The sequence below is a fragment of the Acomys minous genome (genome assembly GCF_964271855.1).
Source record: "Acomys minous genome assembly, chromosome: 9".
Lineage (NCBI taxonomy): Eukaryota > Metazoa > Chordata > Mammalia > Rodentia > Muridae > Acomys > Acomys minous.
Window position 1 is genome coordinate 43,262,820 of NC_140490.1, and position 69,820 is coordinate 43,332,639.

The 69,820-nt window shown below is 47.6% G+C and overlaps 2 long non-coding RNA genes across 7 annotated transcripts in view; both read right to left on the reverse strand.

Moving 5' to 3' along the window:
- Window positions 1–33,193: 33,193 nt before the first annotated feature.
- On the reverse strand, window positions 33,194–60,727 carry LOC311604295. Of its 5 annotated transcripts, none has more exons than XR_014781435.1 (8): window positions 60,605–60,727; window positions 58,108–58,254; window positions 38,302–39,641; window positions 37,410–37,738; window positions 36,560–36,642; window positions 36,355–36,466; window positions 34,756–35,151; window positions 33,194–34,297 (listed from the first exon to the last, which is right to left on the reverse strand). It is a non-coding gene; the product is annotated as an uncharacterized lncRNA (long non-coding RNA). The 5 variants fall into 5 exon arrangements; XR_014781436.1 differs by having other exon boundaries at window positions 36,560–36,677; XR_014781433.1 differs by having other exon boundaries at window positions 36,560–37,738; window positions 58,174–58,254.
- A 6,640-nt stretch (window positions 60,728–67,367) lies between these two features.
- LOC311606012 overlaps window positions 67,368–69,820 on the reverse strand; it is a 10,147-nt gene continuing 7,694 nt past the window's right edge. Inside the window, exons 4-5 of one of the 2 annotated variants that reach the window (XR_014782152.1) lie at window positions 69,534–69,820; window positions 67,368–68,168 (exon numbers count right to left, since the gene is read on the reverse strand). The exon at window positions 69,534–69,820 is cut by the window's right edge and continues 231 nt beyond it. This is a non-coding gene — a long non-coding RNA (uncharacterized lncRNA). Of the gene's footprint in view, window positions 68,173–69,533 lie in introns of both variants that reach the window. The other variant, XR_014782153.1, reaches the window with a different exon arrangement.

A 69,820-nucleotide genomic window follows, 5' to 3' on the forward strand; every position in this document is an offset into this window, starting at 1 on the left:
TCCTCTCTGAGGAGATTTGTAGCCAGAAGACTCAGCTCACAGCCATGTTATGCTCAACCAGCTAGCCCAGCTATATTCCATGCCACCCCCCCTGACATCTCATTGCCCTACTTTTCCAAATGTCACCTGGAGTATGTACAGTCCTGAAGGAAACTGTCCAAATGTGTTTTCCATTTGTCTATTGCAGGAGGTAACTTCACACTTTGAGGCAAGGTGGGTTGTATGGTGAATTAGCTTAGCAAAGCAATCATGCCCAGTGTAAACTTGGGTTCTGTTGGATGGATAGACCATGCCCATGAGTGTTGCTAAAACACTCTGATGTCAACCTTTCTGTGAGAGAATAGTGAAGGCTCAGAGTGACACAATTTGGAGAACAGAACTCTGAGGCAGAGAACAGGGCAAGGGAACATCATTTACCCAGAAGCATCAATGATCCTTGAAGCTATGGGCCCGATGTTGTGGTGGTTGTTCTTAAAGAGACCTCAAAGACGTCACTGTACTCAAGGACAAGACAGTCACAGGCCTAGAGAAACCAGCTACCAGTCACCAACAGCTGACATGGCTTAAAAGGAAGCAAAAGCCCATGTGCCCACACCAGAGTTCTGATTCCAAACAGGTTGGGGTTAAAGGAAAAACAGTCATGAGAACTGAGGAATGTCAGGCTCAGTATGTGAGATGACGGCAGTACAGCTGGTGTCCTATATGGCTCTCGTATCTTATAGGATGACTTCTATTTACTTGACACCCAATCTTTGACTCACCAATGAAACCACTTAATAATTCTTGCTTAATATTTTCAAGCCACAGAACATCAAATTGACATTTTAGAGTCTGAAAGAAAAGAGTCCATAGGTGAGAGGTGAGGTTAAGTTTAGGTGTCAGTTTGACCTGATCACAGTGTTTCTAGAGTTGCCTGGCAGGTGTTAGCAGTGGAGCTGATGAACTGAGTAAAGGAGAATGACCCCAGGGTGGGTGCCCATCAACCAATCCTAGAACCTGGCAGAACAAAAGCCAACCAACTTCCAGTCTGCTAGGGCTGGGATGTGTCTTCTTCTCTTTGACTGGAACTCAACCATCATCTACTTTGGTTCTCAGACATTTGCCACCAGCCAGAACTACATCGCCTGCTCTTCCTGGTCTCCAACTTGCAGATGGCAGATACTGTGACCACATTATACCTCCATAACATGTGAATCCATTCTTTATCCCTCTGTCTTCAACCCTAGAGCTTCTCCATCGATTCTCCAGACTGGCTTGACTGCTAAATGCCATCTGCATGAAACGGCTCCTCTGATCTGGGAATCCTTTGTGTGGGACAAAGTGAGGGTCCAGCCAGAAGCCAATGGTCTTTGAGGGAATTGCAGCTCAAACCCCATCACACTGGAGAGAAAAACTGCCATCGTCCTGAACCTGCACCAGCTACCCGCTGGGGATCACAAGTGAAGTCAACAGCATCGGGAAGATGGGAGATACAAGTTAGGGTCTCATTAGGACTTGCTTTGAGCCTTGTGATGGGTGGGTAACAAGTCCCTCCACCCTGACCTAGGATTCCACAGAACAGGCCCTGGTCACTGTTGGCCCCTGCAGAGCATTTCAGAAAGCTTCCAAACATATATTCCAGAAGGAATAAAATAGTTCAAATATACATTATCTAAATTTTCTTTGCCTATTGCTGTGACAAATTACTCTGAGAAATACAACGTAGACAAGGGTTCACGCTGGCTCACGGTTGAAAACACACTCCATCATGGAGGTCAGGGCACCCTGGGGCTTGAAGCAGTTGATCATATCACATCCTCAGCAAGAAAACTCTGAGGGGAAAGCATACCACTGTTCAGCCTCCTTGCTCCATTCTATAGAGTACAGGAAAGGGTCCCACCCACAACCAATCAGGTCTTCCCACATCAACTATCATAAGACAATCCCCCACAGGGATGCCCAGAGGCTAGTCTCCTAGGTGATTATAGATTCTGTCCACAATTAACACTTACCCCCAAGGGCGAGCTTAGCATATGGGAAGCTGACTCTCTCTTCCCTACCTGCCATCAACTATCAGTAGTCCCTCAGTTAGAGGTGGAGAGTTTATGAGCCCCTCCCCTCTCTCCCCTAGAAGGTTGACTAACTTCATCTTGCCTGGGAAAGCAAGGCTGCTGGGAGTTCCAAGGGCCAGGATTCTCTCTGACTGTTTCTAAGGACCTCAGGGAAACATAGTCTCTGCATTCTGCCTCGTTGTGCATTTCTACATTAGCCACCCTCTGTTGTAGTAAGGAATGTCTTTCATGAGTTCTGAGAGCTGCCCTGACTGACAGGTAGAGAGACACATTTAAAGAGCAGTTTGATACCCTGTCCATTTAGCAGCGTAATAATAGTAGGTTCACCCTGGGGTCTGTGAGCTCCCCAACTATGGGTTCTTGGCCAAATGTTTCAGCACCAGGAATGTACTTCCTTTTGCAGAGCAGACCTTGAATCCAACCAGAAAGTGGTTGGTTATCATGAAAATATTTGTATCACTATGGCATATAGTGGGCATATCTTTCAATGTTGGTCATTATTATAGGTTCACAGCATGTGAAACTATTGTAGATTTCTTCCTCCTCTCAGCTTGCATAGCACCTCCTGGGACTCTGAAATCCAGCCAGCAGGGAGCTTCTTGGCCAATACCAACTTGATTTCTCCATGTCCTGTGGTCAGTGTGTGACATCTTCAGCAATAGGGTCTTACCATCAGGCTTACACACTTCTGTGCCTCACCCTCGGAGCCAGTGCACAGTTTCTCTCCAGTTTCTGATAAGAACATCCACTTCTGAGCTTAACATGTTTTATAAGATGGTACGTTGTGAAGAAGAACCAAGTAGCCTGTAGTGTTTGGGGAGTATCTGCACCATTCCTAGGAAGCATCTTTGGGGGAGGTATCCTACACTCAGCACTAGCCTTTTTATTTGTCAACCTGTGGTTTTTGGGAATAGCATCCTCCTCCATTAGAATAACTCTAATTCACACACACACACACACACACACACACACACACACACATGATATAAATTCTTAAAGTAGAATTTGAATCTTTTAAGTGAAATCAGAAACACATGTTCACATACATTTTTTCCCTCGTAAGATAATGCAAATATTTATCACCCAAGGACTTCAGGACCCAACACTGCTCACCTTAGCCCTACTGCTCACTTCCCAGGAAGGCCAGGGAGACGCATGGCACGGCCAAGTAATACCACAATGCTACATAGTGTTTGGTGTGGACACTGGGCTGAGCATGTTGTGTGCTTTATTCCTGAGTTGAGACTGTTCCTGCTGCCCTTTTTAGATGAGGAAGCAAAGCCTTTGATTTCCTGAGTCTAGCCTAAGTGTTAGTGATCAGACAACTCCAAGGTCAGCTCCAGGAACTTGGTGACAAAAGGACATATTATCACCAGCCACCAAGATATGGCAGGTGTCCACTGTCACCCGAGCTGCATGTCCTCCCCCTGCGCATGCACTGCACTACCTTATAAAAGAACCTGTTCCCTTCCAGCTTCTCTCTCTCTCTCTCTCTCTCTCTCTTTCCCATCACTCCTCACCCAGAGACAGTCTCTGTGTCCCCTCCCACGTGAGACCAGTTGCATGGTGTGACTTTATGGATTCTGTCATATAGTTCCACTGCCTAAATCCCAGCACTAAGTCACATGCAGTCTTGATTGCAAGCAGCAAGAACACTTTCCTACCATCCACCCTGCTTATCTCTTCCTGGAAAAGACTGCTTCCTGGCATGCAAACACCAGGGGCCTGGGGACAGTACATAACCCTTTACTCTGAAATCAGGAAGAGCCACTACCATGCACAAGCTCGTCTCATATTCTGCTTTAGCGGTATCAGTCTGCACAGCTTCAAATGTGATGTTTTTTACTCTCTGATTTTTATGGCAGCTGGCATGTTTTTCATCATTTCTTAAAAATTCTTTTCTAGGAATAGCTCATTCTCAGAAGCACTCCCTCAGAGGAGCAGCCAAGAGATGGAGATCTGTGCTCATCACCAAGGCCAGGGTTGGAGAAAGTATCTTAGGGTTGTTGTTCATTTTCCTATTATTTATACTGTTTACATTCCAACACAATGTGCCTGCATTTTTCACAGCATTCACAGCTGGGAGACAGAAATGAGGGTTCCAGGGGCTCACTGGTCATCCGGTTTAGCCTAAGGGACAAACTTCAAATTCAGGGAAAGACCCAATCTCATAAAACAAGGTAGAGAATGATAGAGGAAAATACCTGATGTCACCTGTAACCTCCACATGCACATGCAAAAGTGAGCACACACATACACACAGACAGACAGACAGACAGACAGATAGACAGACAGACGGACAGACAGACAGGGACACACACACACATCTCATATACATACCTACACACAGATATCACATGCATATGTACCACATACACATACCTAGACATACAACACACACACACACACACACACACACACACACACACACACGAAGATGAGTAAAGACCTTGTTTAGGGAAGTGTATGAAGGTACAGAGGAAGAGGTGACAAAATTCTACAGCTCATTCTAAAACAACCTCCCAAGGATAACCTAGCTGTGTTCTAGAAATATAACAATTAAATATGCACCAGTATCATACCCCATGAAAACATCTAGATATCCTCATAAATTTCGAGAAGCAATGATAGTAGATCTAATTTTTAGACCTAATGCAACCCGTTGACAATTCCAATTATCATAAAACCTGCCTTAACCCTGCCTGTATGATTCTACTGATGATTGTTAGACACAGAACAAAGACACTCGAAGGAAACAAGATACTGGTCTTTGCAATCCAGAAGGAGACTTGGGCTATGCAGCCTACGCCAAATGGTGTTTGCAACCATGAAACAGGTAAGTCTACCAAGACATACAATACAAAGAGAGGAACCCACGACTCCAACATTTCCAAATTCCAAATAAAAGGTGGGGACAAGATAATGATGTTCCTTCTGACACTGCTATTTAGGGACGCCACTGTGAGTGACACGGGAGTCATCAATAACTGCTATCAAGAAAAGCTTTCAATCAACTTGAATGTCTCCCCAGGAAGTTCGAGAAACTTAAACATCTGTTGGAGCTAGTAGGACACATGGTATTCAGTGAAACAGGCAAATTCAAGAGAAGTGTACCTGGGGACGCTCATCTTCCTCGTAGCTTGACTGCATTTGGAATCACTTAGGGGCACACCTCTGCGTGTGTCTGATCAGATGGGCAATTCCAAAGAGACTTGGCTGAGAAGGGATGATCCTGAAGGAGGGTGGCACCATCCCAGAAGGCTGAAGTCCTGGGCTGAATAAAAAGAAGAAACGAATTAACATCAACATCCACCTCTCTCTGCTTTCTGATTGCGGAGGCAGTGTGACCAGCCGTCTCACGCCCCTGCCGCCATGCTTCCCCACTGTGATGGGCTGTACCCTTGAATTGTGAGCCAATAAACCCCCTTTTCTCTTAAGTTACTTCTTGTCAAGTATTTCAATACAGTAATGTAAAAAGTAATTAAATAAACATAACTTTAACCAAAATATATGTTCAAAGGAGTTCTATTCCTACCAGCTTTCAAATAAAGTACCCATGAAAAACACAGCAATCCATACAGAGTAAAGCTCTTTGCTCTGAAGATAACCTGGCCCCTGTGGCAACCTGAGCTTCTGTTATAGTAAACAAGAACTTTTGTCATTTCCCCTGAAGTATCCCAAGGTGAAACTGGGCCTTGCACAGAGGGGTACCACTGCCTATAGCCTACAACCTACAGGTGCCCAAAGCCCCCAGTTGGCGCATAACTCTTTCCAATTCATTGAGCTCAGGATATGGGGAGGTCAACAGGCCTTTTCCTGTTTGTTCTTGCCTTGTTAGCAAGTCCTTCTCTGGTCATTAGAGCCTTCTTTTTTTTTTTTTTTATTTATTTTATTTTCAGAATTCCAGCACCTACTGAAGACCAGCTGAGATATCCAGCCTTGTGGACTGAGCAACTTCTGGATTCTTGGACTTTCATTCGTAGCCTGCCAGGGATAGTGGAGCATGCTTTTAATCCCAGCATTCAGGAACCAGAGGCAGTAGAATCTCTGTGAGCTTGAGGCCCATCTGGTCTACGGTGAATTCGAAATCAGCTAGGGTGACATAGTGAGACTTTAATAATAATAAAAAACAAAGCAAATCCTTCCTAGAACATGAGTCCTTTTTATAGTTATTGAGTGCTATATCTCTCATGCCTGCAGGAAAGATCCTCGGCCCCAAATTCCATCCAGACATATTTCCTGAAACCAAACTTTAGGTCTCTAAGTTTCCCCCAAGGGCACAGAGTCCAAGCTTCTCAGGACCTCCATGTGGACCTGTCACTAGTACTCCAAAGGCTTCTTCCTGCCCTCACCCTAACCATACACAGGAGTGGACACTCTCATTAGTTTGAAGCTTAGTATAGACCTGTGAAACAGGCCGCAGATCCCTTAATCCACCCTCTGGTGTGTAACTACAGCCTATACCTACCCCCTCAGCAGCCCAAGAGTACACACTCCTGTGTGAGACAGCCTGGTCAGCTGAGGGAGACTGAGGCAGGGAGGCCCTAACTCTGAGACTCTTGCAGCTGCAGGTCCAGTGACATAGGTCTCTTTGGCTTCATACTCATAGACATTGGGGCTTGGAGTTCCCCACTGCCCAATCTCCCAACTCCCCTGTATGTATTTCTGCATGCATTCCCTGAAAGTGTGTACCTGACACTGAAGGAGGCAGAATAGTTCTGGCTGCACCCTGTAAGTTGTTGCTTTCTTACTAGTGCTAGGGATTGAACCCACGGCTTCATGCATGCTAGGAATGTGCTCTACCACTAAGGTCATCCTCAGCTTCCAGCCACAAATGTAAAGGGCAGCTTCCATTAGAAAGAGCAGAGGTAGCCTGGATAGGGCGCATTTTCCTAGGCCATCACTTCCTTCTGGCCTCTCCAGGGTTCTAAGATGAAGGCAAAGGCCTGATGTCACCTAAGCCTAACTCTGTTGCTATGACATCTGGGCTTCTGGACCTGACTCTCATCCACATTAATTGGAGCTCCAGCTTCCCAGTGTGTCCTCTTATTTCTCTAAGTCTCTCAGCAAGAGAAATTAACAACGCAAATCAGTAGGCACACAGTTCAGTCAGGAGATTGTACTTCAGTTCTGCAAACAGTTCATTGGTTTACATTTTTATGTCTTCCTGGCCTCCTCTGAACACATGTCACTTTTACTTTGAGAAGGAAAACTATACATGTCTGCATCATTTCAATAACCCCTTGTTAGGAAGCCCCAGTGAGTGTGGGTCTCAAACAGCCAATGCCAGCAGGAGGAGCACAGGCTTTGAGCCAACCCAAACAGTACATTTGCTATTTTAAACCTTTTCCCCATCTTCAGCATAGCGATGAGTAGCACTCAGATGAAGTTTTTGTTTACCAAAAGTTCCTCCCAGAATAGAAACTTCCCACAATATTTTTCTTGGGAAGGACCTCTGGTAGGCCACAGTCCCTTTTGGTGTTCTGAGCTAATACTGCCCATTGTGCAAAGTAGAAGGCCAGAGTCACCTCTGGGCTCTGCCAGTGGCAGCAAGGACCTGATTCCTAACCAATCTTGGGACTCAGCTCTCAGATCTCTGGAATGCTTCATCCATCACTGCTATGCCTGGTATAAGTGGAGTTTTTTGTTTGTTTGTTTGTTTGTTTGTTTGTTTTGTTCCTTAAAGCTTGGGCAAGCTTTCCGGCTCCCTCCCTCCATGCTAGCAGAAGCCAGCAAAAAGAAAACTATGACAAGGTCCCATGGGTGAGGATAGAGTTTCCAACAAGCTAGTCTTTTAGGAGGGTCACCTATCTAGCAATGACAAATGGTCAGTCCCAAAGGCAACAGCTGGCCCCACTGTAAATCCAGGTTCAGGGTCCTTTAAAATACACACCTGTTGCAAGGGGGTCACTGCAGCACGCCTGCAGCTGTGAATGCCACTTGCAGCCTGCCTGTGTCAACACACACAGCGGGCCCAGTCAACGGGATGCATGGGGATCAGATGATGAATGCATTTTATTACAGCGCCTGTTGCCCAGCAGAAAAACACCCTGTATGATTTAATATTATCGCCACGGATCATAACAACAAAACATTCATTTGGCGGCACCCACAGACTCTTAAGACAACTCTTGCCAGGTTTCTATGGTGATGATGTTCATTGGAAGTGCAGAACAAGCATCAATTCACAAGCTCCAGCAGAGGCTGCAGTCTCCTTCACCCTTCTGCTTGCTGCAGGCAGCGGTGGCTGGGATGCTAAAAGTGCACCCTGGAATGACATCAAGGCCCTTTGCACTCTTTGTTCCCAAGAGAGGAGCAGAGCAAGCAGACACAAAGCAAAGAGAGATGCCAGCAGGTTGGCAAGTCCCAAATCAATGGCACCGTCCATCTCCTCAGCTGCCACTGCTTTACAGCCACTCTTTTTATTCTTGTCCCCTTCCTTAATGTTGTTGGGCGAGCATACCACAGCTCATGGGTAAAGATCATAGGACATCCTCCGCTGGTTCTGTTAACAGCACGGGGCGTTTTTTTTGTTTGAGACACTCTCTTACTGTTCACTGCCTCACATGCCAAGGCTAGCTGGCCCTGGAGCTTCTGCCAATGCTTTTGTTTTTAGCCTCCCATCTCACTGTAAGAATGCTAGGCTCACAGATGTGTGCTACCACTTCTGGCCCCACTGAGTCATCTTCCGGTCCTGTTAGCATTTTTGTTAGATTAATTTCCAGATGGAAAGTTGTAATAAGGAATTTGTTCTGGGGGGGGGGGGGGAACTTCAGAGCCACTTGTACGTAGACTGTGATCTAATCCAGGACAACCTTGCAGACAAGGACAACAAATCCCTGCTAAGATCTGGTGTGTGGTCACCCAGCTCTTGTCTGCTGCTTGGAGAATCCTGAGAAAGTGGCTGTTTTGTCAGAGAGCACCAAGCCAGCAGCAGACCGTGGCTCACAGCTCTGTTCCGTACTGTATGGCGGTCCAACAAAGTGATGGGTACTCAGCTCTGCTGCCAGACCCTCCACTGTGTGACAGCTGCTACGCATTCTTCTCTGTCACAGATGCATCACAGAGAGCTGACAGGTCACGCCCCCCCCCAGCCTCTGAAATATCCCAGTTCCCATCACCAACATTATCTTATTAATCATAACACCAGAAGGTGCCTGTTCTTTAAATAAAGTTCCTCTCTCTCCCTTATGCATCTTTAGATCACCTAGGAAAAACGAATTTTCAAATAATGTTGTTTTTTTTTTTAAGTCTGGATGGCAAAGCTGTGACTCAGAGCAAAACTGGCCAGATCACCCAGGTATGACCATCAGCCCTGCTGCTGAGGGTCTGCGGATAGCAGAGGTTTGCATCAGGCATGGGTATTTCCAGGCAAGGGGACTCTTGGCCAGGACAGTGTTTGATCTCAGAAGGTCTGCCTTCATACGCACGCACGGGCAGAGGGCAGGCTGACGTTGCTCCCAGGTTTAAGCAAGTGCTTTCCAGGAAGTTCATTTGTTATTTTGAGCAGGGACAAGGGATCTTGATGTGTGCTGGGGTTAAGGTTTCCTACTATGGGGGTTCTGACAGTCCCTGATATTTACATAAACAACAGGTCTTTAAATATTGACTGACAGTGGTGTGGAGAGTGGATTTCAACCCCACAGTGTCTGGCGGGATTACAAAGTTGGGCAGAAGGCAGTCCCCACACTGTGACAAGCACAGAACTTGCTCCCTGCCCTTCTCTTCCGTGCAGAATAAAGTTGAGAGAAAATGTGGGCGGGTCCCAGCTAACAAGGCCACCTCAGCTGCTCCCATGTGGCCAATAACTCACAAACCAAGTAAGAAATCACTTTTCAATGTGAAAAAGAAACTTAAAAGCCATCTTTTACCTCTTGCTCTTTTTACAAAAACCCTTTATGTATAGTGACCAGAGACAATAATGCAGGCGCAATCTCTGGGAAGTGGGGGAGGGAGAGTCTGCAAAAGCCAGTTGCTTACTATTGCTTTTAAAAAGCCAGACCATGCCAAACAAATATCAGTTGAAATAGTGAAATAGCAAGAAAGTAATTTCCCTCCCCATCTGTAGACAAAGTAAACCAGGCTCCCACCATTTTCAAAAATGAGCTTGTAAATACTGTGTCTTACTAAAGCAACTTAGGGGATAGTTTGTTTTGCCCCTCAAAACAAACAAACAAACAAAAAACCAGCAACAACAACAACAAAAGATCAAAATAACCCTGCAAACCCCAGGAAAGCCCCAAGAAGTTGGCAGGACAAACATGGCCCCTTATAATGGAGCCAGCAGAGTGAGGGAGTGTTTGCTGTCTCAAAGTTTACACAGGAATTAAAGATTTCCACTCGCTGGCATTCAGAGCTTGGGGGCCAGAATTCTGACACTGTCCCCTGACCGGAGTGCCTGCCAAGGCTCCTCCCCTGGAGATTTGACACCAGGCCATGACCTTTCTGTGGCTGTCCACAGTCACACCCAGGTCCTTCTCAATCATTTTTTGCTCTTTGGTCAGAAAGACAAGTGAGAGGTCTCCCCAACCCAGCTGCTCCCCTACCCCCACTCTACCCCCCATCCCCCACCCAGGCAAAGTGAAAGTGTGTTTCTGGGAACTAGTCTCACCTACAGGAAAAAGCATGTGGTCTGTATGACCGCAGGCACCCACAGTTGCTGCATAACTGAGTGGTGTGTGTGTGTGTGTGTGTGTGTGTGTGTGTGTGTGTGTGTGTGTGTGTGTGTTCGCACGTGTGCGTGTTTCTGCATCCTGGCTGGCCCTGTACATTTTCTCAAAGATGACAGTGCTGACTCAGCATTGCCCTTGCTCCTGGAAGGGCAGGGAATTCACACATCCTGTGAGGCGCAGGGGGACAGCCCCAGTGTTTTCTTTCTGGGTACCTCTCTCTGGAAATTGCCAAGCTTGCAGAGGCTGCCCCCAGCCAACTCCTATATACCTCCCAAGAAGTCAGGCCACGTTCACGGAAGGCAGCCCACACACTCCATCAGATTTTGTGAGCCAGACCCTTTGGAACTCTGCCCGCTAAGTGCAGCTCGGGAAGAGCCTGGTAACTGTGATCACTCTCCTGAGGGGTAGGACTACACTGGTCCAGAGCCAGCATGGCCTTGCTGCCCTCTGAGGCTCAAAGCTTAGCATCAGTTTTAGCCTGAGTAGCATCTGCCACACATCAAAGGACCCAGCTCAGCACAGTCTGGGGAGGTGGAGGAGACAGTGGACAAACCGGTTTTTTCTCAAACAAAAACTTCAGCCAATGCAGATCAAAGAGAGATAGCATGTGTTTATACTGTCTGTGTGTACACACTATACATGAACACACATACACACAGATGGATGGATGGATGGATGGATGGATGGATGGATGGATTGATGGATGGATGAGTGCCTGCCATCACTTTACTGTTAAAGATGCCTTTGGTACAGGAAGCTCCAGAAAGCAGTCAGAACTCACTGAGGTCTCAGCAGGGAAGCACATTTGTTACTTTGGCACCCAGAACAAAGCCTTCCGTCATCCCCACAAGCCCTTCCGAAACGACACCTCCCTTCCCAGGGTATCATGGGACTAAGTTTACAGTCACTAGTGACCCACTTTTCTCTGACATCCACTTCCTACGAGTGCATTCCTACCCAGTGGGTGTAGTTTTGCGGTCTCATACTTTTACTATGCTTTATAAGCCACCACACTCCCACGACAGATGTATATATAGGTGTACACTGTGCATATATACATATATATGCATTTATGCACCTATGGCTTGACACATGCTAAACAACACCCAAACTCCCTCTTGATCACACCCACACATCTACACACACTCAGTCATATATCTGCACAATCACACATGCTTGCTAACAGCCATAAACCTCCACATTCACATGTGCATGTACAATCTGCAACACTCATATATACATACGTATATACTTACCTGATCACATACCTATGTACTCACACATTCTCCCTTGATAATGTATACTCGTGCACTCACTCACACCACACACCTACCTACCCTCATCAGCATACACCTCTAAATTCAACTACACACTTCTATATACATGTACATACACCTATTTACACAAGTGTTTATGTAATTACGCCCCCTCATTGAGCGACTCACACACTCATGCGCTCATTCACACATCCATACTCACACATGCCCCCTTGCACACATACCTACTCCCAACTCAAACCTTCTCCAGACCTTGCTCTGCCCAATCCCAGCCAAATGCACCCTCTTCAGCACACACTTCCAAACAAGAAACCCTCAGCTCCAATAACTGTAGAGCCAACGGCACAGTGACCTCTGGAGCAGGTCATTATCCCCACACCCAGTGATCTGGCCTATCAAGTGAACCAAACTGTCTTATTCTGTATCCCAAAGGGGGATTACTCTCTTTGATACACTTCCCACAGGGAAAAACAAAAGCGAGGAGGCACATGTAAGTGGCTAACTAGGAAGGGTCAAGAGAGCATATTGGAGGACCAGTGGCGGCCAGGTGGTGCAGCTGCAGGACTTTAGGAACCAATGCACTGTTTGGCTACTACAAAAAAAAATCCCATCTCACTAACGCTGAGAACAGACTCTACTAAACAGTTATGGTGCCCTGCTCTGCCCTGCTCTGCTCCTTTCCTGGAGACTTTCTGTTTCACAAGGTTCCATGCCCCGTATGCCTGGCTAACCTCATTGTGGTGTGACTCCTTTTTCTTCTCGACATTTTTGTCAGTAGCTGCACACTGTCACCTTGAAATCAGCAAGCATGGGCACATGGGGTGATGGAAGTCAACAAGTGTGGCCATTGGCTCTCCAGCGAGCTGCAAAGCTCTGTTGTCACAGCCCAGACTTAGAGCATGCAACTGAGAGGGTGACATGCTGAGGACACTTGGGCAGAGCCTGTTGCAGCATAAGCATTAATCAGTCAGTCCCTGTCAGGGTTTGGGTAGGAATGGCTCTCATTAGTTCACATGTTTAAATATTTGGTCTCCAATTAGTGAAACTGTTTGAGAAGGATTAGGAGGTGTGGCCTTGCTGGAAAAGGTGTGTCGTGGGTGCCAGGCTTTGAGGTGTAAGATCTGTGGCAATTTGAGTTACTTTCTCGCTGCCTCCTTATTATAGATGTGAGCTCCAGGGACCTGCCACTACCCCTTCACTGTGCCATCAAGGACTCTAATCCTCTGGAACCATAAACCGAATTAAACACTTTCTTTTACAACTGCCTCTGCACTCCAATCTGTTAGGCACAGGGTTCAATCTGGCTCTAACCCTCAGACTGAGAACTGGGGAGCCACACTGGGCAAAAGGACTTGTGTTGGTTCCACCCCCACCTCCACATAGTCCTCTCATCCTCTCTGCACTCTTTACACAGCCTGACAAGGTAAATATGCGAGTCTGAGGACTCACTCAAGGTGACTGATGTCTTCTCTCCCATCTTCTGTGGACCAGGGACGTTTGGCTCCCCTTCCAACCATCTTCACCAAGGAAATCTATGTCCCTGTGCCAGAAGAGTCCAGAAGAAGATGCAGATGAAGTGGTACAGCCTGGGCTTGGAATTATCTCAGTGTTCCCACATCACAAAGAATGCCCTAGAAGATGCTCTTCGTTGATGCTGGAGACAGAGTATTATGTAGTTGACGTACCTCTGACGACCACAGTCCTGACCCTCCTGCCTCCATATTCCAAGTGCTAGGGTTACAGCCATGCTCCATCACGCCCAGTATATGCAGGGCTGGGAGTCAAACCCAGGGCTTGGTGCAACTAAGCCACACTCTCAGCCCTAATGATATTCTGTTAGGTTAAGATAAGAGGCAGTTATGCAGGCTCCCGAGGGTGGCTCTCAGGCACACTGCCATAGTCTGAGCCCTGTGGAAAGTAACACATAATAGTGTTGGAGGGGCAGAGGACATAGCCCTCATGACAGTTCCAGGAAAGGCACCAGTAGCTGCTCCTGTTTCTGTCCCCTGTGTGTGGTCAGGGCCCAGGCACACCTCCTCTTCAAAGGCTTCTCCTTCAGTGCTGCTCTCTCACTAGAGGTGAACATTTGAGTTATCTAGGTCCCAATGCCCAAGTTTTGTTTCTTTGTTTGTTTGTTTGATTTTTAGCAAAGACACTCAGTAGTCCAGGAGGAGCATGGGAGGATGGCATGGTGGCCTTGGGACCTCCAGAGGCTTCCTCACTGGGTAGCCACATGCAGAACTCTGAGAACACAAAGCCTTAGGACATTCCTATGGAACAAGCAAATGATGTTTTGTGTCCCAGCCTTGGGCTCTGCTCTCCAGGTGGGAGAGTGAGCAGATGAACCAGTTCGTCAGATGGTGAACGCCCAGAGTAGGCTCCAAGTTCAACAACAGCTGCAGCTTGGAGGCCATCATTAGGCCCGTGAACCCAAGCAGGCCTCAACTCCGCAACCCGCTCCCAGAACAGGCACAAGAGGCTGGCAGAGCGTTGCAGAGGGTGAGCCTGTCAGAACGTGACCTCTTGAGTTCATACACACCCAGAGCCCCAAGGCTCCGGCCTCATTATCTCAACAGCAACAACAAAGGCTGCTTTGTGGGCTCCCCTCCTCCCAGTACCTCACACGTTAAGTTTTTCACGCACACACGGCTGGCCTCTCATCACTCATGTTAACACAGGTCGCCTCTCGCACTTGCAGATGGGAGACTAGAGGTGGGGTTCCTGAATAGAAAATTGCTACTCTCCTTACAACGATTAGAAATTTGACCAGGCTGGGTGGCACATGCCTGTGATCCCAGCATGCTAATGCCTAAGGCAGGAGGATCCGTGAAGTCCAGGGCAGCCTGGGCTACGTTGTGAGACCCTGGCTCAGAACTAAAACAGTCAAGTCTTTGAGGAGTGAACTATCTTTCTCAGCATGAAATAGTACTAGAAAAGCTGGTACTAGATCTTTGCAAGGACTGGGATGAAGAGATGGCTAAATTAGCAAAGTGCTGTACAAACATGAAGCCTTGGCTTTGATCTCCATTACCCCTGTGAACGCTGGGCAACGTGGCCCTCACCTGTGACCCAGCACTGGGGAGGCAGAGACAGGCACATTCACTGGCCAGCCAGGCTAGCAAATGTGTGAGCTCCTGGTTCTGTGAGTGATCCTGTCAATCTCTGGCCTCTACATGCACATATACACACATGCTTACACACATGCATACATGCATGCATACAGGGATGTGGGGGCACACACACAAGAATTTTAAAAACATTAATGTATAGAAAACACCCTCCCGTCCTGGGCTTTAGACTGCAAGAGATTTGACTTCTGTTTTGGCCACACATGTGCCAGCTTCTTTATCGAACAGTGACACCTTCGCTGACTTTAACTTTCTGATGCTGAAAGGCAAGCCACCACTGTGCTTTCTTTCAGACCAGTACCATGGACACTGAAAAGTCAGTTTTAAGTCCTCTTGTCTTCTTCATTCTTCCATCTGTCTTTTTTTTTTTTTTAATCTCTCAATTCTCCAAGCTTCCAACTTCTGTAAGAATTCTGTGCCCTGTAGGAACAGGGCAGATCTAGTTGGACATTGAAGTGTCAATGAGTGATGTTCTCAAAGAGGAACTGTGATAAGGAAAAGATAACATTAACAAAGTTATAACAGAAAATGTGTGGATGACTTTTCAACAAAGGCTTCCTTGGGAAATCCTAAGTTATGCAGGAATAAGCAAACAGAATAAGGAACATTGCCTTTAATCTAAGACAACAGGTAAACCACATGGCAGCTTCTGCTTTTGTGAGCCTGTTTGCCCTTCCCTCTTCTTCTTCTGAAAAAAAGGAAAAAAGGCAGATATCTGCGCTTCTCCCTTGAGAAGCAACCCCCACTCATATCTGTGTCAGGTAAGTAAGACTGTAACAATCTCTAAAGCCCATGTAAACCATGAAGCATTTTTGGCCACCACCTCTTTGAGCAGAAGCTAGAGGTTTCAGTAACATCCTCAGTAAAGAGCTTCTCCTTTTAATCGTTGAGACTTTCCATGGGAGGGATAATTCTTGTCAACATGGCCAGCTTCATCCATCTTCCTCCCTTGCTACCCATCTAGGCCAGGGGTTCTCAACCTTCCTTACGCCGTGACCCTTTAATATAGTTCTTCATGGTGCGGTGACCCTCAACCATAAAGTTATTTCATTGCTACTTCATAACTGTAATTTTGCTACTGTTATGAATTATAATGTAAATATCTGATATGTAGGATTATCTGATTTGAGACTCCCGTACGGGGTCGCAACCCACGGGTTGAGAATTGCCTCTGGAGACCTGTGGAAGTGTAGAGCCCTCCCACACAGACACATGGGGGAAAGGGCAAAGTCAGATATTCTGACCAAGGTTGAGCATGCCCTGGTCTGTGTCCATCTGCCCTTAGGCTAGAGGTTGACAGGGTGGGCAGGCACGAGAGGTAGCAGTGTGGAGGAAGAGGAGCCTCTGGGCCTCTGGGCCTCTGGGGCTCTGGCAAGGAGAACCACTTCTAATACAGGAGAAGTAGAGAAAAGGGCTGGAGCCCAAAGGATCCTATGTGGACAAAGTAATGTGTGGGCAAATTTCTTGATGCCCGTGTGAAGCCTGGGTACTCCAGCTGGCACCATTCCTGGGAGGGGGGATCTTCCTACCACCCAAAGTAGAAACATCAGAGACCCAAAGACAGAAGTTTGGATCTCATGGTTCCCCTACAGTCCATGGGACAAAAGAAACGAGAAGTCGCCGTGGAAAGGTTGTAAAACAATTCCTCTGAGTACAAACACTCTAAGAGAGAGGCTGGAAGCCGGGCAGTGGTGGCACACACCTTTAATGTCAGCACTACAGAGGCAGAGGCAGGTGGATCTCTGTGAGTTCGAGGCCAGCCTGGTCTAACAAGTGAGTCCAGGACAGCCAGGGCTAAACCCTGTCTCAAAAAACCAAAAACCAAAAACCAAAAACCAAACAAACAAAAAAGAAAAAAAGAAGAAGAAAAAAAAAAGAAAGAAAGAAAGAAAAGAGGCTGGAGGATCATGGGACCCAAGAAGTAAATAAACTTTACATGTCTGGGAAGGCAGAAAGGTGCAAGATTCTGCCCCAGCTTTGACAGTAAGCCACTGCTGGGGGAGAAAGCTGACCAGCTGAGATGCAGAGAAGAGAGTCTCAGACACATGGAACTGGCTGCAAGTAGTGCAGAGGCATCCACCAATGCCATGTATGTAAGTTGTCACCATGCACGGATGGGCTTTCTAGTGACACAGCTACCTTTGATTCTCCCACACTCCCATAAGTGATTCCCCACTCGTATTCCTGAGCAGAGGACACTGTGTGTTATACCTCCCCAGAAAAAATCTCACACAACAAGGTCTCCTTTAGGAGGTGGAATCTACCAAGAGATCTGGAGTCACTTGAGGGCTTGGCCCTGCCAGAGAAGAGATCATGGGACCCCACTCATCCAGGCTTTCTCTTCCTCTTGCTCTGCCTTGTGCTTGTGGGTTCAACCTAACCTTTTCTCCTTACAAATCTGTTAAGTTCCTGTTTTGTTACAGTAATGGAGCACAGTGTGAGGCCCAGAAGGTAACATCAGCACCCTGCACACCCTCCCACCCCCACCCTCACCTCCGATGAGATTGGATTTCTTACCAGTTTGGTGAGACATAAAATGTCATGTTGGTTGGTATAGGGGCAAGAATGTGACATTTCTTGCATTTGGGCACAGCAGAGTGAATCAGCTATGATTAGATTCACACACTTAAGATGGAAGTGTGATGACAGCAGGTTAAAGAAGGTAGGGAGTATTTTTATCTTATAGAGACAAATCCTAAGAAGGCAGCCCTGGCTTGTTTCTGATGCTCTGCTCCTGTATTCTTAGTGACCGGCTTCCAACAAGGCAACGTCATGGTCAGGGTGACTGCTGGTGCCCAGCCGTCATGGAGGCATTGCCACAGAGGCTAGGTCAAAGAGCACAGAACAGTGAGCTGTGGCTCTCTCACTTAAGGTACATTTGAGGCAGTCGTTTCTGCTGTTTACATTTCCATGGCCAGCACTGACCCAACCAGAACCAGTTGCAATGGCGGCCAAGAACTGTGGCCTCAGGGCTTAGGGATATAGGTCAGTAGTGAGTGTCTATGTAACATGCTTGATACTTGGAGCCTTGGGCTCAATTCCCAGTGTAAAACACACACACACACACACACACACACACACACACACACACACACACACACAGAGAGAGAGAGAGAGAGAGAGAGAGAGAGAGAGAGAGAGAGAGAGAGAGAATATGGATTTTATGTAACTGGATTATTATGATTATTATTATGATGATAATTATTATTTGCAATAAAGTAAGACTTTGTGTCTCAGAAAGGAGGGAAGACATTGGCTGAGCAAACACAATCTTTGCCTTCTAGCATGGAATCAAATGTTGACAATGGAGCTGACTTTCAAATGCCTGCACACAGTTTCAAACACTCCACAGTCTGTTTTAGACTGGAAGAGAAAATCCTGACCTCACAAAAGACAGTTTTCCATCGCCTACTTCATTCTTATTTCAAAGCTGTGTAAGTCAAGGTGTGATTATACAAAATAACAACAACATGCATTGGGCTGCTGACGGGTGCAGGTGTCACCTAGAACAGAGTATCTCCAAAACTCCATGGTCCTCAAGCGGATGGAGTTACCACTGACCCAGCTCAGAGACAGGGAAGCAAGAGCCAGACACACTGGATAGCCACTGTGTAAGGGAAGAATCTCTCCTTCAATGAAAGCAGTGATAGTTTGATTCACTGGGTGTCTGGCTGAAGTTTCAAGGAGGAAAACTGTAGAAGAAAGGGATGAGTGCCAAATCACTTCAAGATGCTGACACAGGCAAGGCTTTTCTAAGAAAACTCCAAGGGGCTGGAGAGATGCTCAGTGGTTAAGAGCATTTGCTGTCCCTTCAGAGGATACAACTTCAGTTCCCAGCACCATACTGGCTGAGCAGCTCACACCTACCTTTAATTCCAGATATGGGAGATCTGGTTCCCTCTTCTGGCCTCTAGAGGTGCCTTCATGTGACCTAGAACACACACACACACACACACACACACACACACACACACACACACACACACCAAATAATAACATAAATCTTTAAATAAATAAAAAGGTCTCTAATAGCTCAAGAAATAATCCTAAGAATTGACAAATAGAACTGCATGAAAATAAAAGCTTCTGCACCGCAAAAGAAACAATCATCAGAGAGAAGAGAACCACACACTCAACAACAGACTGTGCGTGTGTGTATGTTCTAGATTATATAAAGAATTTTTTAAAAAATTAAGCACCCTCTGCCTTATAGTCGCTGGTGATATGAAAATTAAAATTACCAGTCAGAACCACTGTCATAAAAGACAAATGGCAACAACGCTGGTGAGACAGTTGAGAAAGGGAAACCTTTGTCCACAGTTGGTAGAGTATAAATTAATGCACTCACAGTAGAAATCCATGTGGAGGGACCTCAAAAAATTAACAGCAGCACTCTGACAAGACCCAGCTGTGTCACTCCTGGGACTATACTCAAAGGGCTCTCCTGCTACTGAACGGTTTCCAGACTCATCCTACTGATGATCTGTTCACAATAGCCGTGAAATAGGGCCAGCCTAGAAGCCCATCCACTGATGTATGACCGGATGACTAATAAGCAAAGAGAATGTCCTCACAGCCCTCAAGGTTGGTTGTCTCATCCAAATTGTCCTTGACTTCCTCCGTCACACAGGTGCTCACAGAAATGATGTCATTTGTGTAAGTGAGCATCTAAATTCATAACAGTAGGTCACAGAGTGTCTGTTCTCGCTTGCATGCTTCCCTGCTGCCTTCATTCTCTCTCTCTCTCTCTCTCTCTCTCTCTCTCTCTCTCTCTCTCTCTCTCTCTCTCTCTCCCCTACCTGCACTCTCTCACATGCAGACATCACACATCTTTGTATACCTGTGCAGGTATGTATGCATGCTTGTGTGCATGCCTGTGTATGTCTCTGTGCGTGCCCTTGTGTGCTTGTGCATGTAGAGGTCAGAAGTCACCCTTAGGTGTCAGTCCTCAGTATCATCTGTCTTGTTTCTTGAGACAGGATCTCTCACTGGAAGCTGAGGATCCTTTCTCGTGCTAGGCTCGTTGTCTGGTGAGCTGCTGGGACCTATGCGTCCACACCTGCCCAGCACGAATGCACATGCCCATCCTTTAGATGTGCACTCAGGATCAAACTGAGTTCTTCACAGCTTGTGGCAGGTCACTTACCAACTGGTAACTGGGGGACAATTAAGATGTCCCCCAGCCTCTGCTCTCTGCTTAACACATATACCTAGCTCCTCACCTTACTCATGTCTCCCTCCCTCCCTCTCTCTCTCTCTCTCTCTCTCTCTCTCTCTCTCTCTCTCTCTGTCTGTCTTTCTGTCTGTCTCTCTCTTTCTCTCTGTCTTTCTGTCTCTCTGTCTCTGTCTGTCTCTGTCTCTGTCTCTGTCTGTCTCTCTCTCTCTGTCTCTCTGTCTCTCTCTCTCTCTCTCTCTCTAACTTAAAGATAATGAAGGGCTGCAAAGATATCTCAGTAGTTAAAAGTGCTTGCTTGCTCTCATTGAAATGGAACTCAAAAACTTAACTTGGGTATTTCAAAGCATAATCAAGAGTTTTAAAAAGAAGTCATATCTTAACCAGTCTCTTCAGGAGTTCACTACACTTGCAGGAAGAACTCTGAGTTTTTATCTTTTCATATTTGAGTATAAAGGCTGTCTTTCTCACAACCCTGAATGTCTGTCTCCAGGGAGTGTCAAGCTTCAGGCATCAGAAGATGGAAGGTGAATGGGTTTTGGTTTCAAGGCAGCAAACTGCTGCAGAGGCCCCTCTGAGAGAGCTCCCAGGGATTAGGAGTCTCTGTGCTCAACCTGTGTGGTTGTATTGTCAGGAGACTGGAGATATGGGAGAGGGTAATCCAGAAGCCAGGGTGTCAGAGAAAGCGGGTGGGAGGGTGCCTTTGATTCCTGAGAGATATTTTGGAAAGTGTCAGCTGTCTATGCTTTGGGGAATGGCAGATGACCTCAAAAAAGACCAGTTGGGGTGGATTGCCGTGAGGAGAGAGCAGGGGCTTCGTGCATGGATGGAGGCACTCTTCAAAAGTACAGCTGTGAAATAACAGAAAAATGAAGCCATGAAAGGGGGCCCATGCTAAACACAGGTTGGGTTTAGTGGGTAACATTAGACCTTTCATTTTACAACTTCAAATGAAACGAGGAAACCTAAGTCTCATTAAGATATTTTCTTTTTCTCTGCTAAGACGGGTCTCTTGCTTTGTAGCCTTGGATAATCTTGAATCTGTAATCCCTCTGCCTCAGACCCACATTGCTGGAGGGACTGGTGCATACCAGGGTGCCCGGAGCCATTTAAATATCTTCACCTCCTTCACTTTAAAGATTGTGGTCTTGGGGTCATAGCCTTCTCTTCTGTTTATTTCACTCATTAGACCTGTTTTATGAAAATGCTTGAGGCAGAATGTCATGTGTGTAACTTCATACTCTTCCTGGGTCTTGCCTGAGCATCCATGCAAGTCTTGTTTGATGACTCAGTAAGTTTAATTGGGATTACTGACAAGAACACAGGGAGGGGTGACTTACAGGACCTTGGAGAGATTACAAGTGGCCAAGCTACTAAAGACAATATTTCTCCCAACAACTATTATACTTTCAGATATCCACAGAGAAGGTTAAGGCCTCGTGAGCCCTCTCTCCCACCATGAAACACTAAGAGACCCAACTCACATCAAAGGCAGAGCGCACCATGCTCAGGGGCCAGCATTCCCCAACACTCCACTTGTTCACGTGGAGCAACTTTTATTGCTCCATCTTCAAGCCCATTGCTTGATACACTGGGCCAGAGAGACCTGAGCCTTTCAAAGTACTGCCTGCTGGAAAAGTGTGGCCCACTTCAAAAAGAACTCAAAAAACCCACCAATAATGTTGAGTGATGCTTTGTAGTGAAATAAGGCTACCTGAAGCCCAAACTGAGTGAGATTTTTACACAGCATAATGAGGGAGTACCTCTTTAATAGGAGTCCTGAGAGGGGTGAAGGGGCACCATGTATGTTACCAGATTTAGAGAGCACAGTTATGCCCCCCAATAGGCCAGATTTGTCCACACATCCTCCATAAGGCAATTAAAGGAGCCAAATTAATAGTGAAAAGTAGATAAAGGAGATTTATCCAATGTGGACACACTAGGAAGACAAGCAAAGAGATTCAACTCCTATAAGTCAGTCTTTGGGGTTCTGACAGGGTATAAAGAAAAAGAAAAAGATGTGTATTGCTAAACAGCCCAGTGATGGATGATCTCCTGCCCACTATTGTCTATGTTCTAAGTCTCTCATGCAAGGTAATCCCACATATTGTAAATCTTTCACCAGGAAACAAGTTCCTCTTCTCAGTGAGCCCAGGCCTTCAGCTATTTCTTTTTCCAGCAGGGAACTCCTGGAGAAATACTAATTGGAGGGGGGGGGTTTATCTTTTCAATAGTCTGATAGCCAACAAGGGAGCCCAAGCGTCTACTTCTACTTCTGCAGTCTCCATCTTCTTTCTCCTTCTCCATGTCTCATGATAAAGAAAACACCATTCTCTTCAGTAATGGATGAAGTCATGAGGCAAAGCAGACAAGTGGTGGAGGAACAGCTAATACAGAGTCCCTGTGCCAAGCAGCTTCTGAGGGTCTGACAAAGCTGGCCACTGCTTACACCTGAGGGTGTGAGCAGCCACGGACAGGGTTCTGGAGTCAGAATGCACTGTGCCACTATTGGCATACATGTAGGAAGAGATAGGATGACGTCCATGACACATGCTGAACACATGTATCTGGAAGCTGTACCAAAAGCTATGCTTCTGAAAACATCAGATTCCAATGAGAACAAAAGGGGGGGGCATCTTCTTCAACTTTTACTCCCCTTCTGCCTCAATATAACCCATCTCCAGCCCCTCTGGCTCACCCACTGTTTTCCAGGTCTGATTGCTCTACCAGATTCAGTACCCTTTACTTCACGCTAGGACCTCTATAGTAGCCACTGTCATGGCCTTCTGCTTCACTCCTGTTCTTCAAACTGTTCGTTCCCAGCAGCTCTGTCAGAATGTTTTTAGACATGACAGTCTGGTCACACCGTGACTTAAAGCCTTCCACAGCTGCCTTCTCAGCCCACTCTCCTCTCCTTCCAGTTCATGATGCTCAGGCCACATTGGCCCCCTTCTATGCCTCCTCTTCTATTCCAGGCTATCGTTCCCAATGAGAAGTCCCTCTACATTCCAAACGCATTCATGTATCTGTTAGCAGACCCTGACACTCACTCAACCTCACTGTCTATGACCCCTTCCTATATACCTGTCACTGGCCTGGCCAGTGACTCTCACATCCCCTTATTGTTTGACTAAACCATTCAAGGACACACCACACATGGAAGGCTCACATCATGTCACCTCGTCTTGGGTACCTATCTCTAACTGCCATGCATCTCCAGGCACACAGTAGAGGAGTGCACATGGGATAGGCCACCTACTTCTCTGTAACCCGCTCTGACTACAGGAAAGCTGCACATGCAGGCATGAAGAGATACACAACTGTGTGGGAGAAGGCACTTTACATCTAGGAGATGAGAAAGAGTCAGGGACACAGAGGTAACTGTGTGAGAGGGAGAGAGGGCTGGAGGAAGGGAGAGTTGAAATTAACATTTCAGTGTGCATAGGGAAAAGCATTGTAATGGAACAGTGAAACAGAACTTAATTCTCCCTCCCTCCCTCTAAATAGGTTTATAGTTGACACAGCATAAAGTTCACCCATTTAAAGTGCACGGTCCAGTGGTTTTTAGCGTATTTACAAAGCTGTGTGGCACTGGCCTCACTCTAATTTTAGAACATTTCCACCCCCTCCTGCCCCATCCCACATGGAAACTTGCCCCTGAACGGTCCCTTTCCCTCACCCCCAAGCTCAAGCAATTGTCAATCCACTTTTCATCTCTGACTTTACCTACTCATGATGTTCCTGGAAAAGAAGCCTGCACCTGTGGCCCTGTGAACACACCAGAGTCTTTCCTATTGGCCATGACAGATAATGCTTTATTGATCTTCCTTCACAGGCCTTTGTGTGCACAGCTGTTTAGTTCCCATCCTAAGCACTTCCGGTAGGGTTGTTGAGTTGTAGGCTGACTCTACTTGAGGTTCTGAGGAACTCCCATCTGTTCTCCTGAGTGGTCCTTATAGCAAACATGGTCTGTAACAGGGCCTGGGACCCTGGCGAGATGTGATGGGTGTTCTACCTTAGAAAGCACTGAGTTGAGCAGTCTTCATGATAAGAGGCTGGGCCACACCCTGTAGGTCCCCAGAGAAAGCAAAATTACTTCCATGGGAAAACTTGCACACATAAGATCCCAGCAGCTTTGTTCATAACAGGCAAAGAGGAGAAGTAGCCCAAATGCATGTGAGCTAAACAACACATAAGTAAACAGTGATATGTCCATATAAAGAATTGTTATATGACCATTAAAAGGAATGAATCATAATTACTAACTGTAATGCAGACAAAAATTAAAAACCAAGAAAGAGGACCATTGCCAAAACCCTCAAGCTATCCAACTCTATCATGAGATGGTTCCAGAACAGCAAAAGAGTAGAGAAAGGTAGAGCCATGATCACTCAAGTTTGAGGGTTTGAGATGATGTAAGAGACAGAGAGAGAGAGAGACAGAGAGAGAAACAGAGACTGACTCTGGGCTTGGCATGGGCTTTTAAAATCTAAAAACCCACCCATAATGACACACTTCCTAATCCTTTTAATACTTTCAAATAGAGTACCACTCCCTGGTGACTAGGCATTCAGATATATTTGTTGATTGGGGCCATTCTTATTCAAAACACCACGAGGTATGTCACTGGGGCCAGGCTTTGAAGTTTCAGAAGCCCATGCCAGGCCTTGTCTCCCTCTCTCCCCTCTTTCTCTCTGCCTGCAACATTCAGATCAGATGTCAGCATTCAGCTACCTCTCCAACGTCACGCTTGCCCTTGAGTTGCCACGCTCCCTGCCAGGCTGCTCATGGGCTACCACTACAAAGCTGCAATCCAGCCCCCAATTAAATGCTTCCTTTTTAAGTTGCCTTGGCCAAGGTGTTTCATCATAGCAAAAGAAAAGTAACTAAGACAGAAATTGGAACAAGGAGTGGGATATTGCTGTTACGCAGGCCTGACTAGGATGTTGGAAAAAATAAGGAAGACTTTGGGACTTTGGACTAGAAAAAGTGGTTGGATACTTTAATCTGAGCTTAATGCACCATCCAAGTAGGAGTTTGTAAGACAGTAATACTAAGGGCAATGTAGTCTATGGAAGCACAGCCCAAGGGGCTGCAGAAGGGATAAATATTAGCAGCTGGCCTAGAGAGAATTATTATGGCAAAGAATGTGTCTGGGTTTTTACCCTTGTTGAAATAATCTGCCTGAGGTAAAATTGAGGAGTTTTGGATTAATGTCATTGGCAGAGGAGATTTCAAGATAGCCTGGCTTTGACTGTGTCACATGGTTACTAATAATGACTGTTATGCATATCTACAATGGAAAGGGACAAACATGGCAAAAAGAAAATAAAATGAACAGTCTGAGGAAAAGAAGAACACAGAGAACGTAATGTTGAAGCCAGGTTCTCTGCTTGAGGAATTGAGAAGTTTAAAGAAAATCCTGATGCTAAAGGGAATGATGACAGGGTGTGGGAAAAGCCTGGGGTTTTCATGTTTTAGCTGAGTGCTGGCTGCAGTCACACAGTCTGGGACCCACCAGCCCACCTCCTGCCATGCACACACAAAGCCAGCAAGTAGCAGAACTTAGGAGGAGCCCTGTGACACCCTGAAATTCAGAGCACCCCTCTATGGCCTCCATTTACACTTAGCTTGGACTTTATGCCCTTCCCTGAACTGCTGGCCCTGTCAAAGCCTTAACTTTTTCCTGCCACTGGCCCCTGGCTGCGTCACTCATTCTGTGTGCTCCCGGTGCAGACCTTTGGTTTTTAATCTCTTTCTACTGGAGAGGAAAGCAGTTTCCTCCCCAGCCAGAGCCTTCCTGTGTTGACTTAGCTTTATGGCATTGGGCATCTCTCCACATGTGCAGCCTGCTTTCTCCACAATAGAACATATTCCTTTACTATTTCCTTCATGTTTGGAGTCATGGCCTCTGAGCTGCCCAGAGCCGGACCGACCGAGCTTTTCTAGGAGGCTGCATTACAGAGGGCTCAGGTAACCGTAACAATATCGCTAGTGTATCTGGTCTCTTCCTCTAAGAGGCTCAGGCACATTTGGTGTCTATGGCCACATCAGCCTCCCAGCAGCCTGCAATAGAGCAGCTTGCAAGTGATTAGGCAGAGATCACGGTTTCCAGCCATGCTGAAAGCATGTGATCAGAGGCTGAGCCATGGGGAGTGCAGGCTATAACTAGAAATGCTTGAATCGTGGACAGTTCTTTTTCCCCTGAGTAGACTCGCAGAGTCCTGGCTTTTGTTTCCTTTAGTAAAAGAGCATTTCTACCATCTGGGCATGCATGGCCTAAAACCTCCAGCAGGTCACACAGTGGGGTAGGATCAAGCAGGCACGCTTTGGCCTGGTACTGCAGGAGGAAGCTCTCCCTTGCCAGCCCCTTACTCATGTCTTGAACCCTGCACTGCTGAGAGGAACTGCTCAGAATGTTTATTTCGGGGTTTGCTCCCCCATTCAGGAGCCCAGCAAGTTCCGGTCTGTCTTCCAGCCTCAGGCTTAGTGTCAAGATCTCTTCCTTACTGTTTTTTTTTTCATTTTGCCTTGCATCTGGATGTACAGTAGATAGAACTAACTACATGTCCTCGAGTAGCAAAGCTGTGCATTTAAACAGTTCCCAACAGCTAGCTTTATCTTACCTTTCTGCAGCTTTTAGTCTACTCTTTGGTTGCAGCCATAACACTGAGCACAGAAACTCTGCCTTTTACTCTCGCCCTCCAGCCTCGGGGGCTTTGTTATAGCTGGGACACCAAAGCTCCCAGGCTTTATCTAGCGAGACCCACCACTCAACTTTACTCCTGACTTATAAATGAGGAACTTGGAGGTGCTGGTGGGGAAAGCCTAGCTTGCGCCTTTGCATAGAGCCATGAGCAGATGCCAGCAGAAGGTTTTAGGGACTGGCCGTATGGGATGGCTTACTCCCAGGCGGAGACTGACATGGCTATTGAATACAGCTGCACACCCTCACCTCAGGGTCTCAAGGCTACCAAACATCGTGCATGGAAGCTGGCTCACTTTGAGTCAGATGTACAGAGAATCAAGAACAGCTGAAGCTCTGTCATCTAATTTAGAAATGTCATGCATGGCGTGGTGGTATTGCCATTCTTCTGTGATCAGAAGACAGCCAAGATATCTCTCTCTCTCTCTCTCTCTCTCTCTCTCTCTCTCTCTCTCTCTCTCTCTCTCTCTCTGTGTGTGTGTGTGTGTGTGTGTGTGTGTGTGTGTGTGTGTATGTGTGTGTTCCTGTCTGTGTGTCTGTGTATGTTGAATAAGGGGGTGCTGAGAGTTTAACTCTTGAGGAGGAGACTGCTCCAGCCTTCCTTAGACAGCAGCCCTCCAGCAAGAGGCCTGGCACTACAGTGCATGGTAGTCCCCCTACAAATGATGCCTATCTGTCATCGGTAGCATGCTCCCTGTCCTCGACCCTCTGAGAAAAGTGCATGATAATCAAGCCCAGTGGTTTCAGCTGGGTCTGTGACAGCTTCTCACTGTTTGGCCCCTGAGTCACTCTCAGAAACCTATGATGGTGGTTAACAACAAAAGATCTTTCTGCCCGTTTCAGGCTCATCAATTAGAATCTCCAGGTATTTCCAATAAGCCCCAGGCTGGGGTCATTTTAATGTCCAAGCCTGGAAAACTGGGAAACCATGCCACTGGGATGGGGTGGGGGTTGGGGAGGTGGACTCATCATATGCTGCTGGGTCGAACAGACTTCTGGAACTTAAGCCATGGAAAACAGCAGTTAGGCCAGGGTTTCTGTGGGCAAGAAGCAGGCTGGGTGTGGCTTTTGTCTCTGACTTGGGGGTTACCCCCAGGCTTTATTTAGTCAAGGTACTGGCCAGTACTGCAGTTCATTTGAGACTTGCCCTGGGGCTGATCTGCTTCCTTGATCACCCTAGCTTCTGCAAGTTCTCCAGGCTCCATCCTAGGACCAAAGACACAGCTCCACGAGATACAGGCAGTTTGTGATAAGGTGGTGTTCTCACTCTGAGCACTGGAAGGAAGAAAACCACTCAGAGAGCACACAGAGCACACAGCAGAGCAGACAGAGAGGAAGCCCAGTGTAGTGTGCTGTGAGGAGGCTGCACACAGGGTCCACCCTATGGACCGTGTTCCTCTGTCTACTCACATGGGGCAAGGAAGGAGCCATGAGAAGGTATGAAAGGGGCACCGACATCACAGCAGGTATACTGACCACCTGAAAGGACGCTGACCACACCACAGTGATACTGACCACACTGACTGCACTCATTTTCAAGAATGATGAGCCTGGATTCTGGAGAGATGGCTCAATTAGTAAACTCCATGGTTTACAAATGTAAGGATCTGAATTCAGATTCTAAGCACCCAAAGGAAAATCTAGGCACAGCTGTGGGTGCCTGTAAATCCAATACTAGTAAAGAAAGATGGGAGAATGTCTCAGACTTCCTGGCTAGCTATTCTTGCTAAGTCAGTGAGTTTCAGGTTCCATGAAATTCCCTGAGCCAGGAAAAAAATGAGGTGAGGAGTGATTGAGGAACCATCCAACACTGACATCTGGACTCCTCATGTGTATGCACATATGTGCACACACACATATGATTACACACACACACATATACACACCCACATCATGCATACACTTAAGCCACAGATACCATGACCCCCCCCCAAAAAAGCCTTAGGGAAGAAATGGTTTCTTTAGCTTACAATTTCAGTCTACCATTGCGAGGAAATCAGGACAGGAACTCAAAACCATTAGTCAAGAGCAGAGAGAAAATAAAATCATGGTTCCTTGCATGATTGCTTACTTGCTTGCTTGTTTTCAGCTAGTTTTCTCCTCTCTTGTATTGTTCAAGACCCCATGCTTAGGGAATGGTGCCACCCATAGTGGGCTATGTCTTCCTACATCAACTAGCAAGGCAACCCCTAGAAGACACGGTCGTAAGCCAGCTTAATTTAGATGATTCTTTCAAGATGATTCTAGATTGTGTCCACTTGATAGTTAAAACTAACCAGTACACATGCACACACTAAGAACTGGGCCCCTTGTTCTCAGGAGCTTCACCAGTGGTTACGGGTCTGTATTCTATACCACCCTTTGGGGGAGCTGAGTGTTTTATTGTTGTTTTTGTGACAACTTGAAGCTGACAGCAACAGTGACATATGTTTGCTGTTCTTACTGCTCCCATCTGTGTACCAGGCATCTACAGGGATGGATGGTGTCCTTTCTAATCTTATGTGGCATAGATGTTGGTGGTTCAATTATTGGAAGGTGCTCAGTAGCTTGAAAAGACACTGTCTCCAGGACAGGCTACATGGCATTAATGACAGGGCTCACATACACACTACACCATGTTGCTGTAAATATGTGCACCACTTTTGTAGGGTCTGGTTCTGTGCAACCCCAGAGAGGCTCCACTAGAAAGCTTCCAATCCAATCTATATTGAATAAACTATTTTTTTTTTTGGTGCCTGGGAAGGGGACTGATGATGGATTCTTCCAGGAGTCATGCTTTATATTCAGGTGCCTGCTGTTCTGCTACTTTAGACCAAGCTTCCGTCCCTTTCCATACATGGGACAAACATCCTGTTGGAACTGTTTACTTATTTCTGCTATAACCCTTCTGAGCTTCTGGTGATTTCTAACATGCAGTGACGCTGGGGTGGTAGGCACACAGCTGTTTAGCCTGACCCACAAGAGTCTTAGCCTGCTCAAGAGCCTCTTGAGTATTTGAGCTCCCAAATCCATTTAGAATTTATCACGCTATACAGAAGATGAGCAGCCAAGCAAGATAGGCTGTGAAAATCCTCCAGTAACCCTGGAGCCCCCAGGAACATCTGCAGCACTGTCTGTTGTAGGGTTCTTTTTAATGGCTTTGTTAGCTATTAAGTGTGTCTTTACAGTGATATAACACTCCCAGGGATTTTACAGCTATCCCCGGCCTCGCATCGTGTGTGGTAGACTCATGTCCCATCGCTGTCCCCTGTAGTTCTTCAGACACTGTTCCCTCGATGCACCAGGTGTCCCTTAGATGCTGTTTTCAATCTGTAGAAGACTCAGAGGGTAGCACAATCCCACGACTCAGGACCACAATCCCATGACAAACAGGGTACTGTAAAGGTGCCCTTGAGGAAGAACTCTGAAGATACACTGGTGACCATTCCATGTGAATACAAAGGAGTCTTGGAACCCAGAAGCAACAGGGATTTTTTAAAAAGCACGGTGTAGCATAGCATGGAAAGACTTCATCACTTGTATCAACTACTCAGTCAAAAAAAAAAAAAAAGCCATATTTCGTATAGAGGCATGAATGGGAGAACTGCTTTTTTTAGCTACCCATAATTCAGTCATTTTCCAGGAGCCACAGCTTTTTCTTGGCCATACTGAGTTACTGAAAGGCTCTGAGCTGGATAAATAATCTCCACCCTTTCTAATTCTCTACTGCTTTCTGTAACTTCATCATGGCCTCCCAGGTAGTCCAGACTGCTTGGCCTGCACCACTCTGCGTTCAGTGATTCTAAACCTGTGGGTCGTGACGTCATCTTTGGGAGTCAAACAACCCTTTCACGGGGGTCGCCTAAGACCATTGGAAAACACAGATATTTCCATTATGATTCATAACAGTAGCACGAGTACAGTTATGAAGTATCAACGAAAATAATGTCATGGTTATTTCATGGTTACAACATGAGCAACTGTATTGAAGGGTCACAGCATTAGGAAGGTTGAGAAGCGCTGTTCTACTTGGAGTAGGCCATTTTACAGGTCTCCATTTTGGCTAACCACACACAACTGCCTTCCTCATCTGCGCTCCTAAGCAAAACCTTCCAGCAGTTGTATACAGGGTGTGGCCTAACAATACATCTACCCCAGGAGTGTTCTCTTGCAGTGGAGAAGAAAAAAACACACTGTGTGCTCGGGTGGGACGAGTCCTCACCTGAAGAACAGCAAGTCCCTCTTTCCTACACTGGCTTGTCCCTACATGTATCCACCGTGGCCCATTGGTCCTGGTGTTTTCGGTGGATGGGGTGCCATGAATTGAGGCAGGTCCATATTCACCAAATCCCAAATACTTAACACATTAGTGGGGCACTAATAAATCTGTAATTCAACCTGAGGCTATAGGTCACTGTGGGTTTCCCTCATTCACAGGCAACCTTGGCTGCCTCAGCACAGGAACCTTCAGGGTGGCTCCACTCCAGGGCATCTTCTCACACAGGCAGTGCAGCAGGGGCCACCTGTACCTCCCTGACTTACAGTTCCTGTCATCATTTGCCGAACTGCTGACCAGGTATGAATCCAAAGAGCCACGAGCTCAGATTTTGGCTTCTTATATTTGCCCTAGAAAATCGAGCTGGACACAACAATTCTTGCTACAGTTGCCTTTGGGAAGATAAGACCCGCTGTCCGTTTACTCCTCCCAAGGGCTTTAGCACTTTACAAACTTGATTTACACGCTGGTCTAGATTGTTCAGATTTGCCAAAGCCTCTCATACTAGACCGTACATCACCTTAGGACTAAACAGAGCCGCCACGGCCTCATACTAATCTTAACAACCATGTTGAATTAACTTTCACTGTTTTCTAAATGTCCTGTGAGCACAGGTCTATCTGGCCCACTGATGTGAGGATCAAATATTTGTAGTTCTGTTGGCAGAGCGTGTCATTGTTTTCCATTCCCAGATCATTTATAGGGCCTTCTGATGGAGATAACCAAGTTCCCCCTAATGACTCTGAGAAGCCAGCCTCTCAGGGACTGCTTTCCTCACAGTCTCAGAATGCAGCCTGCATCTTGAGGTGGGGTGGGTAGTTAATATTGTTCAACTTTTCTGCCTAGACAGCAAGCTGACTCGGGGCACTTCCATGTTCCACAGCCCCACAAGCTAGAATGTGACAGTCCCTTTGATTGCTGTTTAAAGAACTTCCCCTTCCCCAACTGTAGCTGTTTAGGTGTGAGCGTGTACCGGCACTGGGCCATTGTTAAGGTTCAGTGTTAGATCACAGATTTTCCTTCTTTACTAATCAAAGGGCAAACTGGGTGTGTATCTTTTCATTCCTTCTACCATATTCTCCCCACTCTCTGCTTCTTCTCATGGATTTAAAGGTCTTGGTTCCTAGGAAGGGCCTTTCAGCACATATCTAACCTGGATTCTCCTTTTCTTCTGGCCCCCAAACCATGGACATGCAAGCCAACCTCATTCTGTCATCCTCTGATTTATGTAATTTATGGCGCCAATGGCAGAGGCTACCATGGAAAGACTACTACAGAGAACACTAGCCATCGCTTCCTTTTCTTGCTCTAATTTCTCCTTTACATAAACAAGCTCCTATATGGCTGCCACCTTGGCCTCTGACACATTTTTTTACTACATACATCAGTGGCGAGGTCATCTCCGTGGCCACTTTCAGACAATCTGAACCCTTGCATATGCTACTCTCAGTGGTATCAAAAATTTCCCCTAAGCCTTTAACTATTTTAAGGACATCTCCATATTCATGTCATAGGCCTCGATTATCAAGCAGGCACGCCACATCCTGCAACATAGGCAAAGGTAGCCATCCTCAGACTGCCTCCACAGACACTGCAACTTGCAGTGGCTTGGCCCACTTGCATGCCTCACTACCTACAGCGAGAGCCAGGTGACTGCTGCCATAGCAAATGGCACACTACCACACGCCATATGAGAAAGGCTGCTCATGTTCCAGTTTCAGGCTGCTCGGCATCAGTTGCAGGTTACTCACAGCACTGGCAGGACCAGTCAACGGTGCTCTCTAACTCCTCTGATTTTGTCAAGTCCCTGTTAGGGTATAAAGTGTTGTATGGCAGACCTTTCCCAGGGAGACACAGCACAAACACGTTTTCTCACCCCAGAAAGGAAGTCCATGAGAGACCAAAGTAATGAGTTGATGATTACACATGGATGTTTTATTTGGTGAGACAATGCAGTTTTATTGGAGTTACATACAAGGTACAGCAATGACACTAAGAAAAAAAGACGTATTTCCACTGGAAGGCTCACCCAAACTTGGGTGACAAGTCCATGGAAGCTGCAAACCTGGAGCTCTCTGCACAGAGCTACAGGTAGCTTGGTTCAAATATCTTCTCTGCATTTCCATCCCTCAGTCTCTTCCCCCAGCTATGTCAGGGAATATGCCACAGAATGCCTTCCTCCAAGAAGGCAAGTATATCAGCCAACCTACAAATCCCCAGGTACCCAATTTCTAACCAAAGGTTGTCCCCAACACGTGGAGGTTTCTCTAATCTGTCTAGGACCCCACAGTGCCCTGTTCACTGTACCTATCAGCACAGGGCTGTCTAAATGACCTCTCATTTGCACTTCCAAAGGTACAAGAAAGGTTTGTGTCCTCTGTAGCCAAAGCTGCAGTGTGTCTCATGAGACTATGGGAAGACTACAGCAAAGGACACCGTGGGATGGCTAAGAGCTGTGTGCATGCAGCAGCCCTTTCGAGGGGAACCTGTGGCTTACAGAATGACTGGAGGAGACCCCCAGGGGACCTGGACACCCCTTGTTTCCACTTCATTGTCTTTAACCCTGTGTTAACCCTGGCTAGGTCTTATTAAGCAAATGGAAGGGGTCTTTCTCTAAAACTGGGTTAAGAGGGTGAGCTGTTGACACTACTGTTGCCATTTGGTTTGTAGGCATCCCATGGTGGGACGAAGCTCAAGGCCTGACAGGACATAAACTCACACAGGGTGTCCAGCAACAGCAGAAAGAAGCCTGGAGAATGTGTGGGGACAGTCTGTGCCACCTGGACACCTCTGTACTCTGCAAGTGGTGAGAAACGTCCTCGTAGAGAAAGGCAAAGCAGTACATGGAAACAACCATGCACTGTTACACGTGAGCAGTGCAGTGGACCATCACTGAAGGTGAAGGCTCTACTGTGAGTCTTGTCGCTGTGGGCTGGGCACCATCCCTGACCTCAGGCCCTCTTCTTGGGGGGATGAGATTTGTTCAGGGGAACAGCAGCCATCACCAAAGGAGGTCTCAGAACTGGCATTTATCCCTGCCACAACAATAGAGAGAAATGAGAAAACCAAGCCAGAGGGAGACAGGACAGACACAAACTGAAACCATCTGCTTTTTCATGCCGTTCTGACCTGCCTTAACAGCATCTTGCTCCTGGCTTCAGGGAGTGATGGGCGCACAGCTCACCAGTGGCTTTGACTCCCTGTGAGTCTTGTGCCCAGAGGTGAATGCATGAGCCCAAGTGTCCACAGTGGTGCTGTCAGCCATGAGGCAAGGTGGGCACTTCCCTGGGTGGCTTCTTTGCATCACTTCAAATCTAAATGTGTGCTCTGTGAGCTTAAACTGTGCATGGCCACAGAGGTACTGCCATCTTTGGGCAAGCACACTTATGAATGGGCTACTTATCCACGACTATGTTTAAGCTCCCTGAGTAAAATCCCCCATTGTCTCTTCATAGGATGACACTGGCTTAGATGATTCCCCTGGAGTCCTTACCTGCTGAAGGTATTAAATCTTTCCCGTCTCTTTACATATCACCTTCTGCTTAATTTTTCTTTGCACTCGTGGACATGAGATTCCTTGGAGTTCAATAACAGCGTCTTCTGAATCATCTAAGTAGCCCCCAAAAGCCCTATGTTTCGTTAGTACTTGTGATCTCAAGTGCAGCCTAGCTGAGCTGTGGCCCCTTTAGGGCAGACCAAGCCCTTTAAAGGCACCAGGAGAGTGGCCCATGTGGATGTTCCCAAGTTCCTCATCTTCACAACAGCAGTGGCCTGGAACAGGAGGTATGGAAGCACTGCCCTTCCCCAGGGCCAGGCACAGTTGTACATTGACTTTGCAGGGCACTGCTGGGGACACAGTCTTAACCCCTTTCAAGGGTTTCCGGAGAAGCTGTACAGAAAAAGAGATATGGGTAACCTTTCTGCTCCGTGAAAATGCAAACAGAGCCAAAGGGGAGTTTTCAGCTGCCGGCCCCCATGTGATGCTACCCAGGAGGATCCTCTTTCAAGACCCCAGATCTTATCGAGGAGGGGAGAGGCCATCAGAACTGGTGTCTGGGAGAGAAATTGCTTTGTTGCCCTCCACAGCACATCCCCGCCTTGTAGGCAGATCATGTTCCAAAGTCCCCAGGAAATCAAGTGTCAAGTCTCCACAGAGAGCCAATCTTGATTAGCCCTCCGCAATCAGCCTGAAGCAGCTCAGACAGCCAGGTGGGGGCAGTCCTGATTACAGGGAGAAAGGCGTGGCCAGGCAGCAGTCAAAAAGGAAGACCATTCCAGACAGGTGGCTAGCCTGGCACAAAGTCCCATGTTCCCCAGATAACAGCAGATGACTGCAAGCTCATTTTCATTGCTGGTCAGAGGCTAAGAGACTAAAGACGGGCTACAAAGCCTGTCTCCCTCCTTTGTGATATCCTAGGGTAGACACACCAAGCAGGGCCTCTGACTCCAGGTTGGGCTTGGCTTTGCTAGCCCTGCTGATTTCCCGGGTTCAGGCTCTGGGATCAAGATGGTCAGAAGTGGCGCCCCAACCAACACGTCACCCTGGAGCCTCTATCCTCCCACCCCCCACCTCCCTTACACTTGTCCAGCTGAATCAGAGTGAAGAGAGTTTTAGTGCCGAACATATCAAATAGAGCCACAGAACTGAGGTCAGAAAGGAAGGCTGGAGGATCTGTGGAGCTGACAAGTGAACTCCAAACCCAGCCTGGGGCCACAGAGGACATCATGGCTAGGGACACATGCCTGGCTCAGAGATTACAGTGACTGACCAAACGTGCTCTATTCCTAAGAACAAGTTGTCAATGCTTTGATGAGGTGAACGGCGCTTCCTCCGCCCTGAGTTGGGGAGATTTGGCTCCTCCCTCTAGTATGACTCAGTGCTCCACAACAGTCTTGAGAGTGAAGTTCAGAGTGAAGCCCTGCTGCCTGGCACAGCAGGCCACACCTTGTAGCCTGTGGGCTACACTGGAGCAATGAGTGTGAATAGCCTGATACCCAGTAGCTGCTAGTGACCACACTGGCTTCGACAGGCAGAGCGAGGAAGTATAGACAAAGAGTTAAGTGTGCACAGTTTGGGGGAGTCATTCCTCACCTGATTCTCTGCTCTCAGGTAGCAAGCCAAAAGTCTGTCTGGAGACAATGCCCAAAGTTTATGGCCCCTGGGCATCTACCTCCTTTGCCCTTTGCAAATGCAGAGGATGAGCCTTAGAGAAAAGGAGAAAGAATTCATGGAATCAGTGATCTGTCTCTACACTTGAGAACTGCATCTGTCCCAAACCTAAAGAAGGTGACTCCACCTTGCATCTTGTGGCCACGGGCTGGGGTGCCATCCATTGAACAAGGGACCTTCTCACAGGGTTAGAGCAAAGCTTAACATCGGCTGTTGAAATAAGTGTTCGATGACACATCAATGTCCTGTAAGAATGGCATGGAGGAAATGCGGAGACCAAGTGGGGAGACCCAAGGGACATGACCTAAAAGTCTATATTCTTTTGTAGCAGATGGTTCCTGACACGCCTTAACTACAGGGGGCATGCCATTGGCCATGCCATGACAAAGCGAGCACTTCTGGGCATCCCAGAGAATAACCTGTCTCCTCTCTAAGATCGGAGTTCGGTGTTGGATTCCCTTCACATTTTCCCAAGAAGGCAGCGAACCCACTCCTCTTCCTAGCCCTGGCTTCATTAATCTAAACCAGAACCAAAGGTCTGCCCCAGTGGGCACCCACACACCAAAACCTGCTCTGACCCCCAAGCAAGATGTTCAGCGTCACTGGCCATGTGGCCTGTGTCTGTGGTGGTGGTGGTGGTGGTGGTGGTGGTGGTGGCACGTGGAATCACAGGGTGGTCAGGTTCTATTGTGGGATGCCATGGAGTGGCTGGCACAGGTGACAGCATGGCCTTCTTGCCATACTAGTGGGAAAATGATTTGGCTAGTCATTTCCTCTCAACGGGCTCCCTCCTTTTTCCTCACGCGTTCTTCCATTTCTGTCTTCCCCATGTCCCTTTGCCCTGCTCTCCTCCCTTTACAGCCAGTCACCATCATGCTAGGCTCACACAGTTTTGCCTTGGTCGGTGATGACGTTGGTGAGAATGAAGGGACAAGCTGGTGAAGACCCTAAGCCAGTGGATCACTCAGTTCTCTCACCTTGGGTGCTCCGTCTCATATATTCTGCAGAGGCTGGAAGGGTGTAGCTTCCTTAGATGGAAGCCATGTGGACTGCGTCCTTCTCCAGATGACAGTCTGGAGGCACAGTGAACTAAAGGAGGGAGGAGCTGTTAGCCCAGACCCAGCAGCAAGAAGAGGGGCAGAGGAGCCTGTGCCCCAATTCTCAGGGGTGTCTAGATGGCAACTAGTGTAGAACAACATACAAATGCTAAGGGTTCTGGCCTGGATCCTTCCTGTGCCTCTCGATCAATGCCAGGCTGACTCCAGCCCTATGGTTTGATGACCATAGAGCTGGACCTGTTTTCACCCTTGAAAAAAGACACAAGAAAGGGACTCTGTTAATGACTTGGACACAGACAGGACCTAGCACTGAGCTACCCCTGCTCTACCACAGCTCTCTGCCTGATTCTTCACACCAGGGTCTATGCTCCCTTTCCCCCAGTCCTCCTCTCTCTTCCTCCTTTTTCCTTCCTCCTTCCTCTTCCCTCCTCCCTCCTCCTCCCTCCTCCTCCTACCCCCCTCCTCCCTCCTCTCTCCTCTCTCTTCTTCCCTCCTCCTCCCTTCTCTCCCTCCTCCCTCCTCCTCCCTCCTCTCCCTCCTCCTCCCTCCTCCTCCCTCTTCCCTCACCCCCTGGTCACATCCTCAGCTCTCTGCTTCTAGCTCAACTTCCACAGAGTTCATATTAGAGGGTACAGGGGAAAAGCTTCTAGGGTCACAGACACCTTTAGGGTTCGTGCCCTATATACGAGTTCAGCCTGCCAGTGGGAGGAGGCATTTCAAAAGCTAAGATTAAATACACAAGTGAATGCTGGTGGCCATGCCTGTGCTGTATTTCCCAAGAGACCATTTTCCTTTCCTTGTTCTCTCTTACCTGGGAAATGTGCTGCTTTTCTCTGAGATAAAGAGGCAACAGCATAGAGTATGAAGCAAGTGAACAATGCGCCTCATCTCTCTTCAGCTCCTTCATCTAGTGGTGTTGGAGGCTGTGGGTGTCACCTGGGGGGCTGGTGCTCAGTGATGACAGGACCCAGTGATGGTCCCTCAGGGGACCTGCTCCTATCATTTTCATCTTTGGTTTTCCCATCCTGGCGAGGGTCCTCCATGGAGGCTATTATCATGAGCTAACGTCTCACTGGATCTTAAGTGAGCGCTATCTCCTCCACAGTGCTATGGCTGCCGACAGCGCCTACAGCAGCCCTTGTGGGGCTGGGTTAGGACAGGCAGCAGAATGTGGTCAAGTAAGCTGGACCTTAAGCAGTCCTGCCCCCTCCTTTCACATCCACCTCCTGCAGTTGGTTCTTCCCAGATGAGATGAAAGTGGGGGGGGGGAGGGTAGAAGGACCTGTAGGGCTCATGTTTGAATGGAGCTTCACAAACTTTCCTGTTTGATGAAAAATGTGCCCATGGCTTAATCAGTATTTCAGAATAGTGTCTGCTGCTGTGACATCATTAGGTTTTCTATTTCCTACAGAGTCCTTGAGATCTTGGACTTTGTGGGCCGTGGTGGCCATGGCTTCCACAATCTTGATAACTGGTGGCCAAGCCTCATCACAGAGCCATAGCCATGGGTACCCATGAGTTGTCCTATGGTTACCCTGTAGCCAGGACCTACAACAGGGCAAGTAGGATATAAGGGGTTTTCACATGCTTCGTGGCCTTGGGTGCCTGCGATTATCTGGTGTAGAAGGGTTTGGTGCCTTGTTTAGTGTGAACCCAGCAGCCACACTATAAATCAGTATGCCAAGGCTCCATGTGTTGATGGGAAGTCTTGGATTGCCTGCACTCTCCAACATCTCTGGTGCTAAATGAGACTTCTTCTAACATCTGGCCAGTGGTGACTTTTATGGCCATTGCCAGGTCACAGAGTTCCATCATTTGAACATTGATTTCACCCTCCATCTATGGGTTCCAGCAAAGGTCTCACTTTTCTGAGAGGTCTCCTGGGGGCTTCAAGTATCTCAAGGTTTCTCAGCAGTATTTGATGCTAGGATCACTCTGGCCCCAGGGAGTCATTTTATATGCCTTTCTCCCAGCAGACAAGTATGTCAGTCAGTCTTCCATCTTTAACAAATGCCCCAACACAGCTTATTGGCAGAGATGGGTTATTTTGGCTCACAGTTTTGGAGGTTTCAGATCATGCTCCATCCTTTCCATTGCTTGAGGCCTGAAGTGACACATCATGGCCAGAGCACAGCAGAACAAAACCACTCACTTCACAACCAGGAAGCAAAAGGAAGGAAGAGAGAGAGAGAGCAAGAGCGGGTGTGAAACACTGGGCTCTGCAGTTCTCTCCCAGCGGATTCCCTCAATAACCCCAAAACCTCTTACTGGACCTCAACTCCCAAAGCCTCCCGTACCTCAAATCAGCATCAAGCTACAGACCAAGTTCCATGCCTCAGGCTGGATAGGACATTCTACACCCAAGCAAAAGCAGAGAGCCCTGGGAGGAGGAGGGAGGAGCCAGCCTTGCTTTCCCTTCCTGTCCTGAGCTGTTACAACACACTTGGCAGGTGGCCTGACTGCAGAGGTGACAGGGTTGTAAAAGAGCTGCCAAGGGTGTAGCACCCACTGGTATCTCCGAGATGCAGGCAGGCTCCTGGCCTGCTCCTCTCAGAATTCTTCACCTGCAGAATCCAACCTAGCTACTTTTGTAAAAGCCCAAACACACACATCTCTCTAGATCTTTGCCTTTTGTGTAACAGGTTGTGTTTTATTTTTATTTCTTCTTCCCTTCAGAGTGCTTAGCTGCCCCCAAATATGAAACCTGGGGTCAGTTGTGCTTTTGACCAATGGGAGATCAGTTCCATGTGTCCATTGCCCATGACCGGAGGGGCCACAACCAAAGATTAGGGACTCAAACTCCTATTACCCAGGAGCCACCTAGCTTACACAGTGCTAGTTTCTTCTTGCTATGCCTTTTCCACTGTGGCGCATGAGCTGCTGAGTCAGAAGGCAGGAGTCTGTGTGTGGTTTCTGATGCCTGGGGGTGGAGAACATGCCTGTTTCTTAAACTCTCTATTCCCAGGACACACATTGCTTCAGGCCCCACAGAGTCCAGTAAGACAGCTGGCGCCATAGTGCTGGGCCACTCCACTGGGCCAGGAAGAATGAATTAAGGAAACAGAACACTTGCGTTGGCCTAGGGACAATCTTAGGGTCCATCCCAGTTCTCTTTCATCCCCTGCATGGAATGAAGATTCTTTACAGCACCCTCAGCCCCTCTAAAGACAAGGATAAGGAAGAGACAGGCATGGAGTCAAAACATTGCACAATGGGTCTGGGATGTCCATACACACAAGTAGCTGGGTTTTATTACTTCTGTGATAGAGAGAGCTGATTGGGTGAGCCCACCCGAGAAGTGCCCTGGTCCCATAAGAACAGGAGTTCAAGTGAAACTGAGCAAGTGGGGTGCAGAAGAGCTGGGCCCCAGTTCTAGTCCCACCTGGTCCCTCAACAAGGGCAGCCTCCTGGTCCCCAGTCTTCCCGGTGTTTGGCTATCTAGGCCTTGCAGCACTCATTGAGACTGTGAGCTCCCCTGAAGTGGGCTGTCAGCTGCTCATGGCTTTGGCACTCGAGTTCTGAGCTGTCCCCTATTTTCCCAACTGTCCCCTATTTCCCAGTGACAGAGCTCATACCCACAGTGGTGCTCAGCAGAGAGTCTTGACAAGCACCCAGGCAACTGACAAAACAGAGCACACTGAGTGGTCACATCTTGTCTCCAGCATCCTTGACTTTCTCTAGAAAGGCAAAGACAGGAAGTGGAGGCCCCCACCTTCGCAGTTCCGTGCTTGGAAACTGCTTTTTTTGCATTAGAGGCCGATTCGCACCGTGGAACCTCTCTCTGGCCAGGCTTCTCATTGGTGTACATCATCACCCCAAAGCCCTTGTCTCTTTTTCCTTGTCACTAATTGTTTGCTATCCTGGGTAGCTGCCAACTCCCAGGGAACATGCCTTTCACGAGGCAGGATCCCATGTAACCCAAATTCATGTCAGTCACAGTAAGTGATGGAGGAATTGAATTGCCTCACCCGGATTCTGACCGGCACACAGAGCCCTATGGGAGAATGAAGACCTTGCTATACAGTGGGATATTGTATTCAGAAGGGAAACTGAAGCCAACGTGAGCAGAGGCTCTGGACTTCTTGAGTAGGAGTGCCACTGTCATAGGGAAGACATATTCAGATTGGTGGGTCCCAAAATGCTGTTCATAAATGAATGATATAGTAACAGAACCTTGAACTACAGTTTGGAGAACTGCATTGCCAAGATATGTTACTCCGCCACCTTGTGTCAGCAAATGCAAGCCGCATTTCTTTTTGCTGTGACAAAATGCCCGAAGCAGGATGAGTTATTCTGGCTCACAGTTTGACGGGGTACAGGCAGAAGGCAGGGAAAGCATGGGTAGGAAGAGCAGGAAGCCAGCTGGTCACAATGCCAAGAGCACAGTCTGAACAGGAAGTGGTGCTGGGTTATAACCCTCAAAAGCCCTCCTATGGTGACTCATTTCCTCTAGCCTGGATCCACAGCATTCCCCAATAGCATCCTCACAGGAGGAACAAACATTCAAACACGTAAGCCTGAGGGACAGTTCACATCCAAACCACAGCCGCATCCCTTGCCCTAGCTTTGCTCCTCCATTTTAGACGTAGCATATTTCTCCACTCTGGGGCTCAAGGCTACCCTAGAACACAGTTGAGCCACTACAGCAAAAAACCAAAGAGTAGATTTCTAGTTAAAACAGCCCATAGTAGCACAGTGTAATGTTCGCCAAGTAGAGCTGAGGAGCCTCCTGGGGCGGGGGGTGTACCCTTACCCCAGTGCCTCTTGCTGGAACCACGTTCTATGGAGAACACACTGTGCAGGGCTTTGCCTGCAGGCCGGTCACATCCTCCTGGACTTCTCACATTTCCTCCCATCAGCCTTTCCCCAAGAGTGACTCATCCTGTACTTAGTCCAAAACAACAGAGCTGCAAGAGTGCAGAAGGGGCCCTGTGGACCCCCCTTCTTGCAAAGGTGGGGGAGATCCGAACCTTCACCCACACACTGGGGCAGGCTGCACCCAGGGTGCTTAAGGAGTAGAGCAGAAGTGGGATTCACTCCCTAGTTTCACCGGAAATGCAGAAGAGACAGTTCCCAGCACTAAACATCCCTCATACCTGCTGCTTATCTGCCGCCAGAAAGCAAGCTGCCAGCCCAAGTGAGAACTCAGCATGACTACCAGTCACTTCCACTCTGGCACTACGAATACAATGGGGGGGGGGGGGAGGAGTACCCTAAGTGCCTATAAGGCAGCACAAGCATGCGTGTGTGGTCAGTGGCTCCTGCTGCTAGCAACAGGAGAGACATTTTGTACCGGCTCAGGCTGGCTCAGCCCACTCCTGTTCTGGGGACAGTTTGGTCAGCGCAAACCCTGCAGCACTGTTGGTACCACTCCACTAGGAGTAGGCCCATCTTCCTCACAAATGTGTTTGCTGTGCTCTGCGAAGCTGAGAGGAAAAGGAATGTTCTAGCTGGGGCTCCAGCTTCCGTTCCTCTCTTCAAAGCCCGGTACTTGTTTTCTTTTTTTTTTTTTTTACATGCCCGTCACCCCCCATGTGTGTTTGTGTGTGCATATGTGTACACATGTGCCTGTATGTGCACATTTGCATGTGTGCATGCATGTGTCTATGTGTGCATGCATGTGCCTGTGGACGTGTATGATGCATGCATGCATGTGTGTACTTACATGTGTGCACATGCTTACAAATGTGTGTGTGTGTGTGTGCGTGTGCATGTTCATGAGTGCAGGTGTGCAAGTGCCATAAGACATATGTGGATGCCAGAAAACAGCCTCAGTTGTTAGTTTTCACCTTCCACCTTGTTTAAGGCACCATCTCCCGGCTGACCCATTGAGCTATCTCCCCAGACCAAAGTCCAAATTGTTCCTGTTTGCCCACACACAGTCTTGACCTTGGGCACTTCTCCCCATGACCTTTAGCCCCTTTCTTTTTCATCACAGCACCTGAGGACTCTTCCCTGAGACTGTTTCCCCTGCCTGCCTGCCTCTTACCTCACATATGGATGAGAGGCGGGAGTCTTCCCAAAGATACTCTGGGGCTCTTCCAGATGGGCAGTCTCCACAAGCCTTTATATCCCCCTGAATATCTCTGATGTCATCCTTGCTCTTTGCTGTCCTCTGTCTAAGAAAGGGATCTCTCTCCTCCCATCTTCTGGCTCTCTGCCTAAGTAAAGAGTCATCACCAGCCTCATTCTCTGAAGACTAGTGTCAACCTACAGTATCACGCAGGGTAAACCCGATGTGCGTCTTTCTCTAAAGGGCATTCTCTCTCCACACAGTTGCTTTCTGCCACAAGAGCACCTCAGGATTCCTCAGAGCTCTCTGTGATCCACCTGCTCACACCCTCTGCCCCACCCCCATCTTACTTACATCCTCTCTCATATCTGCATGGTGATCTAGTCTAAGTGGCTTTGCATAGACGTGGGCATGTTTAGTTTGCATTACAGGGGAAGGGCTAGGGGTGTGTGTGTGTGTGTGTGTGTGTGTGTGTGTGTGTGTGTGACTTAAATTTCACACAACATACACACACATATACATATACACACATGAGTGTATGGAGAAAGACACACAGAGAAGCAGGGAAATAGAGAGGAAACAGAGGGGAAACAGTCACTTCCCTTCTTTTAGTCCTACCTTTCCTGGTGTGAACAAGCAAGCTTTTGTTCTTCTTCCAAGCCTCTAAATTCACTCTGATATAAAAACCAAGGAGTGTTCTAAGCAGCCTTAGACACAGAAGGAAGTCCCAGCACTGGACAGACACATCCCCACAGGCACTCAAAGGAAAAACAAGCACCACACAGCAGAACCGGGTGACAGCATTGAGTGACTCTCACAGTACACCTGTGATGCACTCTAGGAGGAGGAAAGAAAAACACCAGGGAACTTGTCAGAAAGGTATATATGATCTCAAAGGAACTTATCCACCTCCTCATCTTCCATCCATCCTTTGGTTGCCTCTCCATGTAATATAACTGCCACATGTCATAAGAGGTTCCTGGCTAGGCATGAGGCAAGGAAGGAAAGAGCCAGCTTCTCAATGGTGACAAGACCATTCTGATTTGACTTATGCCCTGTGACTATATCATGTCCCCTCAGAAAAGACCTCACAGAACACCCTCCGGATGACAGCAGAACCCCACAGACTTGATTCCACCATGCTAGACACAGACTCTTTACCCATCTATGACCCTCTTCGTCTGGGATGAGAAGATATGTTTCTTTTACTTTCCATATGCTCAGAGTGTCTGGTGCCTAGAAAAACCCAACAAGTAAATAATTATACAAGACGATAACCACATAAATAAATCAGCCTTCAGGAAAGAGCCATGGCAGGGTTGGGGCCATGGGTCAGTGGATGAGGTGCTAGCAGTGCAAGCATGAAGATCTGAGTTTGGCTCCCTAGCATCCACATAAAAGCCATGTCTGTTTGGTGCATGTCCATGCTCATAACCCCAGTGCTGGGGAGGGGGCCAGAAATAAGTCCTCCCTGGTGCTCACTGCTCACTCCAGGAGTCAGCATGCTACGCTCAGTAAGAGACCCTATCTCAATAAACAAGGTGGTTGGTTATTGAGGAATGACACCCGATGATAACCTCGGGCCTCCACACATGCACCTACCTCAACATGCATATACACCTCCTGTACAGCACATACAAACACAGACTTAGAATTGGGTATGTCCCAGAAATGGTTCAATATAGAAAATCCATCAGTGTAATCCACCACATGAACAAACTGAAAGAAAAAAACAAAAAAACAAAAACCACATACCACATGGTCATCTCATTAGCTGCTGGAAAGACCTTTGACAAAACCCATCACCCCTTCATGTTTAAAGTCTTGGAGGAGATCAGGGATACAAGATGCATACCTAAACACAATAAAGGTAATATACAGCAAGCCAGTAGCCAACATCAAATTAAATAAAGAGAAACCTAAAGCATCCGCACAAAAATGAGGAACATGACAAGGCTGCCTGCTCTTTCCATATCTATTCAATATAGTATTTGAAGTTTTAGCTAAAATAATAAAACAACTAAAGGAGATCGAGGGGATACAAATTGGAAAGGAAGAGGTCAAAGCATCACTATTAGCTGGTGATATGATATTATGCGTACCAGAAAACTCCTGCAGTTGATAAACACTTTCAGCAAAGTGGCTGGATACAAAATTAACTCAGTGACCCTCTTGTATGCAAATAATAAATAGGCTGAGAGATAAATTAGGAAGACAACAACCTTCACAATAGACACAAATAACATAAAATACCTTGGTTTAATCTTATCCAAGCAAGTCAAAGACCTGTATGACAAGACCTTCAAGTCTCTGAAGAAAGAAATTGAAGAAGATATCAGAAGATGGAAAGATCTCCCATGCCCATGGATTGATAGAATTAACATAGTAAAAGTGGCCATCTTACCAAAAGCAATCCACAGATTCAATGCTATTCCCATCAAAATTCCAACACAATTCTTTATAGACTTTGAAAGAGCAATCCTCAACTTCATATGGAAAAATAAAAACTCCAAGTTAGCTAAAAATGACTCTGTATAGTAAAATAACTTCTGGAGGCATCACCATTCTGAATTTCAAACTGTACTGTAGAGTTATAATAATAAAAACCACATGATATTGGTATAAAAACACACAAGTTGACCAATGAAACTGAATTGAAGACCCAGAAATAAACCCACACACCTACTGACACTTGATTTTTGACAAAAAAAAAAAAAGCCAAAGCTATACAATGGGGAAAAAAGAAAGCATCTTCAACAAATGGTGCTGGTCTAACTGGACGTCTACATGTAGAAGAAGACAAAGAGTCCCTATCTATCACCCTGCACAAAAATCAAGTCCAAGTGGATCAAAGACCTCAACATAAAACCAGATACACTAAATCTAATAGAATAGAAAGTGAGGAATAAATAGCCTTGAATGCACTGGTACAGGAGACAACTTCCTTAACAGAACACCAACAACTCAGGCTCTAAGATCAACAATTAGTAAATGGGACCTCATGAAACCAAAAAGCTTCTGTAAGGCAAAGGACACCACCAATAGAACAAAACAGCAGCCCACAGAATGGGAAAAGATCTTCACCAACCCTACACCTGACAGAGGGCTAACAGTCAAAATATTTTTTTAAAAACTCAAGAAATTAAACAGCAACAAACCTAACAGCCAACTTTTTAAAAAATGGGGTACAGAGCTAAATAGAGAATTCACAAGTGAGGAATACCTAATAGACAAGGAGCATTTAAAGAAATGTTCAAGGCCCTTAGTCATCAGGGAAATGCAAATCAAAGCAGCTAAGAGATTCCATCTTAGACTTGTCAGAATAGCTAAGATCAAAAAATTCAAGTGACAGCACATGCTGGTGAGGGCGTGGAGCAAGGGGGAACACTCCTTCATTGCTGGTGGGAGTCAAACTTGTACAACCACTTTGGAAATCAATCTGGCACTTTCTCAGAAAATTGACAGTAGCTCTACCTTAGGACCCAACTATACCATTTCTAGGAATATACCCAAAAGATGCTCCACCATACCTCAAGGACACTTGCTCAACTATGATCATAGCAGCTTTATTTATAGTAGCCACCAACTGGAAACAACCCAGATGTCCCTCAACCCAAAAATGAATAAAGAAAATAGGGTACATTTATACAATGGAGTACTACACCACTATTAAAAACAAGAACATCATGAAATTTGCAGGCAAATAGATGAAACTAGAAAATAAATATCCTGAGTGAGGTAATCCAGACCCAGAAAAACACATATGGTATGTACTCACTTATAAGTGGATATTAGCATTAAGGACAGGAATACCCTGCTACAATCCACAAACCCAAAGAAGCTAAGTAACAAGGAGAGTCCAAGGGAGATGCTTGAATCTCACTCAGAAGAAGAGATAAAACAGACATCTGAAGTAGATGGAGGGAGGGAGCTGGTGGAAGAGAGGGTGGAGAGGCTAACTGGGATGGGGATCGGGTGTGGAAAGAGCAGGAGGTCAGGGAGGGGGAATGGAAGAAAGAGCAGAAATCAATGGGGCGACATCTCTGGGACACGGGAGGCTCCCAGGAGTCTATGGGGGTAGGCCTAGCTGAGACGCCTAGCAGCAGGGAATTTGGGCCTGAAGTCACCATTTCCTGTAGCCAAGTGGGACTTACAATGGAGGGAGGGGGACACCATCTCACCCATAAAACCTTCTACCCAATTTGTCTTCCCTACAAGAAGTGTAAGGATTGAGACAGCGGAGACTGAGGGAATGAATGGCAAGCCAAAGACTGTCCCAACTTGAGACCCACGCCATGGGGAGAGAGACAACCCCTGACACTACATAGTGATATTCTGCTAAGACAGAGGCCTAGCGCAATTGTCTCCTGAGAGGCTTCATCCAGCAGTGGATGGAAACAGATGCAGAGACACACAGCCAGACAATAGACAGAGCTTGGGGAGTGCTGTAGAAGAGTGGGAGGAAGGACTTACGGGAGATGGAGGGGTCAAGGACATCACAAGAAGACATACAGAGTAAACTAAGCTGGGCCAATGGGGGCTCACAGAGACAGAACCACTAACCAAAGAGCCTGCACAGGCTGGACCTAGACCCCCTTACACATATGTCGCATATTATTGGTCCTCATGTGGGCCTCCTAACAATGGAAGTAGGGGCTGTCTCTGACTCTGTTGCCTGCCTGTGGATCCCTGTTCCCTAGCTGAGTTGCCTTGTCTGGCCTCAATGGGAAAAGATGCTCTTAGTCCTGCTGTGACTTTAGGTGCCAGGGTGGGTTGGTACCCCTTGGGGGCCTCCCTTTTTCTGAGAAAGAGGAGGGGGAGAGGGAGGAGACATGAGAGTAGGAGTGGGAGGAGAGGAGCTGGGATTAAGCTGTAAAGTGATTAAATAAGTAAGTGGGGGGGTGAGAAAAAATAAAAAAGATGAGCTTTTTAAAAATGGACTATGCTCCTGTAGAACTTTCTATACTTCTCCTCCAGGAAAAACAACTGGAAAGACTCCAAGTTGGCCTCACTCAGAGAGAGCTATGAATGGCTAAATTCCAGACCACAAAGGCTGAGGCTCCTCAGTCCTTCCTGGAACACTTCAGATAGCTCAGAGCTCAGCGAAAGGTCTGAGCCTCGTCTGTAGGGAAGCCAATCCTTTGTTTCCTAAAGGACTGATGTCCTTCCTTTTCTGATGGGGCCACGTCTCCATAACCTGAAAGCACCACTGTGGCACAGGGTAGTTGAGTACCATTTGTCCCCCTTGTGCTTATCGAACCAACGAGAAACTTCAGCTCACTGCCTCTGGCCAGCTTCACAAGAAATGGTCATATAGAATATCGCCATCCCTAAAAATTCAAAACGTCAAAACCTGACGTATGATTTCTTCAGATTGCCTATATTTATTTTGTATCACCTAGTACTTTTGAGAAGCACCACGTGCCAGGAACCGTGTGCATTAACTGGCCCCACCCATTGGGACAGTACTGGGCTATGGTGTGTGGAAATAGGCGTGGGCCGGGGGCAAATATTCTGTAAGTGAAAAGATAGTACTGAGAACACAGCGAGATGAGAGAGTATAAACATTTCAGGAGAGGCAATGAGGAGAGAAGTTTAGCTAGAACAGTATTTGCTAGGATTGATCAAAAGGCTGGGGCAAAATAAGCCAAAAGGAGGGAGGGGCTCTGGATTGCTGTATGCATAACACCACCCACTGTGTGAAAGAATATGGAGAAATGGAAGGCAAGGGGTCAGATCATGACTTGGCTTCTAGGAAGGAGAGGGCTCTTCAAAATTACTAAGGTGTGACTAAGCCAACCAAAATTACTAAGGTGTGACTACTAAGCCAACCAGCCATGAGCAATACAAAAGTGAAGCTCTGAAGATTATATCAATATGATGACAGAAATATGTATATGTTTTGCAAATCAGTGGTGTGTGGAGCTGAAAGAACACAACCATATCTGGCCATAACCAAAACTTCAGCCTAAATTGAGGTCACCAATGAAAGAATTCACTATCTCACAAAACAAGAAGCATGGCCTTAGAGCCATTAAAGAGTGACTCATCTCACCATGACACAGACAACCCACTCTTCTTGGGAAGCATTCCCAACATCATGACTAAGTTTGAAAGATGCTAAGGTAAGGGTGGTCCTACAATGGTCCAGGCACCCTGGCTCAGGTCAATAAAAGGAAGTCAGATGCCCCTGTGATCTCTCCTATCAAGAATGAGAAACAAAGATCAGAAAAGCCACACTCAGCCGAGGAAGTTGGAGCCCATGCAGGGATGTTCTCATCTGACTGACTGGCTTGTCTCTACTAGAGTGGTTGCCAAGTCATGTGAGAGGATGGAACAACCTGGAACCTTGACAAGGAAGAATAAGGAAATGGCTATAGGAGAAAACTGCTTCGTTTCAGGTGAAAATTCAGAGATAAGAAAAGAAAAGGAAGGCCCCTTAATGATGGTCTTACAGGTTGAGCCTGCCAGTGTGACCTGAGTGGACTGAGGTGTGGCCAAGGCACAGGAGGAAACCAGGACTGAGGGCCAATCAGGCTTCACCTGCTGTTCTCATTTGCACAGAGCTCTGCAGAGCGTTCATGCAGAGCCTTCATGCAGAGCATAGAGGCCATCAGTCACCTGAACCACGGGTGTTTCGGTGGCACAGCGCCAGCAGAAGCTAGATCACAGCGATGGCAAAGTGACAGGGAAGTGAAAACTGGAGTCAAGTGGAGGCAACCCCTGTGGGCAGCCCTGCACCTGCAGAGGGAAGGACAGGCCGGGATTGCCGAGTTGGATATTTCTGCTGTTGTAATCTTGGAAGAGAGGCTGATCATATTTCACAAATCACTGCAGGAACCCAGTAGAGCGAGGGCAAGAACCAAGCGTGAAGGAAAAGAGACAGCGGGTGGGGATGAGAGGCCCACAAAGATGAGAAGAGAGCGGAGACAGTGCTGTGGAGAGAGCGGCAGGGGCTGGCTCTAGGTAGGGAGAAGCAACCTTCTCCATTTACCAGGCAGTGAAGAGGGAAGAGCACGCCCAGCAAAGTGTGAGGGGTAATACTGTCACCCTGACAGGATCTAGAGGCCTGAGGAGACAAGTGGGGTCACAAACAGCATGAAAGAGAGTCCTCCTCCTTACTGATGGTGGATGCAGTGTGCACAAACCACTTCACACTCCTGCCACCATGCCTTCCTTGCACAATGGACTGTGTCCTCAAACTGTGAACCAACATAATTCTTTCCTTCCTTAAACTGCTTCTTTTTCTGGGTAGGGGGCAGGGGACGGGCACAGTGAGGAGAAAAATACTTAACACAACAGGTGTGCAGAAGTGATGGGTCTAAGGGGATGAGAAATACCTGTGTGGTGCCTTCTGTTTTCACTGCAAGGCTGTTGTGCCCTCTGTCCATGGCTCAGGGAAAAAGGTCAAGGCTGAAGGTGATCAGTTGACGCGGGAAACTCCCAGGTTACTTGCCAGAGTTTCCAACAACTGTCACCCACCCCACTTCCCACAAAGACTCCCAAGCCACCTCACAAAACAAAGCAAACAACAAGGAAAAACAAAGGTGGGAGATAGAAGGAAGGATACCTGTGGCTGCCCTCTGGGTTCTACACACGTTTACATATGTGCATGCACATCTGCATGCAAAGGATATCAGGAATACATGTATACACACACATTCATGAAGGAAAGAAAGGAAGGAAGGAAGGAAGGAAGGAAGGAAGGAAGGAAGAAAGAAAGAAAGAAAGAAAGAAAGAAAGAAGAAATTTATTGTCTAGAAGCCATCTTGTAGCATTTTGTTACAGCAGTATAAATTACAAACTGGTACAGAACTATGTCTGTGAGACAGCTACAGCACTCTGCACAGTCACCAGCAGACTCCCTCACCCTGTCTGGATCCTAGGGACCATGTTGCTTATTCCTTAGGGTCTTAGCCCTCCCGTTCCCCAAATGGACCAAGGGTTACAGTTCCTAAGCAGCTCTAATCCATAGCTCTTGCTCCTGGAGACAACTAAGTTACAGAAAAACGATTGGTTTCTGGCTACTTCTCGGTGCTCAGTCCAAGAAACAGAGTAGCACGTCATCAGTGGGCTGTTTGTCAGTTATGTCCCAGAAATAATGGCTATGGGAGCTGTGGGGCTAAGGCAAGCCAGACCACAAGCATCAGTTCCTCAGTCAATCAGCTGTGGTGCGGCAAGCAGCACCCTGAATTCTCTGAGGTCCTTGTCTCCTGCATCTAATGGGAGGATGGTCATTGACCTTACTTAGTGCTTCTGACAACTAAATGAAGCTAAGCCAGGCAGGAGGTACCCATGTTCCCTGATAATACAGAACCACAAGGGTCCTCCTTCGCCTGCTTTCTCCTCCATGCCCAGATGCGTACCTCCTATGGCTCTGAGCTTTAACTTAGGGAGATGAGGGTGAGAGAGATTACTGTAAAGATGGTGGGTATCAAAGTAGAGCCAGAGCCCAGAGGTGTGGAAGAGACACATGTGTCTGATACTAAGAACGGTCACAAAAGTCTCTGCCAGAGCCACAACCTTGTGGGGGAAAAAAAAGCCACTGCAGCCTACACAGAAAACATGTGTACCAACTGTCTATCCAAATTTGGAGTCCTGTCACATTTGCCAGTGAATCCTAGGGCCAAGAATATTGTTCCAAACTCATTTCTCGTGTTTCCTTTGAACACTTGCTCTTGTCTCAAACTCCTTGGCTGGGCAATCAGTGGCTTCCCACGAGCTCCATGAGTGTGTGGTCCTTTTTCACAATCCCTTTGTGGTCTGATGGATGTCCTAGTTCCCTTTCTGCTGCTGTGATAAAAACATCCTGACCAAAAACAACTTAGGTGAGGGAAAGGATCATTTGGCTTGTACTTCCATGATACAATCCATTACTGAGGGCAGCCACGGCAGGAGCTCCAGCAGCTAGTAGCAACATCTCTCCAGTCAAGAGCAGAAAGCTACGAATAGACATCCTTTCCTGCTTCCTTGCTTTTCACCTAGGTGCTTTCATTCACATATGATTCAGGACCTCTTGCCTAGGGAATGGTGCTGCCCAAACTGAGCTGGGCCCTCCTACATCAGTTAACAATCACGGCAATGTCCCCACACATGTGCCCGCAGGCCACATGATTTCTAAAATAACACTCTCTTCCTGGGTTAAAAACCCACCAGCACACTTACTTTCTGTAGGATCAATTTTCTTAACCAATATATTTTATTAACAACTTAGTGACCAAGCATACGTCACTTAAAACCCGACTAACCAAAACAATAGGAAATGAGGATTAATGGACACAATAACAAAACCTTAAGGATATCAGTTCTGAGGAACGATTCTCCGGGCGTGAGCCACAGGATTTCCTCTGCTGGAACCTGGGGTAACCAGAACCCAGAACCTCAGCAGGAGTCAGAACCCCGAAGCCTTACCTCTAGGAGCATCTTGAAGTGCAGCAATGAACAGCCAAATCTATCCCAAGTCTCCAAAGCCCCCGCCTCCAGTTCTAGGCTCATTTATATATCTCCTCCCAGAGTCAGTTCCCGAGATCTTTTCAGCTGGCAACAATTAAGCTCCTGCATGAGGTGGTTGCTCTTCTAGTGAATTAACCTCACCTGTTCTCTCTCGAGACCATTACGATCCCACACTTGGAATCCTAAAAAACAGGTTTATCTCTCCCTCAACTGTCCCTTTTTCAGAATGTCTCTTTTTTAGGTGTCCAGCACCAAGCAGGGTTAGTATGATGAGAAAGGAAGGCTTCTGAGCTATGCCATTTGGGAGAACTTTCCAGAAAGCTGGTAAGAGGAACATACTTTCCCAAGGTTATTGTGAAGGCCCCAGAGCATTGTGAATATATGTCTAAGGAGAAACAGGTAGATGGAAGTTTCTAGACTTGACTGGACAGACTGAATGGTGATAGAAGAACAGGACCAAATGGACTGCTGACTCAATCTAAGAGCAAAAGGGAATGGAGCATCTTCCAGAAGCAGGGATGGATGGGTCACATACAGATAAGAGGGTCTGTCTGCCTCTGGGAGGACCCCAAACTAGTCATGTAGACAGACATGGTAAATTTGCTGTGCAAACACACTGTGTCCATTAGGGGTCAGTGGGGCTCCCTCTGGGTACAGGCCATGAAGCAGCTGCCATCTGGAACAAGTCAATGCCCTAGGAGAGGTAGAGATGCTGCTGTGCCCTGCCTACTATCTCTGGGAATAGGAGTGGGCAGCCTGAGATTCCTCAGAGGACGTGGTGGGCAAAGGATCTGCCATGAGCTCTCTGAAGGAGTCAGTGAGTGCTGCCTCCCTGAGGTGAAGTGCCAGCTTCCATATGCTTTGACAGCTAAGAATCCCATCTCATGCAAATCTAGTTAGGGTTTGTGGTATCACAGTCCCAGTAAAATGGAATTTTTCTTAGTGAAACCAGACTCATTCATGGCCTCAGCCATGTGGGCAGGGAAGGTCACCTGCAGGGTCAAAACCTCACAACTTCACAGTCTTCTCAGCTGGGCCCAAGCTGGCCACTAGTTTTCCACTAAAACATGGTGCCTAAACCATTATTAAATGGAGTCAAGAGCAATTCTGCTAAAAGTTCTCTTGCTTCTACTCCCCACCTCACTGGGTTTGTTGAAAGAAAAGGATTGGAAGGATTTGCCCAGAGCCCTGTTGTTTTGGAAAGACTGTAATTTCTGTCTCCTTTGGACAACACTCCCATTTACATTTTTTAAAATGAGGCTTGAACTTGCGGCCTCTGGGTCCTGAGTCAACAAAGCCTTCCCCTGAAAGCATTCTGGAGACTGGAGAGCAGAGGAGGGAGCAGGTAAGAATGCCTGTCCCCAGATCAACAGCTGGCCAACCCTCTGGAGCCTCTAGCCAGGGCCTGCTGTAGCAGGCTCTCAGCTCTGATGTGTACAGAGGTGTAAGAGTTATACCAGCATCTTCTCTCAAGGCTATTCTTCAAGCTGTGAACATAAAAGGAGTAAGCTTAGCATCCTATGATAACTGCTATAGGATAGATAGATAGATAGATAGATAGATAGATAGATAGATAGATAGATAGATGAACAGATAGACAGACAGACAGACAGGCAGACAGACAGAGGGATGCATGGATGGATGATAGGTAGGTAGATGGACTGAGATGGCTTAGCCAGTACAGTGCTTTCTGAATAAGCACAAGGATCTTAGTTCAGACCATCAACTCTGAGCATAGCAGCACACATCTATAACACCAGTGAGGGCAGACGGAGGCAGGAGGATCCCTGAAAATCATTAACCAGCTGATTTAGACACTCTATGAACTTCAACTTTGGTGAGAGACCTTCTCTAGGGAGGGAGAGAGGAGAGAGAGGGGGAGAGAGGGGGGGGGGAGAGAGAAAGAGACAACCAAAGAAAAGTAATATGGGTGACTGAGAAAGGTACTGGGCATTGATCTCTGCCCTCTATAGGCACACACACACACACACACACACACACACACACACACACACACACACACGGGATGTGACTCAGTTGGTAGAGTGCCTGCTTAGCACGTATGAGGCCCTGGGTTAGAGCCCAAGGATCACATAAAGATGACAAGGTGGTACATACCTGTAATCTCAGCACTTGGGAAGTAAAAGCAGGGAGAGAAGAGTTTCAGGGTCATCCTTGGATACATAGCAAGTTCAAGGCTAGCCCAGCCTGAGCTATAAGAATACTTGTCAGAAGGAGGAGGAGGGAGTGAAGGAAGGAAGATGCCACACTCCACAGGTCCTGGACTAGGCCCCTGTGGTCAGTTGCTTTTATTTTTTTCTTTCTGGCATACATTAGGCATCCAAGAAACAATTATTGAATGAATGCATGCATGCATGCATGAGTGAACGAATACATTATCAACCCACAAAAACAGTCTGGTGCAGACGGATGTCTGGCTCTCTGGAGCCTGCCTGCCCAGGCTTCACCCCATGGGCTCACTGCCTGGAGAAATGTACCCCTAATGACACCAGCATCGCTAGTCATCCCAGCCCTCTTGTCACCTGAGAGAAAGATGCAGAGGAAGCAGGTGGCTGCAGGGACAAGTAAAACGAGATACATGCTGTGGCTTCTGAAGAGCAAACACTGCCACTGGCCACCTCTACTTGTCCCTGTACCCTCTGAAGCAGACATAAAACCCAGGAGCAGTCAGCAGAGTGTGGAGTGCAGGCACCACAGCCCTGTGCAGTGTGGGCATCCTCGGGAGCCTCCAGACAGAGAAGGGGAACAGACGTATGGCATGGCATGGCTGTGACCAACTGTACGCACACGAGCCAACCATCTGTGGTCCTACTTGCCCTCTATTCCAGAAAGCAGGACTTGTGGTCTCAGGTGGCTGGACTCAGGAAACCATCCCACGCAGCTATGACATAAAAGCAGTTACTGTGTCACCTGGCCAACTGGCATCATCAGGAATGGAGCAGGTATTGCTGGCACATAATTAAATTTAGAATGTGCTGGCTTTGTGGAAACATGAACTGGGCAGACGGAAGGCAAAGAGGGAGGCCCCCACCTCACTCCGTGTCATCTTAGTGGCACAGGACACCTGGTGGCAATAAATCAGTGGCTCTGTTAGGCCACAACCTTGGAGCCTTTGCTTAGGATTAAGGCAGGAGCAAGACTGTTGACCTCACAAGTATTACAAATGGCCTGACAGGCCCAAATGCCAGAGGGCACAGCAAATCCTCACCCTAGCTCCGGAGACTAGCAATGAGCATTCCACAGCAAACATACCTACAACCCCAGCTCAGATCTGCATTTTGAAAATCACTGCTGGTCCCTCTGCTGGCCACTTCCCACCTTAACCCCTCCAGATATGGCTGAGTTATCCAGGTGGTCTTCCATCTTGGACACCCCCACCCCCATGAGAAAAGAAAGTTTCTACCCTAAGGGGACTGCCTAAGTTTCTACCACATAGGACTCGGCATTGCAGCTGCACAGGACCTGCTCAGTTCTCTCAGACCCTGAACCTCAAACATGGCCAGTCCAACCAAACAGCAGTGACATTCCTGTTCAGCAAATCACCTTCTCCGAATGTCGCTGGTTTGTATCAGCCCTACTTCCTGAAGAATGCTTAGTGGGGAAGTTGACTGTCCTGCAAGTGTGAACCCAACAGTCCCACAAAGAGTCACTCTGGCCCCAGCTCCATTGTCTGTGCCCTCGGTGGGAAGTCAGAGGATGTGATACCTGAGCACCCATCATAGGGATCTGGAGAGCCAGTCCAGGAGGTCCGATGGAAGATGAGGGTTCAATAGGGGTGATCTAGACAAAGAAACTGCAAAAATCTCCTAGGAGTGACCAAGCTGTCGACTGTCCCGGGAGTTCAAGTGATAGCAGCTGCTGTGGAGGGAGTCTCCTCATGGAGAGTGGAGGCTTTGCCCACACCAGCAGAGAGGGTCTGGAGTCTTTCCCCCATGCACCCCTGCCCGGGACAACAGAGCTGTCATCCATCACAGGAACAAGGAGGGTGAGGTGTTAATGTGGGAAGCATCCTGTCACAAAGGCCCTTTCAAAGGGACAGTGATGGATGGAGTGGCACAGCTCCAGGTGCCAGAGACTTCATTGCAGCATTGATAGCATGCACAGAAAACCCCAAGGCAGGCTTGCCACACGAAAGTCAATACACCCTTCTGCCAGGAAGCCCGTGCCGTGTGTACGCATTCCCCAGCTCCTGCTTCTGCTATGAAATTATACTTCTAATTTTAGCTTAAGTACAACCACACAGTGAAATCAAAGATCTTTAAGTAGCTTATGTTAAAAAATCGTGGGCCTGGTGCCCAGCCCTTCCCTACATCATAGAGGAAGTCATTGTCTACTTTAAAAGATTGCTTTCTGGTACTTATTTCTGTATGTCTACGTAATATACTATTCCAACACTTCCTGATTAGGAGACAGTTTAGCGTGGTTTCTGCTACGGTAGGCCAACTGTTGCTGTCACATGCCCCAGCTCCCTGCCTCCTCATCCCACAGAGTCCACATGGGTAACATGAGGCGCAGATTGTTTGTGCTGAGTCCAGGTCAGGCTACCAGCATGCCCCCTTTCCCACACAACTTCCATGTTTATTTGGTTCCCCCCCAGGAGCTAAGAGCTGTCTCATATTTTCATTTGTTCAGTTTTCCTTGTATTTCCTGCTAACATTTCAAAATGTTAAGATGGTTGTTAAATGCTTCAAAATATCCTAAGTATTCAAATGTATTTATTTTCTCTTGAAGATTTGTGATCCTTCCTCGCCTCGCTTGGGTTCAGGCCTCTGCTTCAAGACTTTGATTTTGCATGGTTTCCTTCCATATTGCAATATATTACACATTCACTGAAAGGAGGAGTTCAGGGGAAAGAGAAGAAATATGCGTATAGTTTGATTGATAGCAGGTAAATTAATATGAATAGATTGAAATATTGCATATAGGTAATAGATTATGGATGAGAGATAATCAATAGGTAAATAAATGGTAGATTTTGATAGATGGTTGATATGTAGATACGTAGATGGCGGATGGGAAGTAGACGTAGGCATGACTTTCATGCTTAAAGACAGATTCTCCTTCCCTCTTGACCGACACCTAGCAACTCTTCTTTACCCTCACAGCGTTTTTTTCCTGTGGCTACATTACCATTTGACTTCGAAAGCCATGATTTCTCGGTCCCTGGCGCCTGCTTAGCACTCTTCTCCCACACACCTGCTTTGTTTTCTCACTTGTTCAAGCCTTAGTCTTTCAAGAAATGCTCCGCAGCATCTGGTGGCCCTTGGCTGTTCATTCCTAGTTCAAACAAAGGCATTAAACACTGTTTGGAACCTGGCTATGTAGCAGTCAGGGGCAGAGCTTCAGACTGGTAGAAAGAGACCCAGGCGCTGGTGAGGAGGCATCTATGGTAGCCATTTGTAGCACTGTCTTTGTGCACTGTTATCTCTCCAATATATTCCCAGGTGAAGACAGGGTGGCCTGGCTACTGTCTGGATGACTGCTCTGGATGACCAGCCCCTGTGCCTTGGCCTTCACAGGCTGGTACCCCCAAAGCTCTCTCTGTCCTCTGTGAGATTCACTGTTCTCAATAATCTAGGAGAAATTTGCTGTCCCATCAGCCAGTAAATGTCTCACCTACCTAGAGGCTGAATCGTGCCGCCCACCGCACATTTCAAATGTGAAAGTTCCAGCCTCAACACGGCAATAGGTGGCTATCGTCAGAGGCAGAGCAATCTCAAATGTAGTGAAGAAGGGGGCACCTGGCTGAGTCCAGACTAATGTGATTGCTGTCCTTACACAAGGGGAAACTTGAACAGGACTTCTGGCCTCTGGGACTGTGTGATCCTGAATCCCTATGGTTCTAGCCTCCCGGTGTGGTACTCTATGCCAGGCCATCAAAGGTTGTACAAGCAGAAGCAAGAACTTCCAGGCCATGGGTCATCCTCCTGCAAGCCCCTGTTGATGGATAGCCACCTCTTAAGGGGACAGTAGGGCCTCCATTAATGTCTACACAGTGGCCTCACTTACAAAATGTGTTCAGAGGCGCACTCCTTAGCGCGTCTCTCTGCTTCATAGACCTCACCACTTTCCTGTCACATTAATGGGCCTGTTTTGGCTGACCATTCTAAAGGTTTCATCCACAGTCACTTGGCCCTGTGCCTTCGTGTCTTCGGTAGCACAGTGCGCCATGGTGGTGGTCTACCTCTTAGTGTCCGTAAGGCAGAGAAAAAGAGGAGGGACCAGACTTCCAGTATCCCCTTAAAGGGCATATGACCAGGTGACAGGCTTCCTTCCAATGGACCCCATCTCCTGTAGGTACCAGTAAAGCCATGGGCTGGGAGCAAACCCTTCTAAATAAGTGGCCCTTTGGGGCCATGTAAACTATAAGGAGATGGGAGATGCCTGACTGTAGTTTATCTGACTCTCCCTAACTGCGAGTTTCCTTGGGTCTGTGAAGCCCAAAACCTCCCATGGTTTGGTTAGAAGCCTCCCCCAGAGACTATGGCTATTCAATAGGCAGCCTTTGTCGTCCAGACTATCAAAGGTATTAGCATTCTAGATGCCACTTTCCTACAAAGGGGCAAGTTTCAATGATAATCAAGCATGTGACGTGAGCAATGGGCTGGCACAACATAATACCACCCAAATCCCTCAACTCTCCTAGCCAGGAAGGAGAATTTGTCTCTGCCCTTCAGGGCAGGCATGAATTACTGCTCCTTCCTGACCAATCTGTGGAACTGTAAAAATAATCATCTGGCAACAGAGAGACTGAGATGCCGGCACTGGACTACGAGATGAAGGTCAAGACCATCAGAAAGTCAGCTGGCTGTGCTCTGGATGTGAAATAGGGACAGGGCTTGTGTCTGCGTTCCTCTCCCCCAAATCAGTAGCCGCAACTCAATCTGAGAAACTGCCAAGCATGCTCAGCTGGGATGGCATTCCAAAGGCCCTCGGGCCAGAGCATCCTCTACAGTGCTAAGGGTATGGAAGAGAGGAGGCTGGGAACTGCTGCAGACTGGAGACCACAGGGTTGTGACGAGCTACCACAGCAAGGAAGCCTGAAGGGGGAGAGTGGACAAACTTAGAGCCTACAACTTGCTCAATAGGCTTTCCCAAGTAGGAAACTTGTGTGTGTGTGTGTGTGTGTGTGTGTGTGTGTGTGTGTGTGTGTGTGTGTGTGTAGGGCAGAGGACAATATTGGGTGCTATCCACAGAAGTGCTAGCCATCTCCTTTGAGACGGGATCTTGCGCTGGCCTGAAGCTCCTCACTTAGGTTAGACTGGGTGGCTAGCACGTCCAGGATCCTCCTCTGAGCACCGGAGTGACACTGCACCTGGCTTTTCTTCTGTGGCACTAGAGACCAAAGTCAAATCCTCAATCCTTTCCAGGCAAACACTTAACCAACTAAGTAACTCCTCTGGCCTCTCTTTTGAAGTTTATATTAGTAAATGTTAATTACACGTAGTAATGGGCCTCTCTGAGATTTTCATACATGTACATAAATAACATTTTTATCAGTAATTACCTGCATTGTCCTCTCTCTTCCTCTCTCCCACTGATCCCCTTTTCCCAAATAGTCCCCTTCTCTACTCCCATGGATATTTCTTTGTTTTGGGTGACAAAAAATTTAATTGGGACTACTTACAAGGAACATGGATGAGGAATCATTTAGAGAAGCAGGGCCGTTTACTCGGGGACTACAGCACTGAAGAAAATGTCTCTTTCCCTCCCAATGAACAGTAACTGCCGTTAGATTGTTAGGGAGGGGTTAGGCCTTGCTAGCCCTTCCCCCCCTCCAGGACGGAATGTTGAAGGGACCAATCTTGTGCAGGTCTTGCACTAGGTGCAGCTGCTGAGCAAACAAAGCACCCAGTTTTTGACTGTGGCTGTGAGATGTCTTGACACTGAGGAAAGCTGGGTGGGGTCTGTATGCAACACACACACACACACACACACACACACACACACACACACACACACACGTACGCATCTGCAAGCTCTATCCTTCAACATCTCCACAGGTTAGAAAATCTTTCATAATGTAATTAGGAGAAATGACCCCGAGACCCTGGCCCTCCCTCCTCCTCCTCCTCTTCCTCCTCCAGACAGTTCCTCCTCCATACCCCACTCTATCTTCCTCCTTCACACACTCATCTGGCCCAGAGCTTCTGGCCTCTGGTGTGAGTTCTGTGGGCCACATAGACATGGATCTGAGTTTCTGGGGGCACCCTCGACAAATCCTTCTGTGACCATCCTCACAGGGGAAGATATCCATGAGAGGCAAGCCCTTCAGGGTCCTCCCACCCTGCCTCCTCCCCCCTGGGGGCTCCACGCTGTATCCTGACCTCTGCCTCTCTCCTGGAAAGGTCTCTGGCTATCAGCTGTTGGCTTCACTCTTCCTGGGTTCTGTTTCCTGCCTGTCCTCTCTGCCGTGGCAGTTCGCTGGCATGCTTGCTTCTTATTTCTACCTCCTGCCTAGATTCCTTGGAGCTTCCTTGGAGCAGAGTATCCCCTCTGCCCTCATGGGACCCCCTCACTTCATCTTATACAGTGATTGAACCATGGACATGTGTTGAGTGAAAACGTGTCAGTGGCTGGTGCTAGAGAAGGAGCCAGGCATCCTTTCTGCTCTCCCTGGACACAGTGTGCTCAGTCGGGATTTTCTCCAGAGCCCCTCCCTCACTGGTCAAGTCTGTAGTCAAGGAAACAATGACAAAATGAAGGAATCTGAATGTGGACTGCATGTGTGCACATGCAGTATGTAAGTGTGGTATGTATAATGAGTGGTGTGTGTGTGTGTGCGTGTGCGTGTGTGTGTGTGTGTGTGTGTGTGTGTGTGTGTGTGTGTAAATTGTCTGCGGTATATGTGTGTTGGGTATTTCATTTATACTGTGTAAATGTGTGTGGTGTATGAAAACTGATGTATTTACAATGCTGTGTATTTTTCGTGTGTCCTGTGTTGAGCTGCTTACTGCTTATTGTGTGACAGACATGTGGCATGTATGGGGGTGTACTGATGAGTGTGATACACGAATGTTGTAGTGTGCTCTTGAGGTGTTTTTGTGGTGTGTAGCTTGTGCGCTAAGGGTGCACATGCATATGTCCCTGGTCTTTGGTACCTGTGGATGCAACTTCTCTCTCTCTCTCTCTCTCTCTCTCTCTCTCTCTCTCTCTCTCTCTCTCTCTCTCTCTCTCTCATACACACACACACACACCTGGGCTCAGTCAAGGAGGAATTAAAGAATAGTGGTACTGCTGCCTGCCCGAAGGCCTCTGAGGGAAAGGCTAGGTGGGCTCCAGGTGAGCAGACAGGACAAGCTCCAAGGAGTTGAGCTGTCCTGTCCTCACTTCCAACTATGGTTGAGACCATGCACCCAAGGGTGAAACTCTGAAGACATAGCTGGAGACTGGGAGCCTGAGAGAACAGACCAGTCAGTGAGCTAGTTGCCCACTTTGCACAGGCTCAAGCACTTGCCTGTGTCTGGGGGAGAGGTTCAGACCTGAAGACCTGATGACTTCTCTCAGGCATGCTGATAAGCCGCAGCTTCTCACACGCTGCCACTGCCTGGTGGAATGTTCCGGACAGTTGCTCCCAGAGGTTAGAAAATGACACAGCTAGCAAATGTGCTGGCCACTTTCCCAATGACTAGCAAGACACAATGCTACTCACAGCCAGCTAGGACTGTATGCTAATTCGCTCTCTTATCACGCAGAAGTAGCACATGCTTTGTGCCATCAAAAGTGCACTGTGATGACTACATGGACAACGGCCAGCAACAGGTGCTGGACACAGTGACCGGTCACTTCAGCATTACATGCTCTATGAAGCACAGCATTGCAAGACCAGCAAAGGCAGGGCCACTTGTACCTGCAAATAAGAGTGTCTGGATGTTGTTGCTCTAGAAACCAAAGGCCCGAGACCATGGAAAATACATGTTTATTGTTATAAAAAAAATAATCGAACAATACCTAAAATATAGACTAATATTGTGTTTTCATTCAAAACCTCTTGCATCTAATCAAGTATAAGTATCCCCAGAATTTTCCACTCTCTTTCTTTCCTTCCTTCCTTCCTTCTTTCCTTCCTTCCTACTTTCCTTCCTTTTCTTTATTGTGCCAGTGATTAGATCAGGCCTCATACATGCTAGGCAAGTCGTCTACCACTGAGCTACATCCTTAGCCCTCTTTTTTATTAACAAACAAACAAAAACTCATGTGTGTGTGTGTGTGTGTGTGTGTGCGCGCGCGCGCGAGCGCGCGCACATGTACCTCTTCAATTGCCTCATTTTAAGTAAGATCTCTTTGTTGTTCTTCTGGGTACCCCAGGCTATTCATCCTGTAGCAGAACACCAGGACTACAGACCCTCGGACTACCTGTGTGGCTTCTGCATGGGTTCTGGGGATTGGAGCTCATGTCCTCACAGTTGCATGGCAAGCACTCTTTCCCACTGAGACATATATTTGACCCGTCTCTTACTTTTGTAAATTTGAAATGGACTCTCCCTCAGCTGCCTAGGCTGGTCATGAACTTGTGATTCTTCTGCCGTAGCCTCCCAAGTATCTGTGACTACAGGCCTGGGCTAGTTTTGCTTCCAAAGCGAAGAAATGGGAAAGAGAAAAAGAAAATACTATGGTCTCATTGAGAAGTCATGAGCTGCTCAAGTCATGAGCTGCCGTCTCCACCATGGCCACGCTCCTGCCTATCCTATAGTCCTGATAGACCCTGGACTATGTGGAATTGGTCTTGCATTTTCTAGAAAAAAAATTTGAATGGTTGTTTACCGAGCCTGAACTGAGCTTATATGATATCAGAGGAGGAATTCAAACATGTCATTGTCCCCAAGCATGATCCCTCACACCATGCTGCCTGATGAAACATCATCCTCAGACAGCACACATGAGTGCTGACCAGAGTCACAGGCCCACTGCGGAGGCCACGCTGCCCTTTGGTTTCTCTTCGCCTCTAAGGTTCTGAAGTTCTGCCCAGCACCATCACAGTTATTCTCAAAAGTAGGGCAGAGCTCCGCTGGGAAGACAGTTTCTGGGGCATTGTCCCCAGGGTGTCTGTGAATGTGGCCACCATGCGCAGCTAGCTGCCGCCGCCAGCAGGGACAGCAGCAGTGGACACAGCCTGGGTATAAAAGGGAGAACTGTGTTCTATTCACGCTGCCTGCTGTCTCCATTCACAATGATGTTCCATGAATGGGCATTAAAACAGTGGAGTTCAGACTACGCGGCTTGGCACCCTGTGCCCCAAGACTCTGTCCCCACTCCTAGAATAAGGCTGTGTTTGTCACACATGACTATCGCAGCAGAATGCCACAGGCTGGAGCTTAAGTAAAATCCAGGGTCAATGGACTGGTGTGGCTGGGTTCAGATGAGGCCCCACTTTCTGAGCTGCTGATGGTGGCTTCTAGTTATTTCTTTGTGTGAAGGGCTGGGAGACACAGGGAGTATGCTCTGGTATCTTCTTTCTTACAAAGGCTTTTTAAGGGGCTGGCAAGATGGTTCAGTGGGTAAAGATGCTTGCCACACAAATTTGGTGACCTCGATTTGATCCCTAGAACCTATGTAAAAGTGTAAGGAGAGGGATGACTTCTCAAAGTTGTCCTATGGCCTTCACACCTGCACTGTGACACACTCATACTGCCGCGCCCCAATCACACACACACACACAGAGCAAGGGTGAGAGAGAAAGTAATGATAAATAAATGATTCACCAACATTCTAGTAATTATACATAAAAGTTGGTTGCATCGTGACATTTCATAATGTGTTTTCACCACATTGAGCCCGCTACTACCCATTACATATGCTAACAAAAACATGCATTTTTAAACAGAAATATATAAATTCTCATTATAAAAGAAGAAGCAAAGAGGGAGAGGAAGGAGACAACAGGCTGTCTGATACACCTTGTGTGTGACAGTGTTGCTTCTCAGAAGAGGAACAGGCAGATAAGAGTAAGATGGTGAACCCAGGCTGGGAGGGTCTTGCTGTTAAAATCCTTTAAAGGGCTAGGAGACAGCTCAGCAGGCAAAGGCACTTGCTACTAAGCCTGATGACTTGAGTCTCACCCCCAGAACACAAGAGGGAGGAGAAAACAAAGAATGTGACCTCCATGCCTCCATGCCTCCTGTGCACACATGCACACAGGCACACATAATAAATAAGCCTTTAAAGAGACAAAAAACGATGACCCTGCCTTGAGGTCCTGAAGTGAGATTAACTTTTAAATAAAGGGTGAAACATATGCACACCTAGGCAGTTCTGGTTAAGGTGTGGTCCTGCCCACCATTAACTCAACACTGTCTGGGCTTCACTCTCATCCTGTCAGGCAATTTGACAAGTGGTTAGGACTGTATGAAATCACCAGGATAAAAGCTACCCTCTAGTTGGCACCTTTTCCCTCTCACAGAATGAGATTCCCGGTGGAAATTCCCATTTCTTTGGGGTCTGTTGTTTCAATAGTCTGATAATCAGGCTGGGAGACACAAGTGTTTCTCTATAACAGCCTTATTTTCCACACAGGTGACAGCTATGGATGAAACTTGGACAGCAGTGCTGAAGAAAGCCACTGCAGGCAGGGCTAGAATATGGCGTGGTATTAGGGCCATGGAACCACAGAGGAGCAGAAGATACAGGATGCTGTGTGCAGTTAAGTCGTGGCTACCATGAAGGATGCTAATGGAGTCATTGGTGCTCTGGGTTTCATGACAGGTTCCTTGAGCCCACCACCCAGCATGTCAATCACAGAAGTGACCGGCTTCACAGAAGAGAAAGACCATCCACTCACGAGACCAACATGGGGAGGCAGGAGCCTCCAGCTTCAAATGCTGAGCATGGGGGAGTGGTTATGGGATAAAGCCAAGATGGTCTGAGGCAGTGGCAAGGGAAAAAATTTCCATGATCAGTGTCTACTCATGCCAGCTCAATGGCTTTTCATTGGGTTCGGGCAGCATCTATGTGCTTGGAGGGTGTAGGTTGCGGCCCTCTGATGTTGAAAGGTTGCCCGGTAGACATTTGCACAAGCCTACGGGAATGGTTGGTGGCTTCGACCAGCTTGAGCTACTTCACTTCCTGAAGAACAATTAGGCAACCCTAACTGCCATGCCCCATTGGCTAGAGGAGTTGCCTATGGCAAAGCCACAGAAGAGCATTGCATAGCCACGTGGTCTCTAGAAGCTGATGTTAGAGGCCAGTGAAGCCACAAGTTTATTTCCCTTGGTTTCACTGGGAATCTTAGAGTCAAGGCAGCTGGGTGATGCCAAGCCTCACCGGGATAATGCCAGCTCTACCCTCTGTTACTGTACAGCCACCCCCAAAGGCCAGTGTGCTTATAGATCTCATCACAGCAAAGTGACAGTGAGGAACAAGGGTGGGGTCAGAAGGATGCTAAAGGCATTATGATGTTCACATGAAAGATGCCAGTGGTAAAAGAGACTGGCAAGCCTTCCAGCCGTGAGCTACACACAAGGCAGAGAATGCGTGCCAAGGGCACTATGACCTCCAGGTACCAGAGGAGGAGGGCCCTATGCAAACCATCCACAGAGGAGAAGGCAGACAGTATGCAAATGGTCTCCAAAGGCCCATGACTCCCTGGGCCCAAGGCCTTTGCGCTTCTCTTTGCCAGCCCTCTGGCCCACTTCCATTCTCAGGAGTGCATTCCTCTCTGTTAATAAATTGTCTCTATTTTTACCACCATCCATGCATCCCAGGTCTGATTCTTTGTTCCAGGACACAATAACCTGGAAGTCTCAGCAAGGGCTCCCTGGACTCAGATCCATGCCAATAAAAACAGGATATCTTAGTATTTTAATCCAAACTACTAGAGGGGGAAAATCCTGAGCCCCAAATGGGAGAGGAGATGTTAGGTTTTTACATCTAGGACAGCATCCTATAAATCCTTGTTTTCCTTGACAACCACTTCTACATTCAAGAGCATGGCTGATGGTGTGGCCACAGGGCCTCGGGCCTTGGCCTGTGGGAGACAGGGCATGCAGGGACACAAGTGTCTGGATGCCGAGGTTCAGCTCAGGTTCCGAGGAAGATGAAGGATGCAAGGGCACAGCCATGTACACAGTACTCAGCCCGAGTACTGTGGGAGACAGGGCACAGAGGGACCCACATCTTCAATCCAATTGTTTCCTTTTACCTACGTGGAGAGGTGCTTAGAGGTCATGTGAGCCCCTTGTTTAGCAGGGGACAAAGTCAGAGGAATTTAGCCCTGAGTTCATACCATTGCCAAGGACACATACTACCAAATAAAGAGAGGTTGGAAAGAATTAATTTTATGAATTGTATGAGATCTTCCCTGGATTAATCATTCTGAATTTTATTTCCATATTTAGAAAAAAACACAATGTTTTCTCAAAAAAAAATCCATGTATTTTCCAAATAGCCCTGGTACAGGAACTTGCTTCATGATTTTTTTTTAATTTATGCAAAGCCTGGAAAAACTCCATAGAGGAAAAGAGCAACCACACCCAAGGGCTCCTGTGGAGGGTGTGAGGTCATCACTGCTGCAGGAAAGTGGAAGGGAACACTCCTCTACCTCCTCCACTGGGAGGCCTGCATCCAGTGCAGAAGCTCAGAGATGCCGCTGAGGAGCAAGGGAGCTTGGCCTCATCTGCCATGTATGGTTTACAGATGGCTCAGCTTGGATTCTAAAAACCCAAGAGGCCGGGGAGATGGCTCAGTCAATACAGCTTTTGCCATGCAAGCGTGAGAACCTGAGTTCAATACAAGCGGGGCTTGAGATGCTTTGTGAAGGGGGGATGTGGGGGGCGGTGGGGAGAAGCGGGTGGTCGGGGGACGGGAGATATCTGTAATCCCAGAGCTGAAGATGCAGAGAACGGAGGGTCCTTGTCTCATTCTGGCGGCTGGTCTGGCTAGATCGGCGACCTCCAAAGATGAAGTGCAGAAGGTCTGAGGAGGACACTTGACATCAGTCTCTCTCCTCCATGTACGCACACGTGCAAAGCACTCACATCCGAAGATACCAAACCACTCACGTAAAAGAATGCATGGTGGGGAGAGCGACGTCATAGGAAACATGTGTGCACCCTCCTTGTCCCTGGTCCCTGGCACACAGGGTCCTGAACCCCTTTGAATCTCCAGAGTGTCTTACACGCTGGTGGAGTGATCATGGCTTCAGAACTGGGGTTTGTCTCAGAAAAGCACGAGGAAAAATGAGAAGCCTCCATTTCCTACCTCCGAAGCCTCCATTTCCTACCTCCGGGGAGAGAAAAGAGACCAGCGGTGGTGTTGGTCACCAGTGCCCACCCACACACCCCACCTCGTCCATGTATGAAGCGTCTTTGGAACCACAAAAGATACAATTTATACCAAATAAGCTCCAGGAGGTCCCTGCCAGGCAGCCACTCAGAGAGCCGATGGGAGTCTCCAACGTTGACCTGCTCACCCCTTTGTCTTTCATTTATAGTGACCACCAACCTTTATGCCCATTTCCCTGACTTCTGTGAGATGATGTGGCAAGTGTATCATGACCCCAGTATATCATGAGTGCCCAGGCTGGTCAGTCAGAGGCCCAGGTCAAACAGCTTGGGCGTGTAACAGCGATGTGAAGGGTCAGTTCTGGAGAGAGAGCCTCGGCACGCTGGATGAGACTAGCTCCACTAGATAGCATCAAAGCAGGAGCCAGGTAGAAGGCGCCCAGCTGGTGTCTCCGCTGAACTGATTGTGTGGTGTGAGGGAGGGACACTTAGCTGGCGTTGGAAGTGAGTGGGGAGTGGCAGTTCTGAGTACAGAGAAACAGTCTCTGACTTACACTGAGCATTGGAGAGGAAAGTGTAGAGGGTCATGAGTTCAAGGCCAACCTGCATTACACTAAGAGAATGGAAAGAAAGGATGGGGAGGGGAGGGGAGGGGGGAGGGGGAGGGGGGAATGGAAGGGAAGAAGGAAGCAAGCAAGCAAAAGGAAGGAGGGAAGGGCAAGTAAGGGAAGGAAGGAGTGTGTGCTAGTGAGGGATGATGGGTGTCTGGGGCCCCCCAGAAGGAGCCCAGTCTCAATGAAGGGATGTGGCCACAGTGGCCACCCTTTCTTCTGAGCTGACTTGTGGCACGGACACAGGGTGGACGACTAGACCTGTGCCCTGCCCCCGGATTTAGCCCCTTCTGTGGCCCATGACAACTGTGTTGCATGCATGTGAGAGCCATGCCTTCCAAGGTCAAATGTCTCCCTACACAGCGCCCTCCTGCCCTGACTGACCCTACCTCCCCAAAGGCAGCTGTCAGAGACAGCAGCCACAACTGTGTTTGTGTGGTGCCTATAAAATACTTGGGAAATCTGCAGCATGTAGCTGTGAGCCCCTACTTTCTGCCTTGTTTTGTTGCTGAGACGGGGATTTTCTCATGCAACCCAGGAGAGCAAGTGTGAAACGTTGACTGACAGCTTGACTGAAAGCTAGCCTCTCAGCATTTCCCCAGACTGTGTGGTCCCTCTCACACAGCATCTTATTTGAGGGATTGACAGCTATTGGCAGCCCCTTACTCCACCCAAGCACTGCCCTCTTTCCTCACCCCAAGGCTCTATTAACATGGAGTTAACTTACCATGGATAAAACCGTTAGAGGAAGAAATCTGTGTCTAGTGTGGTGGGCCACACTTCTAATCCAAGTACTCAGAAGACAGAGGCAGGGGAATCTCTGGCAGTTTGTGGCTAGCCTGGTCTATATACCTCACTCTCACCATCCAGGGCTGCACAGAGAGACCTTGTCTCAAGAAGAGAGAAAGGGGGCAGGAGAGAGAGAGAGACTATATTGAATATGCAAAGACCTTTTCCTTGCTGACGCTCCCTAAATGGTTTACCATTAAATACTATAAGCAACCCAGGGAAGCA